The following is a 72089-nucleotide window of genomic DNA, read 5'->3' as shown; positions in this document are numbered from 1 at the left end:
TAGCAAGATTTCAGATAGAGACAGCCCTTCACTGAGAGTACAGAGTTCACGAACAGAGGCTTGGAGTCCATCTTGCCAATACCAGAGAACTCTGCTGAAATTGAGTAGTGTTACAGCTACACCTGCTGGACTTTTCCTAAACCAGCAATTGGAATTTCCACAGAAATTTACTCAGTGTGACAATCCAAGACAGAATTTAAAATCTTAGTGTCAATCCATCTCTCTCTTCAAAAGATTTGCAGTAACACATGTGTGAAATAAGATAATGTCCCGTGGAAAAAAGAATAGTCACAAAAGGTTATCTTACTTTCCATATGTGTAAGTATAGCTTTTCATGTGGTAAGAGATAACTTGACCTTAAATGTGCAATTTTAGATGAAAATATGATAAGAATAGTCTCTATTTTACTACCAAAAGCAAAAGTGGAATCAGTGATGATATAGAAATGCAATAACATCAGAGTCCATAAAGCTGAGTATATTTACACAATACATTGATCTGAAGAGTATTTTTATCTTCATCTCTCTTCTACAGGCTCAAAATAAAGGTCAAATTTAGTCTTCAGTGAGATTTCCAGGGAGAGCTCTCCCTTAAAGATCCGCAGTCAAAACTTGCTTTCATCTTCTTCTTCCCTCTTCATTCTTTTCTTTTCCAGATCTTTTCACCCCCATCATTTCCACCCCTGTCCTCCCATAAACTTGTGGCAAACTGTAGTCCATGAGCAGCAATACCAGCAACAGCATCTTGGATTCGTTAAGAGCTTTGCAGATGAGCTCAAACTCATATTTCATCTCATTCCTGAAGTCATCAGATTCAAGCTTGTCACATTTTCTGAACACAAAGCTCCAGGCATGTTTTATTCATTATCTGTTCTCATCTTTGAGACAAACACCTGCAACCCATTTCAGGGTCGATAGACATCCATGAAGTTTCAACCCACCATGCTTAGGTTTTTGTATTTCTGCTTGGGCCAGGAATGTCAGAGTATCATGGTTTCTATGGCTACTTAGTAGCCTCTGTAAGTCCTGGGGCCAGTTGCTCATGAAGGTGTCCTTGCTGTTGGCATTTGAGGGCAAAGTTGAAACCGACATAGGGATGAACTTTTATTAGCTTTTTACATTGTATGACTTAAGCTCTAAGCCATTTTCTTAAAATGCTTGAGGACAATGGCATAGAAACCAAGGTAAGTAACGTTGAACTGAATTTGCTGCTCTGATGACTGTTCCAGTGTTCTACATACACAGCTTCATGACTCACTGATAATGGGGATTAGTGGTTGTAACACTGGCACTCACAAGATGAAAGCCTGAAGCCTAGTTTGGTCACTGACTTCTAGGTAACCTTGGACAGTGGTTCCACTTTCCTGCCATGGTATATCTACTGTTGAAGAAGGATAATTGTAAACTAATCAATCATTTGCCAAAAAAAAAAAAGAAAAAAAAAAAACCTTCCTCATCTAGTGCTCGAAAGAGAGCACATGGTATAGATTGTGTGTTCCTTCTAGAATTTTTAAAGTAAGAACATGAGCAAATACATTCCAAAAATAGACAATAGAATAAATCAGTGGTAAAAGAGAACTACATCTCAGGTCTTCTGATTCCTAGTCCACTGACTTAGGAGAAAACACTGTTCTTGTGATAGAGTCTTCCTTGACAATAAATAACTTAACACTTTTAAAGTAATTTGAAATGTTAGAAGAAAAATAGAATTGGTTTAAAGTTTACAGATTAAAATGAACATGCACTAACAAACTGCATCTCAGCTTTCCATATATGTTTATCTTTCTGTACTCTGACAAAGTTATTAAGTCACAAATTAATTAACCAACTAAACAAACTCAGTATAAAAATAAAAGGAAAACGGTCCCAGAAGGTTAAAATGCAAAGTACTCACACAGCAAACTTACCAGCAAAAACCACCCCTTTTTCTTGAATTCACAGAAAAACAAATTGAAAAACTAAGTGAGAAAGCAATTGGTCAGTCAGCCAATAACCAGGATGCCAGGGCTGGGACCTCCTATACGGTCATGCCATTTCAGAAAGGGGTGGGATCTAGGACAAGCAACAAATAAGAATGAGAGGTGAGCCAGCTGACCATAAAGGGTGATTTCACTCCATCTCAGTTTATATTCTGATGATTACATTCTGGGCAACATCAATTTCTTCCTCCTCACCTGCTGGAGGAGATAAACATCATGGCCTGACACACACTCTACCTTTTCAACCATGACTAATCTAAAGAGAAACATTCACAAAAGGCCAACCATGTAAGAGGTGTTTGTTGAGGGCATATTGGGATTTAAGTGTATACAAATATGTGTGCGATATAATCTCTGTTGACTGGTAATTTACACTCTATTTGGGTCAATACCAGTTCCTGAGAACTTAAGCAGTAGTAAAGAAAGGCACCACTATTGAAAGGGGGTTATAAAGGATATTAATGATGACAACAAAGAGCACAACAGGTTGAAAATACATGGGTTTAGAGGAGGGTACCTGTGGGCTAGAGGGCTTGAGAAGACTCCTCAAAGGAGAATTCTGAGTTGGGCATTGAAGGTTAGGTAGGAGTTGGCTGGCAAGAATAAAATCCAGTTGTAGGAGTTAATAGGAAAAACTAAAATCTCAGTTGCAAGAAATGCCATGCATGGAGATGAAAAGGTAACATTTCTGGAGTCAGCAGTTGAGACATACATGCTGATGGCTAAATGTGTCTGGGGAGCCTCACTCTTAACTCGATTGGTTTGCTAGTTAGCTGCAGAAATCTGCACTTACTCCTTACTGCCTCTCTTTTATTTATTGTTCTAATCACTGGGCATAATAGCAGCCAAGCCACTGGAGGATGGTGCTGTGACAGCATAATGGGCTCCGGCTTTGAAAATAATGTCTCAGTTTCTCCAAGCCCCTTTCTTTGGCAGCAGGAGACCATTAGCTTGTCATTGTCTAGCCCTATTGACATTATCTTTTAATTGCCCCCAAAGACCCATCTCCGAGGCAACGTGTGTCTGAGATTTTCAGAGCATTGGAGATTTTGGACTGGCATCCCAATCCATTTTGTCATTCAACTTCAGAAATTCTAAGGAGGGAAAATGATTAAAGAGTTTAAAAAACGAAGAAGAACATTATGGGAAGATGTACGGAAGGCTATATTCATGACAACAATTAAAGCCAAAGTAAAGTGACAAGGAAAGCAAGTTATTCTGCAAGAATTCTAGGAACAGATGTGCATGTCTATATGTAAAGACAAGTACACTATGTTAAATAGAATATTCAAGACCCAAATCAAATGTCTGAACTGAGTGTTTGTGTAATTTTGTATATGGCATAATGAGAGAAGCGGATGCTGCCAAGTCCTAAGAATATTTGCCGTGCCCCCAACTTTTCCTCGGAGACAGATATCTATGTCTGGGTGGTCCTTTTTATGGCCCCATTGTTTCTGTCGAGTGTCTAAAATGTTATTATGCCCAGGAAGATGGCCAGCTGCTTTCTATGTACCCTATGGACAAAATAAAGTAAACAGGTTGAAACGGTATGACGAGCGTAGGTAAGACATGAGAAAGCAGTTTTGGACCATGCAGCATTTGAAATCTAACAGCCAAAGAAAAGCAATGTTTCACTTTGTTAACAGCTGGTGCTGGTCTGGCAAGTTTTAGGTGTAGTCTGGTTGGGACTCTTCCGGGAGTAGGTGAAGGCTGGAAGAGGGAGGGGATAGAGCTTCCGGGCAGTCTAGGCAGTGGTGGGATGCGCTGTCTCAGGATTAGTGACAGAAGGAATTGATGCTGCCGTCAGGGACTCAAGCCCAGGCTGGGAGATGGACTCCCATCCCATGGAGAGGGACTCAACGTCTTTGAAGGTCCTTTCTCTCTAGTTTCAGGCTTCATCACCTTAGTGGCTGTGACCTTCCCCTGGAGGTCATTGGTAAGGAAAATGGACTTTGCATAAATCTATGTGTGTCTTTGGGCACACATCAACAAGGGCAACAAGGCAATCATTTTGGAATATGCCCTCCTCCTTGCCCGGCTCTGCCCATGTTTCCAGCTCACAATAATATCCTGGCTGCTGGCCCCTGACAAAAGCCTCTCCGGGCCTTTCCTGTAGCCTGCCTTCTTTCCCTGTTGCCCCTCCTCTCTTTGACATTCCAGAATCCTCTCCTTCCTGTTATTGTCCTGCTCATTTCTGATAAGATTACATTTGTCCCTATGAAGAGGAATTTTTCTCTCCTGTATGTTATTGTTTTTCAAAGACACACTAATGAAAAGATCTCTATCCTAATGCCAGATAATTTATACTAAGTGTTGAGGGATCTGAGAGAGGAGTAGGAGGCCCCAGGAGATGGGAAACCCAGATTCTCCTTTAATCACAAGTGAAACACTTGACGGCCTATCACCAAGCTTCTGATTCTGATTTCCAAATGCAGTTTTGTTTTGGCTACAGAGCAAGGAATTTTATTTTACAAGCTGGAGTTCACAGTTCAGCTGCACAGGAGGAATCAGAAGATGTGAGTTCCAGCACTAACCCTGTATTTGCATTTATTTGTTTACAGATGGTTTGTGGGCCATATCTTGCCTCAGTGCCCTCATTGTAAAATGGGGACATTATTACCTACCTCAGGTAATAATGAGGGTTCTTATGAGGGTTAGTGAAACACCATATCAATCATGCTTCATAAATGGAAAATATAGCTACAAGGTAGTTTGATCACCTAAACGTATATAAATTGTGACTCAAGATGAGTCGCATGAAGTCTAGGAAATAGGCCCCATAAAGAGTATTAGAGAGGTTAGGCCCTGTCTTCATCCTCATAGTCAGCTTACAGCCTGTTTGAGCTCTGCCAAATGGAAAACGGACTGTAGTGATCATTTTATAGATGACGATATTGAGACCCAGAAAGGGCAAAAGAATTATTCACATTGGTGTTTCCTTCTTTTCTTTACTCTTTTCTTTTCTTCTGTTTTATTTTCTTTTCATTTCTCTTCTTTTCTTTCTTTTCTTTTCCTTTCTTCCTTCCTTCCTCCCTTTCTTCCTTCCTTCCTTCTTTCCTTCCTTTCTCCCTCCCTCCCTGACTCCCTTCCTTCCTTCCTTCTTTCCTTCCTTCCTTCCTTTTCTCCCTCCCTGCCTCCCTCTCTTCCTTCCTTCCTTCCTTCCTCCTTCCTTCCTTCCTTTTCTCCCTCCCTGCCTCCCTCTCTTCCTTCCTTCCTTCCTTCCTTCCTCCCTCCCTCCCTGCCTTCCTTCCTTCTTTCCTTCCTTCTTTTGCTCTCTCTATTTTCTTTCTATAGGAATATATATATGTATTTTAGCTGAACAACATGATGTTTTGATAAACATATACAAAGCAAAATGATTACTACAGCCAAGAAAATCAACATATCCATCACCTTCCATAGTTACATTTTTGTGTGTAGTAGGAACACCTAAAATCCACCCTCTGAATAAATTTTCAGTAAACACAATATGATTAACTATTATTAACTATAGTCTTCATGCTGTGTATTAGATCTATAGACTTAACAGCAAAACCAGCACAAGAATTCAGCCAAGATTTGAGATACCTGGGTTAGATTTTTTTCAAATTTGCAGTTTCTCCTACTGGAAATGAGAGTATTGATTGTTTCCCTACTCTTTTTATATTTTAAGGCAGGATCTTGCTTTGTCACACAGGCTGGAGTGTATTGTTAACGATCATGGCTCACTATAGCCTCAACTTCCCAGGCTCAAGAGCTCCTCTTGCCTTAGCCTCCCGAGTTGCCAGAATCACAGGCATGCACCACCAGGCCCAGAAAATTTAATTTTTTGTAGCTATGAGATCCCACTACGTTGTCCAGGCTATCCTCGCACTCCTGGACTCAAGTGATCCTCCTGCCTCAGGTTTCCAAAGTGCTAGAATCTAAGCTGTGTTAGATCTAAACCAAACAGGCCATGGACCTACTGTGGGCTCTCTAGCATGAAAACAAAGAGGTTAGATTTAAATTTGCAGCCCTTGTATTTCATCACCACTGCTGATCTGCCAAGCTGACTGCCTTTTGATCTATCCTCCTGTTTAGGGCCTGGCAGTGCTTCTGTTGACTCTGCTTATTTATCCTTCTTTTGGCTCTGACTGAGCCATTTGATTTGCTGGTGTACAGCAGTTGCAGCTGGAGGGCAGTTTTCTATGGCCCATTTATCAGTGGTTCAGAGAATTTAACATCCCTCAGTGCAATGACAAATTTTGTCACCTCACCTGGAAATAATAGAAAACTGTTTCCACAGACCCCATAAGCACATAAGGAAAGGCCATTGAAGCATATGATGAAAGTGAAGGTGAATACTTGAAAGACCTAAGAATCCTAAAAAAAAAAAAAAAAAAAAAAAATAGGATGTAGAGCTGTGGTTCTCAAACTTGGATGCACACTAGAAATATTTGGGGAGCTGGGGAGATAGCCCAGGCCCCAACCTAGACCAGTGGTTTGCCCACTTTAGCATTCATCTGAAGCCCTCAGACAGCTTGTTAGAACTGGCTGATAGCCTCTACCTGCAGAGTATCTGGTTCAGTAGGTCTGTGGTGAGCTCTGAGGATTTTCAAGGCTAACAAGTTCCTGGGTGAGGCTGCTGATCTGGGGATTTTCCTTTAATAAACACTTCCCTACACCAATTACGTCAAAATTTCTGGGGCCAAGATCCAGACATCAGCACTTTGTAAAGCTCTGTAGGTGATTCCAATGTGTAGCCAAATTTGAGAAGAGAGGAGAGAGAGCAACTCAGATGCCAGAACTAGTAGCTATGACAGTCCTTTCACATTTCTAGTCTTCTCAGGAGGATGCATCCTGAACCATTTGATCATTAAGTGACTAGGTATCTGCTTCTGTAGAATGCATAATTTAACTCGAAGGACACTACAAACTCACCACCCCAAAATATTCCTCCCTATGCTTCTTTCATCCCCTTCCCTTTCCTTGACTAGTTATCTAAGCTTCATGGGTCATCTATGCCTTAATCCCTGTGCCTTAAAGACATTGCAAAGGTCAGCCTGAGCTCCCTGATGGATGCTGGCAGGAGTGAGGTCAGAACCCGGCTGCAGGTTCCCACCTCCCCTCCCTGTGCTCTGAAGACACTTCTAGCTGAGAGAAGAGAATAGCAGGGTGAAATACCACCAGTCACGAGCTTGCTCTCATGGTTTTCAGTAGTCTTGATCACCCTCAGAGAACCAGAATCTCTGGTCATGGGGAAACTTTGCATTAAGCAGGGAATAAATTCTCACCCTCTGGAGTTAGTGGGGTGATACCTACCAAAATGATCTCAGTAGATGTTAACCTGATATTTAATCATGAGTTACAGCAAGTTAATATTAGTTTATCTGGTATATGACCAAGCTCATTATACGCATGTTCTTATTTAATACTCACAGCAACCCTGTAAGACAGGCATTAGGTTTCTATTTTCTAGAAGGGGGCACTAAGGTTCAGTGAGGTAAAATAGTTAGCCAAAGTTCATAAAGCTGGGCTTCCTACTCAGATCTGACCTGCTATACCATTGAGTGGTAATGAATGCTGTTCAAAGGACAAGATAGCAGGGAATTGAGCAGGGTCTGGGAGCTATGGCATGGCGGGTACTGAGGCCAGAGTCATTTTTGATACAGAAACTGTTAACCAGGTTCAGGAAGCAAGGCCAGGCATGAAAAGGAGGGTACTGCTCAGAAGGCCATGCTTCTGACTTAATACTTTGGCTTCAGGCCACCTTCCTCAACTGCAGTGATACCTGTGCAATGAAAAATCAAATACAACCAAGTTTGCAAACATATTCTCACTAGCTAAAGATATTGCTGACATGATGTAGCAGTAATGTATGTATATACATGTGGATGGGATTGTAAAATCTAGAAATGTGCAAATGCTGATCTGTGGCTTGTTCTTTTGAAAATTCTGTTTCTATTTCAACCTAAAATGTTTCATCTTGACAAATATTTTTCTAAGGTACGATTTTTAGTGAGTGTATTTTATTACATTATATGCATCTGCTGTACTTAACCAATTTCCTATTATACGAGTTTAGCTTTTATCCATTTGTCCTTTTCATAAAACAAAGTTATGACAAAGATTATTTACACAAATATCAAACTCTACATTCTTACTTTTTATGTAAAATTCCTCGAAGTTGAATTTCTGGGTGTTATGTATGAATTTTTTAAGGGTTTTTGATACTGGTTATTAAATTGCTCTGTAGAAAGTTTGTTGTTGTTGTTAAAGCAGTTTGCCACCTGTGTTGTCAGAGGGTGCCTATTTTTGCCAACCTTGAAAACACTGGATATTCACACTTTTAAATATTAATTGTGTAGGTTAAAATGGTGCTTCATTGGAATATTTTAAATCAGCATCACATTCTTGGAGACAATTAAAAAACAAATTTAACCACATAGGCTTTCTCTGTTAGTCATAGGCTTATCAACCCCATTGTAATGACGAATCTTTGTTAAACAGTAATTTAGACACAGTAGCCACTGAGCCACACTTTACTTTACGCTCACTTCTATCTTACCTCCTTGATTAACTCTGGACTTTCTGGCTTAGAACTTGTAGGGGGTGTGTGTGTGCCTTCGCAGGGGTTGGGTGTCACTTCCCCAAACCTGTCATGTTTGGAATTGAAGCAAAGAATATTTTCTCCTTAGGAAAAGCAGCATTTCTATTTGGGTCCTCATTTCTCTACCACCCCCCATCCCCTTTTTAGCCACTTCATTTGCCAATTAACCCAGGCATTCCTGATTCTGAAGGTAAAAGGCGAAACAGAGAGCCATGCAGACAATATATAATACCCCCATGAGGGCATCAGAATTTGACAGCCTTCAATAGGTTAATTTTTCAAAGTGGTAAGCTGATATTTCTGTATAAAATGCACATCTGCAGGGTAAACGGTATTAAGTGTTGGTGAATTATGGTCCCAGCCTAGGGGTCACTTGAGCCTCAGTGCTACAAGTACCTTAATGCTTTTTTGAATGAAGGCTCCACTAATTGCTTCCATATGATTCTCCCCTTGTCCCTCCTCCCAGCCTCCCTCACTGTCCCCACCCCTTCCCCACTTGTGCTTTGGCACACACAGGAATAATGAGCTATGAAATTGTACCATATTGATTGGGGACTGATCTTACAATAGAAACTGCCATTTTCCACTGGATTTGCTTTGACTCTTGAAGTTCAGACACCTTTGGGGTCAAGTCTCAGAAGCCCTAAGCCCTCCCCCTCTGCTCCCTACTCCCTCATTCTTTTAAACCACTGGGAGCGAGCACATAGACTATGAAGAAGCAGGCAGACCATTAATTAGCTTGACTGTTATGCTGTCTGGTGGAAGGGGGATCTGAGGGCCTTTTAAAGGGTGTGTTGGCATGTTGATGGGAAGGAAGGAGGGGAAAAGAGTTACAAGCATTCCCAAAATATGCCCCTGGAAGGATCCCCTGTGTGAGGCAAGGCAAGCCAGTCCCGAAATGAGCCTTCTGAGGTTTGCCTGCTTCCCACCCAAAGACCAAGAGTAACACCGAGAGACAACACAGGTGGGCTTCCTGGATGGAGATTAAAGTTAAACAATATTGCCCATTTGGCTAAAAGGGGATCAGCAGGATACCTGGCAACGGGAAAACAGAGAAAGGAAACGTGGCGTGTCTAATGCCTATTGCATGCCAGGTGCCCTCATGAGCATCATTAATTCTAAACCACTGACTTCCCATGGAAAGTAAGCATGAGCATGTCCACGATGAGAAAAAGAAGGCTCACCTAGTCAAGCCACTTGCCTGAGATTATTACCAGATCTTGTAGATGGTGGATCTAGATTCTCACTCAGATCTGCCACGCTTCCAAACCTATGCTCTCCAACAGCTTAATTTAGTGGTAGATGGGGCATGCTCTGGCATCCTACAGTCCTGATTGGATGCTGACTTGTCCACTCACAGGCTAAACAACCCAGAGATGCTACCCAGTTTTTTAATTTGTAAAATGGGGATATTGCTATATGCCTTATCCAACTATCACGAGAACAAGAGAACACATACGGGTCAGACACGGTGGCTCACGCCGGTAATCCTCGCACTTTGGGAGGCTGAGATGGGTGGATCACTTGACGTCAGCAATTTGAGACCAGCCTGGCAAATATGGGGAAACTCCATCTCTACTAAAAATACAAAAATTAGCCTGGTGTGGTGGCTTGCGCCTATAGTCCCAACTACTTGGGAGGCTGAGGCAGGAGAATCACTTGAACCTAGGAGGCAGTGGTTGCAGTGAGCTGAGATCGTGCCACTGCACTCCAGCCTGGGAAAAAAAAAAAAAACCAACGTGGAACAGCATAGCATGTAGTGCTGACTTAACACTCAGAGGATGTTAGTTGTTAATAGTTGCCATTGTTTTTACTATTATTATTTCTGTTTCTTCCTATAAACTACAAATCCCCACTGCCACAGAATCCTTGACACTCTGTTGGCCTTGAACTTCCCCTGATCAGTTTAGCCTGAAGTGACTTTGCATTCTCTTGAATTCCTCTACTGCCACCTGTCTTGTTCTCTTGGCAATAATATAAACTGCCTTCTCACTTTAATTGCATTATTGAAATGGTATTTGTATTTTATAGCCATTTAATTTCCTCCGTGTTTATGGCTTATTCTTCCCCAACTAAACTGTAGATATCCTTGTAGGGCAGGCGTCTCACATATCCTTCAGTTTCATAGTACAGCTGGCTGGAAGCCATGCCAGTCTTGTGCTCAGAGTCTCAGGATTCTATCGTGTCATGTTTTAATACAGAGTACAAAATTCCATTTTAGATAACCCTAAAAATATGATGAGATGTGTTTTTATTCCCCACATTGCTGGTCTGATCTGTAGCCTGTACCTGGCTGGGCAACTCGAAACCATCTGCATATCTAGGGCCTTCTGCTGTTTATGCTGATGTTTACAAGTGAGCAGGTATTTAGCAGTAAAATTGTCTTTTGAAATATGACTTAAGTAAATTAAGTAGTTCAAAAATGAATCAGGCCGGACTACATTTTATTTGTTTTGAATGCTGCTGCTCTCTCCCCATGGATTGAACTTACAGCCAAATGGTTGAGACTTACTATCTTTGCACAGCGTAGATTCAAGCTGAATATGTTTATAGTTAGAGTTCATTCAGACACATTTTGTAGAAACTCAACACAAACTAGTTTGAGAGAAAAGGATACTGGGGATGAATGAAAAACCAAAACAGTTTGCTAAGAGTGTGAAAGCTGGAAAACAAAATAAGCAAAACATAGCAAAAAGAGGGTTTAAAAAAAGAAGAGAAAAAATATAAACCAAAACAGCTTTCAGGGATCTTAAAAACTGGAATCTGAACCATCCGCCTCTGTCTTCCTCCCTTCTCCCACCTCTTATTTTTCCCCTTCTCTCTGGGTGATAGATTTATTCTCTTTTTTCAGCTCTGGGATTATATTCTTAAAGCTCCATGGGCAAATAATAGAGGAGTTTTCTGCAGCACCTCCACTTAAGAAAACTACAAGGAAAATTCTGACAGAAGCATGAACATGCAATAGGATAACCGGCCTTATCTGGGTCCCCTGCCCACCCCTGCAGTCAGAAAGGCCAACGTTGCGGCCTAACCACTCTTCAACAATCTTGAGAAGACTGAGATAAAAAGACAATTGAATATTTGTCACATTTGGATTTGGATTTTTTTGTCTTGCACCTTAACTCATTACCTATTTATTTAGTACTTGCTGAGCACTGATGAATGAATAATGAACAAGACAGACATGTAGCTGACATTCCAGAAGGGAGGAATGGTGATTAAATAATTCTTAACCCCAGAATTCTTTAGTGCTGTGTTCAGCATGACTCCTCAACCAACCTGTTTACGGTCTGTGTGCTGGACAATAACGTGGGAAAACTTAGCCTCGCCTGTTCTCCATTACAAAAAGCAACAAATTAGTTTCATCATGGTGTGTTGGGCAATAAGAAGTGGAGGTCTCTGTATCCCATGTGAACAACTGAGCTTCAAGAGAGTGGAGGCTAAGCTGTTCTTTTCCAAACTATTTCTCCATTTGATCAGAAAGCCTCCTTTTGTCCTACAGCTAAAATTAACCTCAGCCTTTCTTTAACCCATAGCACTGTATTTTTATCTCTAGGGTCATGCATCTTCTACCCAATGTTACATTTATTTGTATTTGTCTCTTCCCTCCACAACTGCTCCCTGGGAACATGATCCCACACTGCGTTCATCTAGCTGTCCTCCCTATCTTTTTCAGCAGGGAATTTCCAAGAGTAGGTGCTCAACAATAGTATCAATGCTTATGTGGTAATTCATGTACCAGGTACTATTCCACGTGCTTCACATTGCTGATTCATTTACTCCTCATAAGGATTTTATGAGGTAAGCCATATCAATATTTTTCAAGTGAATAAACTGAGGCACAGAGGGATTAAATAATTAGCCCAAGGTTACAGAGCTTGTAAAAGCTGGAGTCACAATTGGAACCCAAGCAATCCTGCACCAGAGCCCAGGATCTTACCCTTTATGCTATACCATCTCCAAGTGCAGTTAATAGGCTCCTGAGTTTTAAATGGGCACAAGTCTGCCCTGCCACAACTACATTTCTCAGCCATCTGTGCAGCTAGGTGTGTTCCTGTGTTTGATTTTTACCAATGGAATCCTAGTAAATATAACCTTCTAGGGAAGGGATTCTCCCTTTATTCTCCTTCATCCCTCCTCATGGTTATAATACAATAATTTGGATAAATGTTTAAGTGGGTGTGTGTGTATGTGTTTGTGTGTATGTGTATGCCTATATATAGAGGGAGTGTATATATATATATATATATTTTTTTACATATTTATATAAACACTGATGTGTTAATTACCACATAAGTATTAATATTATTGTTGAGCACCTGCATATATATAGAGGGAGTGTGTGTGTGTATATATATATATATATATTTATATATGTATATAAACACTGGAGTGTTAATTACCACATAAGCATTAATGTTATTGTTGAGCACCTACTCTTGGAAATGCCCTGTTGAAAAACATAGGGAAGACAGCTAGTTGAATAGCTAGATAGCTAGATGAATATATATATAACTTTTATGGATCTTGCTTTTGGTATCTTTACTAACCTGAGGTCACAAAGATTTATTCCCATGTGTTTATTCTAAAAGTTTTATTCTTTCAAGTCTTATATTTAAGTCTATGATCCATTTAGAGTGAACATGTATATGATGTGAGGTAAAGATCTAAGTTTATTCTTTTGTCAGCTGATATCCAATTGTTCCAGTTATGTTGGTCAAAATGACTATGCTTTCTCTCTTGAATTGCTTTGGAACCTTTGTCAAAAATCAACTGACTGTAAATGTAAGGGTTTATTTATGGGTCTTTAATTCTGTTCCACTGGGGATTTCCATTCCATTAATCTATCTGTATATCTTTATGCCAGTACCACTCTGTCTTGATTGCAGTAACTTTATAATATATGTTGCAATTAGGGGCAATAATTCTTCCACTATGTTCTTTCAAAAAATTACATTCACTAGTCTGAGTCGTTTGCTTGACATTTCCTATAAAAAGCCTGATAGAATTTTGGCAATGATTGTATTGAAGCTAGAGATCAATATGAGGAGATTATCATCGTAATAGTATTGAATTTTTATATAAAATGTCATCTGGTAATTTTTTTAAAATTTCTTTAAGCAACACTTTGTAATTTCCGTGTACAAGTCTCACTCATCTTTTGTTAACTCTTAAGTATTTTATTTTCTTTTAATTCTATTGTGAATAGAATTGTTCTCTTAATTATGTTTTGGATTGTCCGTTGCTAGTATATAAGACTACTGATACTGAAAATACAACTAATTGTTATATATTGTCCTTATATTCTATAACCTTGCTGAATTTATTAGTTCAAGTAGTGTTTGTGTATGTGTGTGTTCTTTAGATTTTCTACATATAGGATCACTGAAAATTAAGACAGAATTACTTATGTCTTTCTAATATAAATGCCTTTCTTTCTTTTTCTTGCCTGATTGGCTCATGTACAACATCCAGTGCAATGTTGAATTTAAGTGATGAAAGTGTATATCCTGATCTTAGAGGGAAATAATTCAATTTTCTATCACTAATTATAATGTTGAGTGAGTTTCTGTCTACTCCTACATTGATGAAGGTTTTCATCATGAATATGTTAAACTTTTTTCAAAAGCCTTTTCAGCCTCTATTGATATGATCATGTGCTTTTGTTCTTTTCTTCACTGATATAGCATAATATATAAATTAATGTTTTAATGTTATACCAACTGTGCATCCTAGGGTCATATTGCATAATGCTTTTTAGATGCTTTTGGGGTTGGTTTGCTTATATTTTGTTGAAATTATTTTATCTATCTTCATAAAAATAGTGGTTTCTAGTTTTCTTTTCTTGTGATGCATTTTTCTGGCTTTGGTATCAGAGTCATACTGGCCTCAACAAAAGAGTTTGGAAGTATTTCCTCCTCCTCCTCCTCCTCCATAGTTTTCTTAAAGAATTAATAAAATATTGGCATTGTTTGTTCCTTAAATGTTCTACAGAATTTACCAATGAAGCTATCTGGCCCTGAGCTTTTATTTGTGAGAAAATTTTAATTCTTAATTTAGTCGATTTACTTGGAATAGGTCTCTTCAGATATTCTATTTCTTCTTGAGTCATTTTATGTCTTTCTAGAAATTTGTCCATTTTATCTGCATTGTTCAATATGTAGACATAAAGCTGTTCATAATATTTCCTTATGGTACTTTTAATTTCTGTAAGATCTGTTGTGAAATTCATTGTTTCGTTTCTGATACAGGCAATGTGTGTCTTTCCTCTTTTTATCTTGGTAATTTTCTAAAAATGTGTCTAATTTTGTTGATATTTTTAAAGGACATACTTTAGATTTCATTGATTTGCTCTATTTTGTTTTTGTTTTCTCCTTTTTGTTGTTATTACTATGTATAATACATCTTACATAATTATAGTTTAATTCCAAAGCTAGGAATTTGACAACAATGTAATATGTCTATGTTCTATGCCATCATACCTCACATGTAGATTTCTGTAATCACCACCACAATCAAGGTATGGAACTGGTCATCACCACAAAGTTCTCTCTCTTAATAACCATATAAAGTCACAAACACACTTTCTTCCCTTTTTCACCAACAACCCTTGGCAACAACTATTTTTTTCCCGTGTCTACAATTTTGTCATTTCAAAAATTGTTATATAAATGGAACCATGTAATATGTAACATTTTAAGACTTTTTTCACTCAGCATAATGCTCTTAAATTTCATCCAAGTTATTGCACATGTCAATAGTTTTCAATTATTATTATTAATATTGTTGAGAAAGAGTCCATGGCATGGGTGTACCATAATTTTACTTTCTATTTGAGGACATTTTGATAGTTTCCAGATTTTGACTATTACAAATAAAGCTGCCATGAACAGCTGTCCACATGTTTTTGGAGACCTAAGTTTTTATTTATCTGGGATAAATGTTCAGGATTATAATTGCTAGGTTTTATGGAAAGGGTAGGTTCAGTCTTTTTAAGAAACTTCCAAACTATTCTCTTAACTGGCTGTACCATTGGATATTCTCACCATCAATATATGAAAGAACCAGTAGACACCGGTAGAAACCATGTCCTCATCAGCATTTGGGAATGTTACTTTTTATTATCATTAATATTTTAGCTGTTATAATAGATGTACAATAATATCTCACTATGGCATTAATTTGCATTTCCTTAATGAGTAGTGATTTTAGACATCTGCTCATCTGCTTATTTGCCATTTGTAGGTATTCTTTAGTGAAATGGCTCTTGGTGTTTTCTGCTTATTTTTAATTGGTTCATTTGCTTTTATTTATTGTTAAGTTTTGAAAGTTCTTTACATAATCTAGTTATAATTACTTTGTCATATAGGTGGTTCTCTCCCAGTCTGTAGCTTGTATTTATCCTCTTATCAGCATCTTTCACAGGGCAAAAGTTTTGAATTTGATGAAATTCAATTTATGGTTTTTTTCTTTTATAAATCATTTAAAAAGTTTACCTTTATATTTCTCTTCTGCAATTTGAATATGATGTGCCCGTGTGTATTCTTTTGTCATTTAACTTGCATGGTGTTGTCTGAGATTTTTGGAAAACTCTCAGCCATTGTAACTTCAAATATTTTTTCTCCATTTTCTTTTTATTTTCATTCTGTTATTTCTATTACACATGTTACATCTTTATAGTTGTCCCAAAGTTCTTGGATATTCTTTTCCATTTAAAAAATTCTCTTTTCTCTTTAAATTTTAGTTTGGGAACTTTATGTTGACATAGCTTCATGCCCACTAATTCATTCCTTGGCTGTGTGAAGTTTACTGATAAGCTCATAGAAAGCATTATTAATTTTGTTATAGTGTTTTCTTATTTCTAGCTTTCCTTTTGATTATTTATTAAACTTTCCATCTTGCTTTTATATAACTCATCTGTTCTTGCCTTTTGTATACTTTTTTCAGTAGGTTCTTTAGCATATTAGCATATTATTCATAGTTACTTTAAATCTGTGGTTTTATTATTCCAAACCTTCTGCCATGTCTGTGTCTGGTTCTGAGGCTTGCTTGATCTCTGAGTTTTTTCGCCTTTCAACGTGCCTTGCAATTTCTTGTTGAATGCTAGACATGATGTATTAAGTAAAAGGAACTAAGGCAAATCGGCCTCTATTGTGAGATTTTATGTTTTTGTGGCTAGGAGTTAGTGTGTGCCTAATGTTTTCTGTAGTTATAGGTGTCAGAGGTTAAATTTTCCTCAGGTGTCCTTATTTTTTTCTTCTTTGTTGCTTTTGGATTTTCCTAGAGACTTCTTAAATAAGTCTTACAATTTTTTTAGTTGTAATGAGACTTACAATTTTTTTAGTTGTAATGCTTTACTATATGGAAACTATATTGAAGAGGCGATAAATGTGGGAGAGGTTTTCTATAGTCCTATGATTAGTTCTTTATTTTTTAGTGAGCCTGTACCCCTGGGCTGTAACCTTCACAAGTGTGTCTCAATTCCCTCTCCTAAAGCTTTCAGGGACATAGAAAGGCTAGATAGGAATGGAGCTGAGTGTTTCGAATGGCCACACATAGAAGGCTGGAGCAGGCTGTTGTTAGATATTGCTCTTCCCCAAGGTTAATTAGGCTCTGGTAAGACCCAAGGTGGTTAGGCTCTGTTAAAATAGTTTCCTTTGAGAGGTGGCTTTTGTTAAAGAGAACGTAATACTCTGGGCATATTTCAAAAATGATTGCTCTTTTCTTCCCCCTAAAGGAAGCGTAAGATAATATTTCTTCGGTCTTCTTCCTAACAACCTGGGTAAAGCACCTGGTGGTAAAACACATGAAAATGTAGAGATTCTCTGAAGAATAACCTCCCCTCTGGAGTTTTTAACTCTCAAGCTTATCTACTCTGAGCCTCCAAAACTTTACTAATTACCATTTAAGTTCTCCTACCATGATACTGGCTCCAGAGGTAGGCTTCTGGCCTGCTGCTCTTGTTGGCTCTGATTATCCATATTCACTTGCCTCTCCAATTTAGGGGGTTTCCCAAAACTCACCCCAAGGGTCTCTAGCCAATTTTGAGAGCTCTCTTTACTGAAGGCATGGACATTGAAAAAGTTTTAAGTTAAGACCCTAATTATTTTAGCTCCCCTTTCATTAAATGTGGAGCAAACAACTCATCAGGGAAAGCAATAATATATCACCTGTGATTTGTATGAAAGGCAAAGACACTGCCATTATTATTCTGGCTACTTTCGGCTCAGCAGTCAGTGTTCTGCTGCTGCAAGATCATGAAGAAAGGATTGAATCTGATTGAATTTCTTATCCTAAGACATGTGTAAGCATGAGAGGAATCACGAGTACAGAAGAAGGATAAGATAGCAGGATTTACATTTGTATATATTGGACTTTTGGACTTCCTACTCTTAGGGTCATGTGGATGCTTGATTACTCACTGAATAGCCTGTGACATTCTATTTTTATCCAGGACATGGTAGAGGAATATGCCACTTAAATAAATATGTTTAAATAAAACAAAATTTTGAAAAAAACATTTACATAAAGTAAAATTATATAGCTATGTTTTCAAGAAATGAGGATCAGACATATACTACAACTAATTGGACACAGGCAGAAACCAGATTTTGCCATTAGTTGAGACCAGTCTTATGTTCAAGGCAATGCTGGCTTAGTTATAGCACAGCAACCCCATGGGTACAGCAACCCCATGAGCCATTTAGGTGAAGTTTTAGAACATCAGATGACATGAGTAATTTTGCAAAGTTAAAGCATCTGCAGATGTTTTTATATGGAATTGAAAGCAAATAAAATTTTGAAAAACAATGAAACTCATGAAATTTATGGATGGTGATATGATTTGAATCTGTGTCCTTACCCACATCTCATGTTAAATTTTAATCCCCAGTGTTAGAAGTGGGACCTGGAATGATTGGATTATGGGAGCAGATCCTTCATGAATGGTTTAGCACCATGCCTCTTGGTACTGTTTTAGTGATAGTGAGTGAGTTCTTGCGAGATCTGGTTATTTAAAGGTATACTGCACCTCCTCACTTACTCTCTCTTCATCCTGCTCTGGCTATGTGAAGTGCTGGCTCCCACTTCACCTTCCGCCATGATTGTAAGTTTCCTGAGGCACCCCAAGAAGCTGGGAAGATGTCAGCATCATGCTTCCTCTATGGCCGCAGAATCATGAACCAATTAAACCTCTTTGCTTTATAAATTACCCAGTTTTTGGTATTTCTTTAGAGCCATGCAAGAATGGACTAATATAGATGGACTTTGAAAAGGGACAAGTAAAATATATGTAGACGCTGGAGAAGTTAAAAATGAGTTCCTTTAAGAGATCAGCAATTTTTCTCTTTTTATTTAAGAATACAAAATTAAAAATAACTACAGAAACCTTAAAAACATGGAAAACAATAAAGAAGACAATTTAAATCTCACTTAATCTTAACATCCAAGGTTATATGTGTTCTTGTTTCTATGTATATTATTACATACTTTCAGCATTTTTCTTTTCCTACCAATGGAACTTAAGCCAAGGCTAACAGAAAAGAACTATCGGTAGATTTAAGCATTTGAGCCAAGGCATGAATGGCATTTTGGTGCTAGAGATGAAGATAGTAACAGCAAAGAGAACGTGAGGATGTGGGAAGTTTAAATGAGGGTTCAGAGTGAAGGTAGAGCTTCGGAGCTTGATCGCCTATGAGGCCATTTTCAGTTTAATTAACATTCTTACAATTTGGGAACAGGAAGAGCTCTTAGGTAAAGCAAAAAATCCCTCATCTGGAATTTCGGAAAGTAAATTCCATGAACAAGTATTGCTAGAAAGTGTTTATTAGTCTTCACTGAAAAACCCAGTTCCATGGTCAAGTAACTTTGATAATGACTGGGTTGAATAAAACCAGAAGATTTTTTTTTTTTTTTTTTTTTTGAGATGGAGTCTCACTCTGTTGCCCAAGCTGGAGTGCAGTGGCACGATCTTGGCTCACTGCAAGCTCTACCTCCCGAGTTCACGCCATTCTCCTGCCTCAGCCTCCCGAGTAGCTGGGACTACAGGTGCCTGCCACCATGCTTGGGTAATTTTTTTTTTTTTTTGTATTTTTAGTAGAGATGGGGTTTCACCGTGTTAGCCAGGATGGTCTCGATCTTCTGACCTCGTGATCTGCCCACCTCGGCCTCCCAAAGTGCTGGGATTACAGGTGTGAGCCACTGCGCCCAGCCATGAATTTCTTTACTGTAGAATTTCTCCCATCATTTATGTTAATCTTCAGTGCTAATCTCTGCGATAGGAAATAGAGTGCTTTCTGTGTACCCGTTGAGGACTGTTTCTCAAATAATGGCCACAAAAGGTGACCACAGAAAGAGTTAGTATTGCCAAGCGTACACTTCAGGAAATTTAGCCCTATATCCTTTTGGAATTATTATTTGCTTATGTTTCTAGTGATACAGGAGAGAGTTCAGACATCCTACAAATGCAAGTCACAAGACATAGCTGTCGCAGAGCCACCAAGATGTCCTTGTTGGGCATGGAACAGGGCACTTCCTGGGCTCTCTGTCAGGTCTCAACTTATCAAGAGAATTGTTTGGGTGAGAAATCAGTTGAGGGACTACTGCCCTGGGGAGAGTCAGGGAAAGAAGGTGGTGAACCAAGAACAAGTCAAAGGGAGCCACATAACTGAGACCAAGTAGGCAGTGACTCAGTCCAGCACGGATTTGTCCATCGCAGGGAGTACACAGCGGAAATCAGCTGATCAGAGCTTCCAGGCAACTCATTGCCCTTTACAGTGGAAAGCATTTACAATGGAGGCTTCTTCTTTGGCTTTAAATAAAGCATGTGTTAGGAAAATTACTTTCTAAACTGGGCTGTAATGATCCAACTCCCTATTCAATAGATGAGTGTGTTGTTTTAACTTCCATAAGTATTAGAATAACACAATAAGACTCGTGTGGGGAAGGCAAATTACGCAGTCTATAGAGAGGTTAAATGAAAGGAGTCAAAATTCTACAAGTAATAAGGCAATGTGATTCAAGAGGGCAATAGCTATTATTTTATGAAAATGTATTGTCTGTAGAGATCTTCAAAGGGCTGGAAATGGTCCTGTTATTCCTATTCAGAAGAGAAACTTTAGATCAATAGTACTCTTTATGGCAAAGAAATTGGCCAGTAGAAGAAAGGGTATAGACATTAAAATAGGTTAGACTTGGGTTTTAAATTCCAAGTCCATTGATTCTCTTTTCCCTAGCATCCAGGCTAGAATCTGCGTCAAGTCATAAAAAGCCATAAATAGTTACAAGGCCTTGAATCACTTTCATCGTGCTCTACCTTGATGCATACCTTGGTTCTTCAGCAATATGACTTGGACACTTTGTTGTTCTCTCAAAGCTTCAATTCCTCCTCTGAAAAATTGGATTAGTCCCACTTAACTCATAGAGTTCAAAGGAGGTAAATTTTAAGTGTACATAAAGTGTCCGGCAAGATTCTCAAGCATATAATAAGTGACAAAAAAGCATTCACTGAGCGAGTTAGTGGCGGGCTAGGCACATTTTACCCTCTTTGGCAAATTACCAACCATCAATGCTGACATTTCCCTTAAAAGGCAATAAAAGGCCTCCATTATCAATCACTCATGTTCCAGGGAAAAGTTATTTAATCTGAGATGGCTGTATAACTTCAGGTAAGTTATTTAATAGGTGAGTTCTTCTGTCATGTTTCTTTTGAAATAATTCCATCTCATCTTAGTACGAAAGGAGTTAGGTGACCTGGAGAGGATACTCAGCTTTCTGAGACTTTAGGCCAAGTTCCTTAACATTTCTGAGTCTGTTTGCTTGTGCATAAAATACCTATGATACTCGTCCAATTTATTTCATAGTAATGTAGTCAGGAGCAATTGAGATGAAGTATTTGGAAATCCTATATGAACTTCGTAAAGCAGGCTATATCTCTAGGTTGATCTCAATGTTATTTCTCCAGCAGTGGAAGAAGAGAGTTCACAGGTCTGTACTGCTGGCGTTCTATTAGGGTGAAAAGACTTTGCTTGGGAATTAGGAGAGCATGGTTCTCATTCTAACTGTATCGTCCTGTGCTATTTTAGATATTTAATTTAATTTTATCTATTTGTTCTCCATTTAATAAAAAATTGCTCCCCATATGACAAAAGAAATTCAGAGAGTAGAAGAAAAGGGGATTTAATCTCAACTCTCCATTCCAAATGTCTATGAATATTACAACCCTTCTTTTCTGTTGGCATTCTGAAAAATGGAGTCAACATTTATAAGTCTAATTGGATTCAGTTGTTCATAGAGAGATACCTGCAAGAGGCATATAGTTTAGTTGGATAATCCTGCTCTATTTCTGTAAAATTACCTTTTTCTTTCAGAGGAAACAAAAGCACAGCTTGGTCTCTTTTTTTTGAAAGAACTTTTTGTCTTGCATTCTTGTTCGTCAGATACCAGGTGCCAAGAAGCAAGTGATCCCACAGGAATTTCACTTTGGCACTATCGAGGACAAAGGGGTCATTTAAAAATTTCACAACCATGGACAGGCTCAGCACCTAGTTTGAAGCACGGAGCCTGATTAATTGGGCTGTCATTTCCAACAATTCTGAGCTTTGGCTTTTTCATTTGCCAGAAGGAAAAAGAAAGCAACATTCCTACACTTAATTTTCACAACCTTGAGCCAACAGAATGTGACAAAATCAAGCTATTTCTCAACCATGAATTTCTTCTCCCTGTGATGCTTAACCTCACTGGTTCTTTTCAGTTGTCAAATTGAGGTAACATATAAAACTGAAATGTGAATGCAAGAGACCACTCCCATCCACACACTCTCAACACAAAACACACACACTCTTTCATAGCTAGATGCACAGACACGCAAGTACATACTCACACACCACAAAGATACATCCTTGAGAAAAAAGGTTTTTCAAGAACCTGAATATTGTTTGTTACTGTCTTTGGAGTTTTTAGGGGACAGATTTTTTGCATTATGTGTTGTACTTGTCTCATTTCATAAGCAACTACTAATAATATTATTTAAGAAGGTGGTAATAACAGCTGCCATCAATCAAATGCTTATTATATTTCAGGCTTTGTGTTAAGCTCTTTAGTCATAACATTCTTCTCTGAAAGGATATTAGATCAATCTTGTTATTATTATCAAATATCATTGTTGTTATGGACTTCTAGATGAAGAAACAGAAGCATGGGAGGATTTAGTGACTTGCCCAAGGACACAGAGGGCTTGAACTGCAACTCAAATCAAAGTATTTCTGATCCAAAACCCCACACTGTAGACCTCTCTTCTCTACTCCTTTGTACACATATGCCCAAATTTAAAATCCCAGACAACTAAAATCTTTTTAAAGACTTTGAAGCCCTAATCGAACTATAATTATTAAGCACCTTTGTGAGCCTTGAATAGAGCCCCTTCCCAGTTAAAGAGCAAGAACTAGGCAGAATTCACTCCTAGTCTCACAGCAGAGAATTAACAGTGTATTATCGGTTGGACAATATAAAATTCCTGATTGTTGACCATTTTTAACAACAGCAATGCCAATTTAATATGGATTTACATATTCCAAGTACTGTATGTTTGGCATAATCCAGGATATTATTTCAAACAGGAGCCAGGCAAGAAATATAAGTATCTGAAGCATTAGCTATGAGGCCATAGGGGACATCTGGATGGTGAAGAGCTGGAGAGGATAGGCTTTGTCAAAAGCCATTAATAGAAAATAAAAATAATAGTAAAAACAAAAAACTGTTTACTGGCAGAAAACAAAAACAAAACAAAACAAAAAAAACCCACCACATTTTCATTTCTAACCCCTAGTTTATAAAATAGACTTACTAGCAATTAGAAAAAGAAAGTTAATTGAAGGCTATAGTTTTCATAAAGCTGCATAGTCATGTGGAATCTCCAAGTGAGCCTTTCAGAAACAGTAGAATTAAAACAATTACAGTGACATGGCCAGAGACCATTTATTTTAAAATATCTGGTCCTGTAACACTTCACCACAGTATGAAAAAGATCATTAATCTCAGAGTTTATACAATAATATTTTGGGAAAATGTAACACCGCTCACAACACAGTCTCATTAGAATGGGTTCTACCCAATATGACAATAAATTAAACAAATAATTATCAAACTCCTCTATGTGCCCAGCGCTGTGCCAGGCATCATGAGAAATAGAAAAAAAAAAAGTGCAACCCAAGCATTCTTGTCCTTACCATGCCAACAGTTTGATTTTTAACTATCCCCAAGTTTTATTTTATATTCCTAGCTGATGTTGATGTCAAGGGACAAAGTCAAAATTCATTCTGGTGGGGAGTTGACTGCTTCAGCCTTTTGTTAAGCTACTATTCTTTTTCTGTCAAAGGGTGTCAGCCTTTCTACATGCAAGGGCCTGCCTGCCTAACTTGGACAGAGTGGGCTAGACTGCCCATGTCCTCCCAGCCCTCCCCCCAGGAGTTGGATCCCAGCCTCACAATCATTCCTGGGAGGGGGAGGTGCAGCTCAAGCCAAATTAAGCCAATGCTACGAGTGACAAGTAAATGAGTGCAAAGCTGCTCCAGCTCTGTCTGCCCTTTCAGAAAGTAATCAAGTCAAATTATCTATGAGAAGAAGCGAGGTTGAGGGGGCCTGCAAATGAAAACCAGACTCAGACAGTGGCTGACTTGAGAAAGCCCAGGAGCTCTATTAAAGACAGAGAGAGGGGGAGAGAGAGAGAGACATTTTTTTGCACTACCTCCAGACTCTGTTTACTTTTAAATATTTTGCTTTCTCCTTTGCTCATTTCTACCCCTTTGTTTACTTTTATTTGTTTCCTTTTCTGGACCTTCTGAAACTAGGCTGAGGACTCCAAGGGCAGGCAGAAGAGGCCATATCTGTGTGGGAATGGGGAAAGAATAAGGGAGCCCAGACTGGGGCTCTGACACAAATGTCGCTGGGTTCTGGGGTGCCCTTCCAGCAGGGATGATGGGTGGTGGTCAGAACTGGCTTGGGTCTAAATCTTCTGAGTGCAGCTTTTGGTCCAAACTGCAGGTCATTAGTGAGCCCTGTAAAATGCATTTGGATCCTTTAGGCCACTGATTCTTCCCAGGCAATTTTACTCTCGAGAGGACATTTGGCTATCTCTTGAGATATTTTTGGTTTTTGGTTGTCATGTCATTAAAAAGTGAGATTTGATACTGATATCTGTTGAGTAGAGACCAGGCATGCCCCTAAACATCATCCTATAATGTACAGGATAGCTTCCCATAAAATAGAATTATCTGGCTCAAAATGCCCCTAGAGCCCAGATTGAGAAGCCTGCTTGAATAAGTATTAAATGACAAATGGTCTGGAAGTGAAGAAATGAGGGCTGGAGCTGCCCCTAATCCTTTTCTTTACTGTGAGCTCAGCATCCCCTGTGCTCTCATTTAGAAATGGAAGCTGAAGTTGCACAAGAACTGGCCTCTCCGGTGATGATTTCTCCCCCTTGGAAATACAGCAGTAGTTGTACAGTCACCTGGGCCCTCTCACAGGACGACACCTCCTGTTCTTCCACCGACCCCTGAGAATCATCACATTCCCTTTCCGACGGACCATCTCCAAGAAGCACTCGCCTTGGCAAGACTGCAGGCCCACATCACATCACTACTTCATCCTCCTCTTTCCACAATTAAATGTGTACCCAGGTGAAATCAGGAAGTGGGGGCTTTAAGGGGAAAAGCCCCAGTATGATAGTCTTTATTGGGCTGTGTGGATCAAAAGGAAGAAACCCAATTACTTTGCCATAAGGCTGCGAACCACTTGGCAAATGAATCTCTCAAGCCCAAACACTGCTAAGAGCCTGGGGATGGTCAACAGTTTTTCCTTTGGAGCAATATCGGATGAGGGAGTTGAGCAGTGGGAAGGTAGGAGGTAGCATGGTGACAGTGTCCCAATAATGCCCTCTGGTGTCTGCTTCACTTTATCTCCTGACATTCACAGGCCCTTTCATGGGCTCCACCTTTGAGCGGTGATCAGCCCCTCTGAAAGGCTTTCTCTGTGTTTGGCGTGATTTTCAGGGTCAATTGGCTTCAGAGTATGTGTGCTCTTGTGAAAGGTTACCCACCATTTCTATTTCTAATAGAACAAACACAGTTCAGCTGGGCTAATTGTTTCTAAGCTCCAGAATGATGGATAGAGGAAACTATTTAACTTTGTCTCTCTGGAGCCCACAGAGGGTTTATTATGATTCAGAAGTGAACTCAGGAAAATAAATGATTGGGTGAGCCAAGCTCCTAACAGGAAGGATCCACGGGCATTTTTGACAACATCAAGGGAGTCCAGTGATCAAGTGGTCACAGAGCTCTCCCTAAGAGAAGCAACGGTCAATTATCTGTACTGGATCTAGTGGCTCTGAAAAATGGACTTCTAAGCCTCCTGTCCTCTGACTAACTTGGAAGGCACAGTGTCTTATGCCAGACTTTATCAGAGAACAACAGGAGCAAGAAAACACAGCTTCAATTTATTAAAAGATTATATTTAGATACGAATTCTTATCATCTCTCTTTTGCTTTTTTTCACCTCAGTTCTCTCTGTCTCTTTCTCTCTCTCTCTCTCTCACACACTACAAAAGCCCCAGTTCCAGTTCAAGGGGATTGCCTTGGCAAAAATACCATTTTACATTTCCAAAAGGTTTAAATGCCTGTAAAGAGGCTCAGACGGTGGCTCCATCACTGACAGCCTCAGACTAAATGATTTTTGGATGCAGTGAATGGAATCCAATCAGAAGTATGTGGAATTTTATTTTGCTTAAAATTCACACCACTTTAAATTAAAGGAAGAAGCATTAGATCAAAGGGATGCCAAATTTTGTTTAGCCTCAAGAAACCATGGGCAAATTGTTCACATCACTTGGTTTCAGTTTTTAGTCTTTAAAGTACGAAGGATACACTAGATAATCTTTTATGCCCTTCGGATGCTGACATTTTGCGGATTTTTGAGCCAGAATTCATCCTGCTCATATACTCTTTGTCAGCCTTGCTTTTCTGGTGAGAGTGGGGTTCTCAACAAGTCAGTAAGGCAGAGACCTGAGACTGGATTTGTACAACTTCCATTGGTCTTCACTCACCATAACAGCAACAACAAAATGAAAACAAGTAAAACCCTCACACATACAAGCCATATGGAATTTTAACCCTTATTTTGTTTTGTTTTGTTTTTCTGTTTTAGTCAAGGTGGAAGGGGGCAGCTATAATGAGGTGATTCAAAAGAAGCTCTGCAAATTTTGATGGAACATCAAGAAATCACATTGTTTTTAAAAGGCTGAAGTATGCTTAGCTGAATGAAAAGCACAAGGAATTGGGAAATTTACACCACCTAGCATTCTCCTGCCTTTTGTTCACTTAGCCTCTGCTGGCTTGCAAGGAATGGTGGCACGGGTGATTATAAACAGATGCAAGAAGAACACCACTACTCTGAAGAGTAGGGCAGCGAATATATGAAAATACACTTTTCTGGGGCCTCTCCTTTGGCCTTAAGAGAAGATGGAGCTCCACTTTGCTCTAGCCTGGTGAAGCAGTTGTCACTCTGTCCATAAGGCCTCTACTAACAAATACAGTCTCAACAGAGTAGCTAGAATAAAGGAAACATCAGTTGCCAACTCTGGTTGATCAGCTACAATACCAAGATTTCCTTCATTTATGCAAGGAACATGTATTCAGTGTATATATGCATATGCACCAAGCAGCATGCTAAATGCTGGGGATGCAACAGAGAATCCAGCATAAGTGGTCCCTGCCCTCAAAGAGCTTAAAAAGAGGGAATTAAAAAACAAACCCTCAAGGGCAGAAGATGACAGCTTTGTGCTAGGTGCTTGATAGAACTGACTTATTTAATCCTGCCACCTACCTGCTGTTTTCTACAGTTGAATAAGCAGAGAGATGAAATAATAAGTTCAGTTCCATTTAGCTTATTCATTGACTTCATAATCCTTCAAATCCTTACTTCAAGATCCTTGCAGGTGTCATGCTCTCACTCACAACCAAGAACTTAACTCTTTTGGGACTTAGTTTTCTCATCTCCATAGTAAGAAGACTGGAGATAATTACTTATAAGGTGTCTTCCAAATATAGTGTTCTATTTCACCATGAACCAATTCTAAGGACTCTTCTGTATTTGAACTTCTTAAAATATTTTTCCTCTCTTGGAATTTGGCTCTTTTCTTTCCTGGTTTCCTTTTTCTTTCTTTCTTTTTTTATTTTTATTTTGAGATGAGGTCTCACTCTGTCACCCAGGCTGGAGTGCAGTGGTGCAATCTTGGCTCACTGCAACCTCTACCTCCCAGGTTCAAACGATTCTCCTGACTTAGCCTCCAGAGTAGCCGGGATTATGGGCGTGCAGCATCACGACCTGCTAATTTTTATATTTGTAGTAGAGATGGGGTTTTGTTATGTTGGCCAAGCTGGTCTCAAACTCCTGACCTCTGGTGATCCACCCACCTCGGCTTCCCAAAGTGCTGAGATTATAGTTGTGAGCCACAGTGCCCGGCCCCTTTTTATTTCTCTGAATGGTTTTCTTCAGTCTTCTGTGATAGTTCATTGTCTCTGGCCCTTTGAAATAGTGTTGTGCAAAACCTCATTCTTGATCTGTTTGTGTTCTACTCCCATTATCCTTTGGGACAATATTTCTGATATTTTGATTGCTTTGCCATATGCTGATGGCCCCAAAGATATGGGTGCAGACATCACCTTCAGCTCAGGACTGACGTTTCCAACTTCCCCCAAAACATGCTCATGTGTTGCTGTGTTACACAAGCACCTCACTCTTTTTCAGGGATATGATGGATTGGCACTGATGAATTTGGCATTCAGCATTACTTTAACCATTTTCTGATAGGCTTTTCCATATTTCAGAGGCTGGGGACCATGTTTAGCATTTTCTTGTGCGTGAATCATGTTCTACTTAGAATTCACACAATATTTGAGAAGTAAGAGAGAGATGGGGGCAGCTTGCTAATGTTTTGGATGTTGTTGCTGGTAGGCAATGTTGTGAAGTGATTTTTTTCTTTTCTTTTGTTTGTTTTGTTTGTTTGTTTGTTTTTCTTTTTTTCTCTGCAGTAGCATTACACTTAGCATCACGGGTGTTGAAAGCATTTTGGCAGTTGGTGGCATCCTGAAACTTGTATCACAGCTACAGCTGAATGTTCTTATTTTTTAAATTAAATTATACATACAGAAAAGTGCACACATCATGCATTTGCAACTTGATAAATTTCACAAACTGAGCATATGAACACGTCCTGTAGTGATGTCCATATCAATAAACAGAACATGAAGAACAGTATCCCAGACGCCCCTCCCCCAGTTACTACCTCTCTCAAAGAAAGGATAGCCACTATCTGTCTATGAGTTCTGCCTGCTGTAAAACTTTATAAATGAAATCATATAGTATTTTTTTGTGTTTGACTTCTCTGCACTCAACATTATATTTGTGATATTTATTTATATAGCTGTGTGTAAAGATTATAATTGCTGTCTATATCTCATTTCATAAATGCACTACAATTTATTTCTAAATTTTACTGTTAATAAGTAATTGATAGTTTCTTGTTTAAAACTATTAAAAATGGTGCTCTATGAACATGCTGGGCCACATTTTTGGTAAACAACCATAAGCATTTTGTTGGGTGTACACATAGGAGTAAAGTTTCTGGGTCATGAGAGTGCAATATTTAGCCTAAGTAGATACTGTTCAGGTTTCCAAAATGATTTTACCAATTTACACCCCACTGGCAATGTATTTGAGTACTAGTTGTTCTATAACCTTCAACACTTGTCATTTTCCAGAATGTTCTATTGTAACTAGTCTGATTGTACATAGTAAAATCTCATTGAGGTTTTAATGTCCCTCTCCCTCATGATTAAGCTGAGCACCTTTTCATGTATTTATTGGATATTTGGATACCCCCACTTAATAAATTCCTTTTCAGACTTACCTTTTTCTTACTGATTTGTAAGAGTTCTTTATATATTCTTGGTATGAGTCCTGTATTGGATAAAAGTATATTATTGTCCTCTGTGTTTTGCCTTTTCCATTTCATAATGGTGGATTTTGATAAACAGAAGTTTATTAATTAAAGTATATTTTATCAATTTATTTTGAGTTATAGTTAGCATATTTGTGACCTATTTCAAAAGTCTTTACCTATCCATGATAAAATCTTCTATGTTTTCTTCTAAAACTTTATTGTAATATTACTTACATTTAGAGCTGCTATCTGTCTGGATTGATATTTCATTATAGAGATGGGTAGGGATCAAGATATATGTTTGTTCATCTGCCTGCCCAATTGACTTATCACAATTTATAGGAAAAATTCTTCTTTCCCACTATGATGAAATGTCTATTTCTGAAAAATCAGGTGTGAAATATGTGTGAGTCTGTTTCCACACTTTCTATTCTACTCCATTAGTCTATTTGCCTGTCATTCACTAATACTACACTGCTATGATTCCTTCATAATAGGCCCTTAATATTCTGTAATAAGTCCTCCAGCTTTATTTTTTATTATTCTTGGCCCTTTACATTTTGAAATATTTGCAGATAGCAGCTTGTCAATTTTCAGACATACAGCCACATGCACACACAGCTGCTTGCCTGTTTAGATTTTAATTGGGATGACATTGAATATAGTTTGTGAAGAATTGGCATTTTTCCTGTATTGAGCCTTCTGATCCATAAGCATAAGATAAACTGTCATTTACTTAGGTCTTATTTATCTCAATAGTTTTGTTGTTTCCAGTGTAGATTTCCTTACACTTCTTTCTTTAAGTTTATTCATGAAGGTGTGATAGTTTTAATGCTAGTATAAATGGTATCATTTCAAATTTTGTCTTTTGTTTATTTCCAATTTATAGAAATATTTTTGTTTTGTTTTGATTTTGTATGTTGATTTTGTATACAGTTTTCTTGTTAGTTGCATTTACTAATGCTAACACATTTTTTATATTCTATTTGATTATTCTTACATATGCAATCATGCTGTCTATAAAAAATAACCTTACTTCCTGTCCAGTAATTATGGCTTTTTCTTCTTCAGTGCATTAACTTCTGATACAGTTTTGAATAAAAGTGGTGTTAGCATAAATCTGTTCTCATTATTTGTTTCAGAAGGAAAACTTACAATTTTTCATTATTAAATTATGGGGTTTTAAAAATTCTCAGCTTAAGGCAGCCTTATGCCAAATTTACGAAGAGCTTTTTCATTATGAATTGGTTTTAATTTTGTCAACTGATTTCGCTGCATCTACTATATTAACATTATAATGTGATTGTTTTTTTCTTTTTTGTCAATGTGGAGAATGTTAAATTCTCTCACATTCTCAAAATAAATCTCAGTTTTTTGGACTGAATTATCCTTTTTCCTGTATTGTTAGATTTGATTTGCTAAACATTTAAAGAGTTTTTCCATCTGTGTTTAGGAGAAAACTTGGTCTATAATTTTCTATTCTTGCTATGTCCTTGTCAAGTTTTGGAATCAGGCCTTATATAAGAAATTGGGAAATGCTTATGCTTTCTACTTTCCAGTAGGCTGTGTATGATTGTAGTATTTCCAATTCACCAATAAAGCTACCTATTTCTAGTTCTTCTTTGTCAGCTTTGTAAATTGTATTTTTAAAACAATTTCTTTATTTCATCCAAATTGCCTAATTTATCAATATGCAATTATTTATAAAATCCCTTAATTATTTTTTAATGTTTATAAGATCTGTAGTTCTGTCCCCTTTTCATTGCTAATGTTATAATCTGGGAACTCCCATGCATATTAGTCATGTTTTCCAAATAGAATCAACAGGATATAAATAGACAGAGATATGTGAGAGGGGATGCACTCATGCATTCATGGAGGGTAAGAACTCCTGTGATAAACCTTCTGCAAGCTGGAGGCCCTGGGCTGCTGGTAGCATGGCTCAGTCCAAGTCTGAGGACTTCAGAACCTGAGAAGTTTAGGTGTAATTCCCAATTCAAGGCCAAAGGCCTGAGAACCTGGGGGCCTGTCGGCACAAGTCCAGGAGTCCAAAGATTGTGGAGCCTGAAGTCTTTGTCCAGGTATAGGCAAGAAAGAGTGTATCCCAGTTTTGTCAAATAGATTGACTCACCTACCTTTGTTTTCTCTGGACTCCCCACAGATTGGATGGTGCCTACCCAGATTGAGGGCAAATCTTCTTCACCTAGTTCACTTAGACTCACATGATAATCTCCTCTGGAAACACCCACAGAGACACATCCAAAAATAATACTTTATCAGGTGTTAACTATTCCTTAATCCGTCAAGTTGGCACTTAAAATTACCCTTCGCTCATCCTTTCTTAACCCATCTTGTATAATATTGGTCCTTGGGCATAAAGTTTCTTTTCTCTTGTTGTCCCTGCTAGGTTTTGTTGTCAAGATTTTGGTAGCCATATAAAATGAGTTGGGGAGTAATCACTTTTTATTACTGCAAAGTTTATATGGAATGAAAATAGGTTTTTAAAAAATATTTTGCAGAACTTACATGCCAAATCACCTCAGCTGTGATTTTTATGGTGGGAAGGTATAAAGTTATGTACACATTTATTACTTAAATAAAAATAGGCAATTTAGTTATTTACTTTTTTGTTAGTTGTATTAATTTATATTTTCTATTTTTTTCACATTTATTGGCACAAGGTTTTTCATAATAATCATTTTATTATATCTTCAATGTCTGTACTATTTGTAGTTATGTCTCTTTCATTTTAATGATGATTACTTGTTCTTGTTAGTTTTGTTTTGCTCACTCTCAATGAAAATTTGGTTAAACAGTTAGTTATTTCATATAATCAACCTTTAGGTTTGTTGATCTTTATATCTGTGTATTCTATTTTATTAATTTCTGCTTTTTCCTCATTCCTTATCTTTGCTTCTGAACTTACCTTCTTTATCTTTACCAAGCCTATTTTGCCATGAAGATATTTACTCTGACAGCAATATAATTGCATCACTTTATTTGATTGAAATAGACCTACAATGTTTGTGCCATACTTTTATTTTTGACCTTGGATCCTTATGTTTTTGAGGCATTTCTTAGGAATGTGTAGCAAGATTTTAGAAATCAAGTGGTAACTTTTTTACTTGAAACATTTACTGCATTTACATTTACTACAAGTATTTATAGATTAGCATATTTATATATAACATTTATTATGTATCCTGTATTCGTTCCACCTTTCTGTGTTTCTCTCCTCTTATTTCTTGTCCTCTTTTCATTAATCAGATACTTCTTTCTCATCGTATTTTTTCCTATACTACTTTGGAAATTATGCACTTTATTATTGTTTAATGGTTACTGTGGAATTATAACATGCAAATAGCAGTAGCCTTAAACTCATCCATGAGAACCTTTGCTTTTTTTTTTATAACTTTATTGAGATATAATTCATGTATTATACAATTAGCCATTTAAAGAGCACAATTCAATGTTGTGCAGCATACTCACAGGGTTATGCAGCCATCACCACAATGTAGTTATTGAAACGTTTTTGCTCCCCCTAAAGGAAACCACTTACCCCTTTAGCATTTATTTCCCACTCCCCAACATCCTCCCCGACCCTATGTAACCACTAATCTTCCCTCTGTTATTACAAATTTGCCTATTCTAGACATTTCATATAAATGGAATCATACAATATGTGGTCTTTTGTGTCTGGCCTCTTTTACCTAGCATGTTTTCAAGGTTCATTGATATTGTAGAATATATTATTACTTCATTTTAATGGCAGAATGAGAGTCTGTTACATGGATATTTCACATTTTACTTATCCATTTATTGGTTAATGGACTCTTTGGCCATTGCAACGGTTAATATTGAGTGTCAACTTGATTGGATTGAAGGATGCAAAGTATTGTTCCTGAGGGTGTCTGTGGGGGTGTTGCCAAAGGAGTTTAACATTTGAGTCAGCGGACTGCGAGAGGCAGACCCACCCTCTATCTGGGTGGGCACCATCTAATCAGCTGCCAGCATGGCTAAAATAAAGCAAGCAAAAGGTGGAAAGACAAAGTTGCTGAGTCTTCCAGCCTTCATCCTTCTCCCATGCTGTATGCTTCCTGCCCTCCAACATCAGACTCCAAGTCCTTCAGCTTTTGGACTCTTGGATTACACCAGTGGTTTGCCAGGGGCTCTTGGGCCTTCTGTCACAGATTGAAGGCTGCACTGTTGGCTTCCCTGATTTTGAGATTTTGGGACTCGGACCGGTTTCCTTACTCCTCAGTTGCAGATGGACTATCGTGGGACTTCACCTTGTGATCATGTGAGTCAATACTGCTTAACAAAGTTCCCTTCATATATGTATCTATCCTATTAGTTCTGTTCCTCTAGAGAATGCTTACTAATACAGCTATTGTTAATAATGTTGCTATGAACAGTCATGTACAAGTATTTGTGTGGACATATGCTTTTTTGTTTCGTTTTGAATTTTTGTTTTTTTGGATATATGCCTAGGAGTGGGATTGCCGTGGCATGTGGTAACTATATGTTCAATATTTTTAGGAAATGCCTCAAACTGTTTTCAAAAAGACTGCACCATATTACATCCCACCAGCAGTGTATAAGCATTCCAATTTCTTCAAACTCTTGTCAATAATTGTTAGTTTTGTTTTTTGATGATAGCCATCCCACTGGCTACAAATGTATCTCACTGAAGTTTTGACTTGCATTGTTTTAAACATCTAAAGATGTTGAGAATCTTGTCATGTGTTTATTGCTCTCTTGTCTATCTACTTTTAAGAAATGTCTATTCAGATACTTTCTTCATTTTAAAATTTCGGTTGTGTCTTTATTACTGAGTTGTAATTTGTAATTTGTTATATATTTTGAATAAAAGTCCTCTATTGAACACATGATTTGCATACAGTTTTTCCCAATCTGTGCTTAGAATTTTTATTCTTTTGTTGATATCATTTGTAGCTCATAATATTATAATTTTTATATCTCACAATTTACTTATTTTTTCTTTCATCACTTGTGCTTTTGGTGTCCTACATAAGAAATCACTTCCTAATCAAAGACCACACGGACTTATTTATATTTTTTTCTAAGAGTTTATAGCTTTAGCTCTTATGTTTAGGTCTTTGTACATTTTTGCATTAATTTTTGTGTATGGTGTGAGATAGGGATCTAACATCACTCTTTTGTACATGGATATCTAGTTGTTCCAGCACCAGTGGTTGAAAGGCTATTTTTTTCCCTCATTGAAATGTGTTTTCATCCTTGTTTTAGAAATCAATTGACCAAAAATTCAAGGTTTATTTCTAAACTCTCATTTCTGTTTCATTGATTTATCCTCATACCAGTACTACAATGTCTAGATTATTGTAGCTTTGTGGTAAAGTTGGAAATTAAAAAATGTGAGTCTTACAATTTTGTTTTTTTCCCAAGATTATTTGGCTATTTGAATCCCTTGCATTTTCTCATGCATTTTAGGATCATATTGTCAATTTCCTCAAAAAACCAGCTGAGATTTAAATAGCGATTGTGTTGAACCTATAGATTAATTTGGGGAGTATTGCCATATCAATAGTATCAAGTCTTACAATCCATAAATCTGGCATATGGTTACATTTTTTTCAACAACATTGTATAGTATTCAGTATAAAAGTCTTGAACTTACTTTGTTAAAATTATACCTATGTATTATATTATTTTAAAATATATAAATAATATTTTTTAAATGGAATTGTTTTCTTATTATGTTCAGAATGATCACTGCTTATAAAACACAATGGTTTTGTAAATTGATCCTTGATTCTGCAAGGATCAATTTACAAAATATTTTTAAATGTTTTGTAATGAACATTTTATCCGTTTTAATAGCGTTTTAGTGGATTTTTAAGGATTTTCCATATATAGGATCATGTCATCTGCAAAAAGAGCAGTTTTATTTTTTTCCACTATAGAGCACTGCCCTCCCTCTAATTTCACTGGTTAGAATCTCCAGTAATATGTTTTAAAAAGTGGCTATAGTGGATATTCTTACCATCCTCTGATCTTAGAGGAAAAGCATTCAATCTTTCCCTAAGAAACATAATAGTAGCTGTGGCTTTTTTTTTCTTTTTTTATGAATGCCTGTCATTGGGTTGAGAATATTCTCTTTTATTCCTAGTTTGTTGAGAGGTTTTTTTTTTTTTTTTTTTTTCCCCCCAAATAAGGAAAGAGGTTGTATTTTGTCAGATAATTTACTGCTCCTTTTGAAATGATCATGTGCTTATTGTACTTTCCTTTATTAACTTGGTATGTTACATTAATTGATTTGTGAATGTTAAACTAACCTTACTCTAAGATAAAGCCCACTTGGTCATGGTGGATAATTCTTTTCATATGTTTCTGAATTTCATTTGTTAGTATTTTGTTAATGATTTTTGTGTCTATAGTCATAAGATGCATTGGCCTGTGGTTTTCTTGTGATGCTTTTGTCTGGTTTTGGTACCAGAGAAATTGTGGCCTCAGAATGATTTGAGAATTGTCTCTTCCTGTTATAATATTTATAAAAGTTTGTGAAGGATTGGCATTAATTCTTCTTTGAATGTTTTACAAAATTAATCATTGAGGTCATCTTGGCCTTAGCTTTTCCTTGTAAGAAGCTTTTCAATTAATAATTTAATCTATTCAAGTTTTCTATTTACTGTTGAGTCAGTTTCTGTAATTTATGTCTATCTAGGATTTTTTCCATAATATCTACATTTTCTAAATTATTGGCAAGTGTTTACATTATTCCCTTATAATTCTTTTAATTTTTGTAAAGTCAATAGTGAAAGCTCCTCTTCTGTTCTTGATCCTAGGAGGTGGAGCCTTCTCTCATTTTCTTGGTCAGTCTACCTAGTGGTTTGTAGATTTTGTTAATCTTTTCAAAGAATTAATTTTGGTTTTGTTGATTTTTCTCTATTGTTTCTTTACTTTCTTTTCAATTTATTGACACTGTAGCCCAAATTATTTTCTTTCTTCTGTTCACTTTGGGCTTACTTGAAGTCTTCTTTTCTAGTTTCATAAAGTGGAAAGTTGGGTTATTGACTTGATACATTTTATTTTTTAATATAGCCATTTCTTGCTATATTAGTAGTGCATTATATGCATTCCATAAGGTTTGGTATATTGTACTTTAATTTAACTAAGACATTTTGATTTCTTATGATTTATTCATTGGTTATAGAGAAATGCGTTATTTCCACATACTTGTGAATATGCCAAATTTTCTCTGATATTTTTAATTTTATGTTATTATGGTTAGAGGATATACTTGGTATGCACTTGGTATGAGTTCAATCTTTTGGAATTTGTGGAAACTTGCTTTATGAAGTTGCCTGTGGTCTATCCTAGAAAATGTTTCATATGTGCTTGAGAATAATACGTACTCTGCTGATCTAGGTAGAGTGTTCTATAGATGTTTGTTAGGTCTATTTGGTTTTTAGTGCTATAGTATTGTTAAAGGTTCTGTTTCTTTGCTGATTTTCTGACTAGTTGTTCTATCCATTATTGAAAGTGGAATATTGAACCTTACATTTTATATGTTACGGCCCCAACAATATAATTATATACATATTTTTCTATGCAGTTTGTTTTCAGATGACTCAAGGAGAGCATCATGAAAAGAAAATTAAGAAAACAAATTCATTTATAATAGCTTCAAAAAGAATCATATACTTAGAAATAAACTTAACCAAGGCAAAAGACTCGAACACTGAAAAGTACAAAACATTGCTGAAAGATTAAAGAAGACATAAATGGAAAGACATGCTGTGTTCATAAATTAGAACACTTAACACTATTAAGCTGCTAACACTACACAAACATAGAACAAAGTTTCATGACACTGAATTTGACAAATATTTCTTGACAACGACAATAAAAGCACAGACAACAAGCATAACAAAAATACATAAATTAGACTTTATCAAAATTAAAAACTTTTGTGCACAAAAGGACACTTAATATAGAGAAAGGAAACTCAGTGAATGAGAGAAAATATTTGCAAGTCATATATTGGATAAGGGGGCTAATATTTGAATATATAAAGAGTTCTTGCCACTTAATGACAATCTAATTTTAAAATGAGCGAAGAACTTGAATAGGCCAGGCATGGTGGCACATGCCTGTAATCCCAACAGTTTAGGAGGCTGAGGCAGGCAGATCCCTTGAGGTCAGGAGTTCTGGCCAATATGGTGAAACCTCATCTCTACTAAAAATACAAACAAAAATTAGCCTGGCGTGGTGGTGGGCACCTGTAATCCCAGCTACTCCAGAGGCTGAGGCAGGAGGATCACTTGAACCCAGAAGCTGGAGGTTGCAGTGAGCTAAGATCATGCCACTGCACTCCAGCCTGGGTGACAGAGGGAGACTCTGTCTCAAAACAAAACAAAACAAACAAAAAAACTTGAATAGATTATTTCCCTGAACAAGATATACAAATGGCCAAAAGCACATGACAAGATACCTAATGTCACTAATTATTAGGGAAATGCAAATCAAAGTCACACTGAATTGTCACTTCATACTCATTAGGATGGCTAGTATAAAAACAGAAAATAACAAGTATTCTGAAGATGTGAAGTTAGAACCTTGTGCATTGCTGGAGAGAAAGTAAAATGGTACAGCCACCATGAAAGACAGTGTAACAGCTTCTCAAAGCATTAAGCATATAATTACCATATGACAAAACTGCACTCCTGGATGTATACCAAAGCAGTTGAAATCAGGGATTCCAAGAGGTATTTGTACATGAATCTTTACAGCAATAGTATTCATAATCACAAAAAGATAGAAACAATTTAATGTTCATCAGGGGGTGAATCAATGAACAAATTGTGGTATATACACAAAAGGGACTATTACTCATTCCAAAAAAGGAAAGTAATTATGATATTGCTACAATATAGATGAACCTTGAAGACATTATGCCAAGGAAAACAACCTAAGCACAAAAAGACAGATATTATATGATTCTATTTACATGACTTACCTAGAATAACCAAGTTCATAGAGAAATACAGTAGAATAGTGGTTACTTGGGCCTAGGAAATAGGTAAATAGAGAATTAATGTTTAAAGAACACAGAAATTTAGTTTGAAATAATTAAAATTTTTTTTGGAGATGGAGAGTAGTAATGGTTGTACAACAATGTGAATGTACTTAATTCCTCTGTGAATTTAAAAATTGTTAAGATAATACATTTTATGTTATGTGTATTTCACCACAGTTTATAAAAGAAAGAAGTATGCCATTATAGTGTATTTTGTAACTGCCTACATAATTACCTTTATTAGTATCTTTCTTAAAAATGTTCATTTGAATTATTATCTGATTTACTTGCTTTCAGCTTCAAGAACATTCTTTTACTTTTTTTTCTGCAAAGTAGTAAATTCTATGAGATTTTATCTACCCGAGAATGCCTTTTTATTTAACCTTCATCTTTGAAAGACAGTTTTGCTGTATTTAAGATTTTGGTTGACAGATACTGTCTTTTGTATTTGTTTTCATTTCCAGCACTTTGAGTATGTCTTCTTACTGCTTTCTTTTTTTCTTTTAACATTGATTTTGAGTTAGGTTTGCAGGTTTGCTACAGAGGTAAACTTGTGTCGCAGGGGTTTGCTGTACAGATTATTTCATCACCCAGGTAATAAGTCTAGTACCCATTAGTTATTTTTCCTGATCCTCTCCCTCCTCCCACCCTCCACCATCCACCCTCCAATAAGCGCCAGTGTGTGTTGCTCCCCTCTGTGTGTCCGTGTGTCCTCATAATTTAGCTCCCACTTACAAATGATAACATGCAGTATTTGGTTTTCTGTTCCTGTGCCAGTTTGCTAATGATAATGGCCTCCCACTCCATGCACATTCCTGCAAAGGACATTATCTTATTCTTTTTTTACGGCTGCTCGGTATTCCATGGTATATATGTACCACATTTTCTTTATTCAGTTTATCATTGATGGGCACTTAGGTTGATTCCATATTTTTGCTATTGTATCACTGCTTTCTGATTTCAGTTGCTTTTTTTTTTTTTTTTTTTCTGAGACGGAGTCTCACTCTGTCGCCCAGGCTGGAGTGCAGTGGTGCGATCTCGGCTCACTGCAAGTTCCGCCTCCCGGGTTCACACCATTCTCCTGCCTCAGCCTCCCGAGTAGCTGGGACTACAGGCGCCGCCACCACGCCCGGCTATTTTTTTTTTTTTTTTTTTGTACTTTTAGTAGAGACAGAGTTTCACTGGGTTAACCAGGATGGTCTCGATTCCTGATCTCGTGATCCGCTCGTCTCGGCCTCCCAGAGTGCGGGGATTACAGGGTAAGCCTCCGTGCCCGGCCTCAGTTGCTTTCAATGGGAACTCAGCTGTCAATCCTATGGGCGTTTTCCTGTACGATGAGTCCTTTTATCCTGATGCTTTCAATACTTTCTTATTTCATTCAACATTTTTACTCTGATGTGTCTGTGTATGAATCTCTTTGCATTTATCCTGCTTGGACTTTGTATAACTTCTTGGACGTGTATGTTAATTTTAAATCAAATTTGGGATGTTTTCAGCCATTATTTCTTCAATATTTTCCCTAGAACTTATTTGTCTTCATATTTTTTCCTCTCCCTTCTTCAAATTGCATACTATTGCATTCATCTATCTTGCACTTTGCTGATTCTTCTGAGAATCTTTGTAGATTCTCCAATCTACTATTAGCCTCTCTAGTGAATTTTTCATTTTGGTTGCTATGCTTGCAATGTCACTACCTTCATTTAAAAAATCATTTCTATTTGATGAGATATTATTATCATACTTTCCTTCATTTTTATAAATCTATAAATCATGGTCCTCTTTTGTTCTTTGGACAAATGTATAACGGTTGCTTGGGCTGTTTGCCAGCTAACTCCACCCTCTCAGCCACTTTTAAGTCATGCGTTTGGGTCACATTTTTTTTTTTCCTGTGTGTGGGTGACACTTTTCTTTTTCTTGCAGGTATTATAATATTTTTGTTGTACACTGCCTATTTTAGATAATCTATTGTAGCAACTCTGAATACTGATTCTCCCTCTCCCTCAGGAGTGGCTGCTTTGTTGTCTATTGTTTTGTGACTTAGCTAAACTAATCCTACAATGTTCATTTCCCCCAGAGTGCGCAGCCTCAGATGACCCTCCTCAGCATTTTTTCCCTTGGCTTTATCTTTAAGCAAGGTTTTATCTTTTTCTCTAGAGATGTCCCCTGGGATGCCATAAGCCACTTATTTATCAAAGGTTCTGCTTCAATCTCGTTAGCCAGTAAGACCTTTATCCTACAGCATTGGATATATGTGTGGCCTTGAGGCTGCTATTACAGTTCAGAGAGTTTACATTTCCTTGCTCCACATTTTCTCAGGGACTAGTTGCTTGAAGGTTTTTTCTCTGATTGCTCCTAGGGGACACATTATTAAGCATGCACATGGTCTTATAGATCTTCAGGGATGAGCAGGATTTTATTTTTAAGCTTGGCTTCCTGCCAATCAGTGTTTGGTCAGAGGTTGCGTTTAAGATCTATGTGCTACTGACACCTCCGCCCTGTGTTGATGGGTCTGTGTGCACCTTCAGAAATGCTTTCAAATCTGCCCTGCTCTGATATTCCCTTGTAGATGCAGCCTAGAGCTTGCACTCAGCCATTAAGACCCTAGTGCTGATGGTGACTTCAGGAAAGATCTTCCTGGCTGTCTCTATTAAACTTATGGCTGCTCTGCTATTTTGCTTGTATTATGAAGCTGCCAGCCTCCTCTTAATTGGTCTCCATGAATATTTCCATGATTTGCAACAATGCACTTAGTATGGAATTCTCCACACTCAGTTCCCAATCAAGTCTGTCCCTCTCCACCCTGCCAAACCTCTGCCACCCAAGCAGATCTCTTTCTCCACTACTCTGGAGCTGTGGGAGGGAACTGCTTTTCTTGGGAATAAAATCCCCTTTCTTTGAGTGGGTATCGGGGGTGGCTAACAGCCTCTTTTCTTTTCAGCTTTCTTCTCCTGGCATTAAGCTTTCATCCCACAAGCAAGCTGCAGGGGAAAGCAACTAGGACCTCAGTATTCTTAGCTTGAAATGCCTGAAGTAGATTTTCCACTCTAAGAGTACGAGCTGAGTGGGGAAAAGGAGGTATGTCCTCTCAGCCATGACTGCCTGGAACAGGGAGTCCGGAACATATCTGGAAAATCTGTATTCCCAGACTATAATCTGAGGGAAGAGGGAGTTTCTGTCTTGTTGGCATCACCTGCCCAGAGTAGAGTGCCCAAGTTAAAGCTTCTATAACACAAAAAGGGGTGTGAGGGGTAGGGGAGAAGGATGCAGCTCAAATACCATAGACTCTCATTATTCTAATAAACACTAAGTAGATTTTCTTAAATAATTATTTTTCCGTTTGCTGTATGCCCTTAGATGATTTCCAGATATTTAAATTTTTTTTTTTTGTTTATTTTTATTTTTTGAGATGGAGTTTCGCTCCTGTTGCCCAGGCAGGAGTGCAATGGCATGATCTCAGCTCACTGCAACCTCCGCCTCCTGGGTTCAAGTGATTCTCCTGCCTCAGCCTCCCAAGTAGCTGGGACTACAGGCATGCACCACCACACCCAGCTAATTTTGTATTTTTAGTAGAGATGGGGTTTCACCATGTTGGTCAGGCTGGTCTTGAACTCCTGACCTCAGGTGATCCACCCGCCTTGGCTTCCAAAAGTGCTGGGATTACACGCATGAGCCACCGTGCACGGCCGATTTTTATTTTTTTATTTTTTAAGATTTTTTAGTTTTTATTTTGTAGGTGTGTATATTTCTCTGGTGTTACCTCAATTACCCATCTTTGCAGAAATCATTTACTGAAACATAAGGGCTCAAAATAAAGGGATGAAGGAATATTTACCAAGCAAATGGTAAGCAAAAGAAAATGCAGTGGTTGTAATCCTAGTCTCTAATAAAATAGATTTTAAACCAACAAAGATAAAAAAATAAAGACAAAGAAGGGCATTACATAAAGGTAAAGGGATCAAAGCAACAAGAAGAGCTAACTATCCTAAATATATATGCACTCAATACAGGAGCACCCAGATTCGTAAAGCAAGTTCTTAGAGACCTACAAAGAGACTTAGACTCCCACACAATAATAGTGGGAGACTTTAACTCCAGATACAGAAATGATTTTTAAAAAAATTTCCAGTTAAATTGTTTTGCTTGGAGAGTGTCTGTAGGGCTCTTTATTCTGCCATTCCTGAAATCCTGCCCACTCCCTTTCGTTTATTTTTAGCTTTATTCATCATTCTCTTGATTTATATGCTATTGAAATATATTTAAATTCCATTTTTAAAAATCCCAAAGACATCATATTTCTAATTGATTTGTCATTATATTTATCCACGTATTTATCACTTTTTTCTTTTGCTGTGCTTTCCTTCTTATACCTCAAACTCTTCATCTGAGACACTTTACTTCTACCTGAAATGTGTCTTTTAGAATTATCTTTAGTTGTGTCTGTTGATGTGGTGACAGAGTGAGACTCCACCTCAAAAAAAATAAAAAATAAAAATAAATAAATAAATAAATGAGTTAGGCTGAAAATGAAGCACACTGATGAATGAAACTGAGAGAGAAAAAGAAATTATCCAAAATCCTCTAATGGTAAACAGAGAAATGGAAGTAAACAGAATGAATAAGACCTTGTAATTAGTCTGAGAAAGTCTAATCAAACACAAAGAATGAGAAGAAGAAAACAAAATGGTTTGGAGACAATATGCTGATAATTTGGAGACAATAGCTGAGAATTTTCCAAAACCAATGAATGGCACAAAACAATAGTTTCAGGATGCCAAATGAGCTCAAATCAGGATAAATAGAAAGAAATACAAAACTAGACATTTTATAGTAAAATCACAGCACTCTGAAGACAAAGAAAAACAGAAAAGTAGCCAGAGAGAAAAGACAGTTGAAAGTGGATTCCTCAGCGGCAACAATGAAAGCCAGAAAATGGGAATAATATTTTCAACGTGAAAAGAGATAGTAACGACCATCCTATAATCTGGACCTAGTGAAAATATATTTCAAGAAAAACAGAGTGAGTAAAATCTGAAAGTGTTTGCATGGTGGCTCACGCCTGTAATCCCAGCACTTTGGGAGGCCAAGGCGGGTGGATCACCTGAGGTCAGGAGTTCGAGACCAACCTGGCCTACATAGTGACACCCCGTCTCTATTAAAAATACAAAAAATTAGCCGGGCATGGTAGTGGGCGCCTGTAATCCCAGAAACTTGGGAAGCTGAAGCAGGAGAATTGCTTGAACCCAGATGGCAGAGGTTGCAGTGAGCCAACATCGTGCCATTGCATTCCAGCCTGGGCAACAAGAGCAAAACTCCATCTCAAAAAAAAAAAAAATTCTTTCCAAAATTTCAGTAGGTTTCTTTAATTCTTTCTCAGTCATTTATATATTTATTCTTACCTGTATATATTGTAAACCACATATTTTTATGTCTTTGAACATATTAAACATAGTCTTTGTCTCTCTTAGTCTCTGTCTCTTTCTCTTCCTCTTCTGTATGATTTCAAGATTTTTCATTACTGTTCTTCCAATTTACTAAACTATGCCTATAAGTAGATATCCCTCTTTTTAAAAATTTATTGACTATATGAATCTTACATTTTTGTACACATATTTTGAAAATTCTCAGCTGTTATCTCCTCAAATGATGACTTTCATTCTTTCTTTGCCCCATTCTAGGACATAGTTTAAATTTGCTGATATCCTCTACATGTTCTTACTTCTTTCTCATTTTCTATGTATTTTATTTTTCTGTATTCATTGTAATCATTTATCTGGATCTATATTGTAGTTTACTAACTGTTTTTAACTGTTTCTTTTATTTAATCCTTCTATTTTTTCCTAAGTTAATATATTTGTTATATAAACAGAATAAATATAAATCAATACAGATATAATTCTAATGTAAACTTAATAATTCTATTGGTTGTTTTTTTCAAATCTAAGGATTTTTAAAATTATACTTTAAGTTCTAGGATACATGTGCACAATGTGCAGGTTTGGTGCATAGGTACACATGTGCCATGTTGGTTTGCTGCACCCATCAACTCATCATTTACATTAGGTATTTCTCCTAATGCTATTCCTCACCCAGCCCCCCACCTGCTGACAGTTTCTTCATAGCATCGATGGTCTTTACAATTTGGCATGTTTTTGCAGTGGCTGTTACCAGTTGTTCCTTTCCATGTTTAGTGCTTCCTTCAGGAGTTCTTGTAAGGCAGACTTGGTGGTAACAAAATCTCTCCGCATTTGCTTGTCCGTAAAGGATTTTATTTCTCCTTCACGTATGAAGCTTAGTTTGGCTGGATATGAAATTGTGGTTGAAAATTTTTTTCTTTAAGAATGTTGAATATTGGCCCCCAGTCTCTTCTGGCTTGTAGGATTTCTGCTAGGAGATCCGCTGTTAGTCTGATGGACTTCCCTTTGTGGGTAACCCAACCTTTCTCTCTAACTGCCCTTAACATTTTTTCCTTCATTTCATATTTCTTAGAGGCTTTGTTTGTTTCTTTTACTCTTTTTATCTCTAATCTTGTCTTCTAGTTTATTTCATTAATTTGATCTTTAATCACTGATCTGATAGCCTTTCTTCCACTTGATCAAATCAGCTATTAAAGCTTGTGCATGTGTCACGAAGTTCTCATGCTGTGGTTTTCAGCTCCATCAGGTCATTTAAGGTCTTCTCTACACTGTTTGTTCTAGTTAGCCATTCATCTAACCTTTTTCCAAGGCTTTTAACTTCCTTGCAATGGGTTAGAACATGCTCCTTTACCTCAGAGAAGTGTGTTATTACCGACCTTCTGAAGCCTACTTCTGTCAACTTATCAAAGTCATTCTCCATCTAGTTTTGTTCTGTTGCTAAGAGGAGTTGCAATCCTTTGGAGGCGAAGAGGTGCTCTAGTTTTTGGAATTTTCAGCTTTTCTTCTCTGGTTTCTCCTCATCTTTGTGGTTTTATCTACCTTTGGTCTTTGATGTTGGTGACCTACAGATGAGGTGTTGGTGTGGATGTCCTTTTTGTTGATGTTGATACTATTCTTTTCTATTTGTTAGTTTTCCTTCTAACAGTCAGGCCCGTCAGCTACAGGTCTGTTGGAGTTTGCTGGAAGTCCACTCCAGACCCTGTTTGTCTGGGTATCACCAGCGGAAGCTGTAGTATAGCAAATATTGCAGAACAGCAAATTTTTTTTCTAAGTTAATATATTTGTTATATAAACAGAATAAATATAAATTAATACAGATAAAATTTTAATGTAAACCTAAAAATTCTATTGGGTTTTTTCAAACCTAAGGATTTTTAAAATTTGATTATCATTTCATTTTGTATTGAATTTATTTAGACATGTTATGCCTTTTAGATTCTATATCTGATAATTCAAAATCTTAAGTTCCTGAGACTCTAACTTGACTATTTTATTTGAATTGGCTATTTTTTTTCAGCCAACTATTCATGTTGTTTTGTTTCCTTGTATACATAATAATTGATGAGTAGTAACTCAAAATTTGGCATCCTGAGAGCTCAAATTTTGAACAGTTTACTCTAGAGACAGTTATCTGCATCAAGCAAGGGCTGAGGAATGCTATCTACTTGGACCTACTTTGGTTTATATATTATTGTATGCAGAACTAATACAAAAATATTATGACCCCTGTTCCCCTCTCTTAGAGAGACAAAAAGAACTATTCTTTTCCTTTTGGTGTGAATATTGATGTTTACTCATAAGTCATCTTTTGACTTTGAATTTGCTTATTAGTTTCAATATTTGTTGTGGTGGTAGTGATGGTGGTAGTTGGTTGGTTATTGTTTTGTTGCCTTTGGATATTTCCCTCATAGGTTTGAGAGACCAACATTTTATTTGAAAAGTTTGTTTATGATAATTTATCTAGGTTCTAGTGTTATTTTTATAGAAAGATTCGAGTTTCTAATCTGTATACATTAATTTAAATATCTATATTAACATACACTTGTTCAAGATGCTCAGCTTTCACAATCTTATTATTTGATAACTTGATTAAATATTATTTGATAAATTCTCATTTTCTATAATTTGTATCTGTACTTCTAAACTTACCTTTGTTGAGACAAAACTGTTAAGCAATATATAACATAAAACCAAACTGCATAAAACCAGCAATTTCTACTCATTATAGCCTGTATAATTACTTTGTGAAATAGATTGGCTAAAAAGACCTATTTACATTTAGTAATGAGTAGACACTATCCATCTTATTATGCTTAAATATTTTTGTACAATATCTGTTACTAATACTTGAGCTTGAATAAGCTAATGAAAATCAGCAGAGTGTTCTATAATTAGACAGTATTATATATTCCAGTAAGGCAGATCAGGGTCAAAATATTTTCTGATGTTGACTAGGTGTATTATCTTGGGCGTTAGTTATTTTCATTTGTAAAATGGAAATAACAATGAGATTTATCTTGCATAATTAATGTCAGGATCAAATGATAGAATACGTGTAATAATGCAAAATGTCTACCAAAATACTTGACATATAGTATTCGTTGTGTGGTTGTATCTCTGATTATCAACAGTCCAGGAATGGGAAACAGTATAAGCAAGTTTTGAAGGACATGGGGTTTGGAAAGTTAAGTCTAGAAGCCTTCAGGGAGGAATGGTCGCCTGCTGGAGAGTCAGACCACACTGATGAGGGCACCAGCTGCCAAAGCGAGGGGCTGAGGACGTGGGTGGCACAGAGAGGGTAACTTCACCAATTCCACAATTTCTCCATGTCTAGTCTAGAAAAAAAATGAATCCCTTAAGGCCTAGAGTTCCTTGAGAAGTGTGTCTTCATGCAGAAACAGAACTTAGATAACCTTCTTCAAGTGCGAGGTTAGATAACATGACTGGGTTAGGTTCACATCTCAACATTACCTGGTTGACACTGCCTCATACTCATTTCTACCACTCCAGTTTCCTGAAGCATGACCCTAAGAAGGAGTCACCACAAACTGTCATTTCAAGACAGAATGGTAGGTGGCCATATATGTGAAAATACGTTTTCAGAAGGGGGAAACAGTAACAAAAAGAAACCATGCAGAAAGACTCAGAACTACCTTGGAGTGTGTGAATGTGATTATGTGCGTGTGTGTGACAAACTTTCTTTGCTTGGCCAATCTTTAATGATGCTCCTGAACCTTGTTCTAGGCCCATCTGTACACTTCCTTATAAAACCCAGTTTTAGCAAAGAACTTGGCTGAGTCAGTTTAGCAAGAATCCTCTACCTTTAATATTTACCACTCTTGATACCCGATTAGCGGGTTCTCATCCTCCCCCATCCCCCAGGTGATGTCTGATCACTCTGGCCTGCCTTCAGCAAGAATTCTGTTAGGTTGGTTTAGCCAGAATCTCCCCTACCCCTGATGTTTCCTGTTAGTTTTTTTGTTATCTAATGACCCTCACCCTGTTCCTTGGCTATACATTCCCAAGCCTAATCTTTCTACCCCATGGCAAAATCGCATTGCCAGGGTCTCTGTGCCTATTATGTTGGTCCTGAATAAAGTCTTCCTTCCTGTGCTCTAACAAGTATAATTGAAAAGCTTTAATAGTGTGTGTGTGTGTATGTGAGGAAAGGAATCAGAGATGCTTCTACATATGACCAAATTACCAAGAAAGGCATGCAAATGATCATCACCATAAACAAAAGAAAATGACCGAGGTGAATCTCAAATCAATTCAGAGGTTTATTTTGCCCAGGTTGAGGACGTGCCTGGGGGAGAAAAACACAAATCACAGGGAGCATCTGTGATCCACGTCTTTTGAAAACAGCATTTTGAGGACTTCACTATTTAAAGGGTAAAGAGTAGGCAGAAGGGGAAGGAGGGAAGGGAAAAAAAAGGGAGTGTAGGTAGTGATATAAGTAGTCACATCCTTGTGAGACTTTGATTAGCACTCACTGAATCCACATTACATGTAAAAGGAGCAGGTAGAGGAACAGTCAATTATGGATTAATGCATGCTCAGTAAATCTACATTTTATATAAGATAAAGTCAACAGACTACAGGAAGAAGTCAAACATGTATTTATCTTGGGGTGGGCAGAGGAATAATTTCTAGTCTTGTCTATGTCCAGTGCCTGTGAAGATAAGCTGTTAATTTACATTGTCAGAGTGAAGGAGGAGAGATATGCATGTGTCCTTCTATCTTGTTTAGGAACAAAAGGAAAGGCAATTTTTTTGTGTGACTCAGTGTCCAAGCTGAACTTTTGGCTTTGGCATAGTTAGTTTGGGGTCCTGAGATTTTATGTGCTTTCATTTTTCAAAGTCAGAATAGTGGCTATTTCTAGGGGAAAGGGAGGAGAAAGGATGATAGGGCAGGAGAATGGAGTTATTTTAGTTGCATTATTTTTATCTTTGTTGAGTTATAAGGTTATTCACTTATAGGACTTGGTAGAACAGTATGTAAATGTTTTAGTGACATTTCTGTACTGCCTAATATTTCTCAGTTTTAGAAGTGAAAAACAATAAATAAAATGCTACAGTTTAAAAATATGTAACAGCTGCCTTTATTTTGTAAAACCATATTACATAGATAGCAGTTCCTAGCTGTTCTCATTGTGATTACACTCCTTAGGATGATCTGTGAGGTTTCTGATCCCCAGTGGGTTTATCCTTGTTAACTTTTATACTTTGAGGTTGGTTCCTCCTGCTTTCAGATGCTGGCAGCAACGCCTGACTTTAACCCATTAGGTTATTAAGAGGATGGTATTCACAATCTTTCTTATACCCATCAACAAACTAATCAATGCAAGCTAATTATTCATTAGTGTAAATACAAACACTGTATTGATAATCACTTCTGCTGGAACTACCTCTGTCAGCTTGCGCCAAAGTACTGCAGTGGGAAAGCTCGGTTGTCTTAAGTCTGCTTCAAAGGGAACTTGACCTAACTAGTGAATCTAGAAATGATCTATCGTTGAAATAGGGAATCACTACATTCACTAAGTACAGTTTGCTTATCCCTCACACACACGAAGACTGTCCTCTCTGTTCCCATTTTGCTCTAGTTTCTGGAGTCTGTTTATCTTTGCTGTTTACCTCAAGGATCAAAGCCTAGTGCTGGGGTTTTGATAAACTGACCCTCTTATGGAGTATTTTCTGTGCATATGGAGTGGTCTCTGACACCTTCTTTTTTTTTTCCCCCCCCTGTTTCAGGACTTAGTCCCTTCTCTCTGTCACTCTCTCCATTTATGCGTAAGATACCATCCATTCTTCCCTCCTGAAAAAAATTTTCATCCCAAGTTAAAAGTATACTTTTTCCTTTCCCTTGGATAATTCCACCAGCACACAGGTATGCTGTAATAGTTTCCATCTTAAAAACAAAAAGATCCCCTCTTAATCCCTGTACAGCTTCACAACCTCTCACTTCCACCTCATTTCTCTTCCCACTTCATACCAAACAAACTTCGAATGATTTGTCCATAGTCATTGTCATTACCTTGAAATGCTTTTCCTTCCAACCCATCTGAATCAAGATTTCTTCCAACCACTGCATTGAAACCATTTTTGTCAAAGTCATGAAAGACATTCATCTCACTAAATCCAGTCAACCATTCTCTCTTCATCTTACTCAGTTTTCATACAGCATTTGACATGAGACTGCCCCATCCTTCAAGCACTCTCTTCATTTGACTTCAGAACCACCCACTCCCCGGTTTTTTCTCTTACCTGGTTGCTTATTTCTTCCAGTTCTTCTTTGCTGAATCCCCTTCACTCTCTGATTTCTAAATGCTGGCGTCCCCTGAGATCAGTCCTTACCCTGCTGCTCTTTAGCTGCATTTTTGCTTTTACCCAGCAACCTGATTTTAAATACTATCTATGTGGTGATGTCTCCCAGAAATACAGTTTTATCCCTAAACTCTTATAAATTCAAACTTAAAATTTACTTGCCTACTTGACATTTTTACTTGACTGTCAAATAAGTACATTAAACTCATGTAACAAAAACAAAACTTTCATTTTTCTCTTTCTAAACTTGCTTCTTTCTCTATTGTTTCTAAACGAATAAATACTATTGTCATTCACCCAATGATTCAGGCCAAAACCTTTCATTCTCTAAATCTAATCCATCAGAAAGTTCTGTCAGCTCTCTCTTCAGAACGTATTCCAAATCCAGGACCTTCTTTGCAACTGCACAACTGTATCTCTAGCCCAGCCTGCTGCAGTCTCTCACCTGGTCTCTGACCAGGCTATACCTATCTCACTCAGTCCTCTCTGGTCTACCTGACACTGCTTTTGACTTCCCACAGACCCTTTTTCACACAGCAGATATAATGATCCTTTATAAATAAATATGATATCAAGTTTCCTGCATAACATTCTCCAATGACTTTTCTTTGCATCTTAAATACAAACTCCTGACTGAGGGCCTAGAAGAGACTATGTGACCTGTCCCTCACCTATATGCCCAATCACTCTCTCTGTTTATTATATTCCAGCTGTATTAGCTTGTTTGCTTCTTCTTGCATGCCCCAAACCTACTCCCATTCCACAGGCTTTACACTTGCTGTCCCTTGCCTGGTATACTCAACCCAAATTGCTCGGTGACTAGATTTTTTATCTTTCAGAATTATCTCCAGATTCTTTCTCCCATCTTATTTAACTCTAGTTCCTCATGCTATGGTTTTCTGTATTACCTTGCTTTGTACTGTAATTCATCTCTATCACCACCTCAAATTATATATAATCAAACTATTTTTAATGGACTGTCATCTTCTTTAGAATACAAGCTTCAAGAGCATTATACAACATGCAGAATTAAAATGATTTCTTCTCACAGGACTCCTGATAACTTTAAAGTGGTCATTTAAATCTTTAAGATGTGAGGCCCAAAACCCTCTTGCTCTGGGGAGAACCATTTCATTCACCTTAGTACTCTTCAGATACAAATTGGCCACGATATTAACCTCTGACTATCATCTTTGAATAGGACAATGGAGTGAGATGAGCTGGGTCTAAACTCTCCCCAGGACAAATATTTTTCAACCCAATGAAAGATTTATATTTTTATTTATTTTGATGTGCAGTGAAATATCTGTCTCCCTTACCTTACTTCTTGAAAAAGAATGAAGCACTGTTGCTTTGAAAAGTTGACAGACGATTCTAATCAGTCATCCTCAGGTTTAGATTTGAAGGTAAATTGGTCAAGAGTAAAGGTCAGAGAATGTTTCCTGAAGCTACTATAAGTCAAACTCTAATCCTAACCACGGATAAATAAATGGTTTAAACCAAATAGCTGAGAGGTTAAATTGTACCCTGAAAAATATGCTTTGAGCTTCCAGGAGACTCAAAAAATATGAACCTTTTTCCAAGTTACTAAATCAAACACTTGGCCCACTGATTTTTAAAAAAGTAAAACCAACATAAACTAAACTATGTTACCCTTGTAATGGGACTGTGATAGGAAAAATTATAAGTGTCTTCAAGAAAACTCTAGAACTTTGGATGCTACAGATAGTGTTGGTAAGCAAATAATGCTTATTTCACAAGGCAAAAACCTTTCAAATTACATTCTATTAAAATTCATAATTTTAATTGTTCTACTAAACTTTGCAGTGTTGGCTCTGGCTTAAATATTAAGAATTAGGAAAGGAAGTAACAGGAGAAGAAGCTAAAAGCCAAAGACATCCCGTTCTCATAATATGTTGCTGGAAATGGCATTGCTTTTAGTTTTACCTTGGGTTATATGGGGAAGTCCTTGTTATTACTTATCTCCACTTCATTTCAAATAGGGCAGTTTTCAAATGGACTCTAGGTGTAGGTTTTCTGAAGTGATCCTTTGGTAACACTTTTATTTCTGGAGACACTCTGCAAAAGATACGAAAGAATTTTGAAAATCATTTCCTGCAAAAACTTTGAAAACAAAATCTATTTTACTTTTTTTCTTTTTGCCCTATAGCATATATCCAACAACTAAAATACATTTCTGAAAACCAAATAATGATTAGGAAATACATGACAAATTGGTAGATAGGGCATATTGTCCACTATTATCCCCAGACATTATTATGTTCCTGTCATGTAAGGCACTTAATAATGTTTTGTTGAGTAAAACATGAATACTTACACATATGCTCCCCAAGAATAAGTGACATAATTCGTAAAAAAGGCAGGGATAAGTCAGTAGTTAAGTGATTTTTATTTCCAGTTCTGTCATACATTTACATTAAAGCCTTGATCAAAGTACACATTTTTAAAATGTTAAATTACTCCTTTAGAAAACTGTATACATTCATATAATTATTAATTTAATAAATTGTCTAGCGTACCTTACATGACATATACAAAGGATATAAAGATGGAACATGCCTTTCTTCCCTCAAGGAGCTCACATCTAGAGAGAAAAAGAAAGAAACAATCAAGTATAGAATGGTAAGAGAGTACGATGGCTGCTGGAAGAGGTCTAAAAGTACCCTAGTCGAATGTCAGAGCCATTCTGGAAAATCACGGTGGAGTTCCTAGACAAAATGATGTCCAGGTAAAGTGTGAAGGACAAATAGGCGCTATGAGGCAGAGAATGTATGAGAAAGGGAAGGGTCTTCCCAACAGAGAAAGGAGTGAGGCACAAAAAACACAAATGAGAGAAATTACAGCATAGGGAAGTGAGAATAGCTCTACAGTGAATGAAATACTGGAAATAGAAAAATGGAAAGATAAAGAATAAGAAGAGAAATGGCAAACTCAAAAGTCATCGGTGCTCAGACAGAAAACTTAAAAATAGGAAGGACATGGTATGAAAAAATGGGGAGTAAAGAGAAGGGCAATTGAAGATTGCATGCCAAGCTAAAGACATTTGTGGTCAAATGATTAGACAAGATACTGGAAAAATATAAACAAAGTACTCTGCAGGCTGGAGTTTAAAGTCATGGATCAGCAACATGAGATTCTATGTAGCAGAAATGCTTAATGATTTGATTTTAAAAGGCTGTTAAGTGCTCTCCTAAATAATTTTAATTTAACTTCTAGATAATGGAAAAATTCTGAAGAATTTTAAGTAGGGCAGCAACATAATATTTCTAATAAAACAAACACACTGTAGGATATAGAGAAGATGGAAACTTGAGCACATACATCTGAAGGTCCGGTTCCATCATTCTCATGAAAGTAACCAAAAAAGATATAAAAAGGGAAATTCTGGACTCTCTTCTGAAAACTAGAAAAAGATAGCACCTTAATGTTAGAAATTTTAAAAAATGTGTAACTTACGCTGTAGTAGAAGAGGTAGCCTGATCATTGGCTGTCCACTTAAGTAGGAATATTTGCCTTGGACATACACATGACAGATCACATCAGTATGTTAATTTCAATGTTAATTCAGAGCAGCAAGAAGTGGAGTAAGGAATAGACTAATGCTACATTTGGACCTCAAAGCCACTTCTGGAAAAGGCACAGTTTCATAGGCCAGTCCAGCCAGATTTCACACAGCAGCACTTATACCCCACTTCACATAGATGACCGTGGGAGATAAAAAATGAGACATTTCCGGGGCTGGCTACTAACAGGAGGTCAGACCTCAACTGGCTTCAGAATACTACTGTAACTAGAAAACAGTTATTTGTCATCTAATCCCACCGTCCCTACTTCAAGTCTCTCTTTTTCTTGCATATCTGCCCATGACCTTTGTTCTTAAATTGTTAAGTATCATCTAAGCATGTATCATCTGAACATGACACTGCCTACTAGAGATGTTCACCTCAATTTTAACTGTAAATCCTGTTTAAATATAGTCAATCCTTTATAAGAATTAGGAGAGAAAAAAATACTATTTTATGAAAACACAATGCAATTAAAAAGAATGATATCTGTCTGTGAAGTCAGAACAACTATTTTCCATGAAACAACTCTTAAATAATACGAAAAATTTATGTTCCTACCCATTGATATGGCTAGGTTTAGCTTCTCCACCCAAATCTCATCTTGAATTATAATCCGCATAATCTCCATAATCCCCATGTGTCCAGGAGGAGACCAGGTGAAGGTAATTGAATCACGGGGTTGGTTTTCCCCACGCTGTTCTCATCATAAGTTCTCACGAGAACTGGTTTAATAAGGGGCTCTTCTTCCTTCACTAGACACTTCTTCCTGCTGCCTTGTGAAAGAGGTGCCTTGCTTCCCCTTCCCTTTCCCTTTCCACACGATTCTAAGTTTCCTTTTTTTTTTTTTTTTTTTTTTTTTGAGATGGAGTCTGGCTCTGTCGCCCAGGCTGGAGTACAGTGGCCGGATCTCAGCTCACTGCAAGCTCCGCCTCCCAGGTTCACGCCATTCTCCTGCCTCAGCCTCCCAAGTAGCTGGGACTACAGGCGCCCGCCACCTCGCCCGGCTAATTTTTTGTATTTTTTAGTAGAGACGGGGTTTCACTGGGTTAGCCAGGATGGTCTCGATCTCCTGACCTCATGATCCGCCCGTCTCGGCCTCCCAAAGTGCTGGGATTACAGGCTTGAGCCACCGCGCCCGGCCAAAAATGGTATAGGCAAATAATAAATAATTATTGTTAATATGGTCACAAATGGAATTTGTGTCTAAAATTATTTTTGAAATAAAATTATTAAATATTCTTATGAAAAAATAATATTCAAGATGTAAAATCAGAGATTAAAGTAACTAAAATTGAAAAAGATATTCAGGAAGAATTGAATACTGAGTTCAAAGACCCAAGAACCATGAACATCAAAGTCCAAGGGCAGGAGAAAATGGATGTCTCAGCTCAAGAAGAGAAAGAAACTTCCCCCCTTTTGTTCTATTCAGTTCCTCTGAATATGGGTGCCCACCCTTACTGGTGAAGGCAGATGATCTTAACACAGTTTACTCATTCAAGTGCTAATCTCGTCCAGAAACACCCTCACATACATATCCAGAATAAAATTTTGCTAGTTATCTGGGGATCCCTTAGCCCAGTCAAGTTGACATTATTAATAATTACAGATCTACCTCTTACCAATTTGGCTTACATATCTCCTTAAATCATGCCTAATCTCCAGATAAAGATAACAATAACATCATAATTTCACCTAACATGATACAACAATTTTCATACTACCAAATGCACACTAATGTCTTCCTCAGAAAAGAGATGAAGTCCTTGAGTGACATTTTTCTCCTCATGTTCCATAACTTAAATACTATGATGTAAAATGAACAATACTTAAATCCTTATACAAGAGTCAATATAGCTTATGTTACCTGATATGGAAAAACAAAAGAGGATAAATAACAAAGATAGTGTTTAACATATGTATATACACATACATACAGGCATATTCATAACACAATTAGGAGATAATTCTCATGACAATTATAGTCCTCATTTCTGGAACTGGCCACATGGTTGTAGCTAGTATTTATAACTACCTTCTACTGCTATCCTGTACAACCCTTGCCTTCAGCAAGTCCCTCAGCTGGTCCTGGTTCCTTACCTGGTAGAAAGACTCAAATCTTCATTCCTTGAAGATTCTGCCCCATGAGTTGTTCCACCTGAACTGAGTTATTGTAGTTTTCCACTGGCCTTAATTGCAAAGTGTGGGAACACTAAGAGTGCCCTAAGGGAACTTCTCTATTCCAGATATGCTCTCCCTCACCCCCATGATGGAGCAATTTCCCCCTTGGTTAGTCAGATCAATTACTATAGCCCACACCATGACTTCCTTGTTTGCCTGTTGAATCAGGAGCATGGAGAGCACAAGGTGGCTGGGTGGCAGTCTTAACTCCCAGGTCAGGGAAATTATTCTCGTGTCTCCCGGTGAAGGATTCCATTCTCTGGAACTAAGACATCTAGGTCAGGAGAGCATAATGTTATGGAAACGGGAAGTAAACATTTTGTTTGTGAGTCACTAGGTGCAGTAGTGAATGATGCCACTCCCACTTCCACTCTTTGATTCCTGGACCCATGAATTCTGGCTACTACATAAATAGTATCATATATTTGATCCCTGATTGAGAGCATATACAGCCTTCTGGAGAACTTCATCCCATTCCCGCAAGGTATTGCCATCTAGCTGGCACTGTAACTGAGTCTGCAAAAGACAATTCCATCATTTTATCAGGCCAGAAGCTTCAGGATAGTGGAAAACAGAGTAAGACCAATGATTTTTGTGTTCCTGGCCCTATTGCTGCACTTCCCTTGCTGTGAAGTGAGTTGCTTCATCAAAAGCAATGTGATCTGCAATACAATGAAAATGGACAAGCCAGTGAGTTAAGTTCACAGATGGTAGTTGTGGTGTGCAGGAAAGGCAAATCCATATTCAGAGTATCTATTCCAGGAAGGACAATATACTGCCCCTTTCATGATGGATGTTTTCTCAGCTAATCAACCTGCTACCAGGTGTTGACTAATCACCCCAGGGAATGGTGTCATATCAGGAGCTCGGTATTGTTCTCTGCCGTTGGGAGATTAGACACTCAGTTCTTTGCAGTCCAGTTAGCCTTGTTGAGTGGAAGACCATGTTTCTGAGCCCATGCGTAACTTCCATCCTTGCTACCATGGCCTCTTTGTTCATGAGCCCAGAGGGAAATGATAAAGTTGGCTGGAGAAAGAGACTGACATCTATTCATCCACACAATGGGTCATTCCATCCACTTTAATGGTAAAATCCTTCTCTGCCAAGCTCACTTTTTGGTGAGCATTCACATGAAATACAATATATTCATTATATTCTGCTTATTCATAGAGGTGTGCCCACATCTCTCTTCCCCAATTTTTTTGTCACCGATTTTCCCATGTGTCCTTTCTACATTTCTGATCATCCAGAAAAAAAAAAAAAAAAAAAAAAAACACTCGCTACAGAACGTGAATTGGCAGATAATCACCTCTCTAGCCATTTCTCTTTCTAAGAAAAGTGTATCATCAGGTGGAATGGTTGAAGTTCTGTCCACTGGGAGGATCTTCATTCACCACTGTTCTTCAGGGATATCCCTGAGAGAGGCTATAGGGGTGCAATTGTCCATTTCTGTGTTATGCCTGCATATTTTGCAGAACCCTCTGTAAGCCAGGCTGAGTCTTCTCCTCCTCTGTCGACTGCTTCTAGGGAACTTTTTAATGACTTCATAGCTGTAGGCTGGCAGAGAGCAGGAAGTATAGCAGGAGTGGGTATCATGGGCATTTGGGCCACTTCTTAATGTCACTTACCTGTGCCTTCAGGACCTGCTTAGCCCCAGTCACATCCATTTGATGAACGAGTGTTGCTATGTACACTCAACTTTATGGCTTTGTGGGTCAGTAGCCACCAATTCATGATGAGCAGCTCAGGTCATATGATAACATGGTGGTTCATGGTCAGTCATTCAGCCTCTATGAAGGCTCAATAGCTGGCCAAGAGCTGACTCTCAGAGGGAGAGTAGTTATCTCTGAATGACAGCATAACCTTGCTCCAAAATCCTCAAGTCTTGCACTATGGTTTCTTTACAGGGGCCTGCCAACGTCTCCAAACGACATCCCTATCTGCCGTTGATACTTTAACACCATAGGATGTGCTGAATTATATAGCCCAAGTGGCAGAATAGCTCTCACAGCAGGCTGGACTTGTTGCAGGACCTTCTCTTGTTCTGGACACCACCTAAAACTAGAAGTTTTGGTATGGTTTGGCTGTGTCCTCACCCACATCTCACTTTGAAGTGTAATAATATCCAAGTGTCAAGGGTGGGGCCAGGTGGAGATAATTGATTCATGGGGGCGGTTTCCCCTGTACTGTTCTTGTGGTAGTGGATAAGTCTCAAGAGATCTGATGGTTTTATAAATGGGAGTTCCCCCGCACAAGTTCTCTTGCCTGCCAAGATGTAAGATCCGCCTTTGCTTCTCTTTCACCTTCCGCCATGATTGTGAGGCCTCCTCAGCCATGTGGAACTGTGAGTTCATTAAACCATTTTTTTTAAATAAAATTACCTCCATATTGTTCTAATTTACATTTCTACCAACAGTGTATGAGTGTTCCTCTTTCATCTCAGTCTCACCAGCATGTGTTATTTTTCATCTTATTGATAAAAACCATTTTAATTTGGATAAGAGAGTATCTTATTGTGATTTTTGATTACATTTCTCTGATGATTAGTGATCTTGAGTACATTTTCATTTACCTATCAGTCCTTCACATCTCTTCCTTTGATAAATATCTATTCAGATCTTCTGCATATTTTAAATCAGATCATTTATTATTATTATTGCTGAGTTGTCTGAGTTTCTTATATATTCTGATTATTAATCTCATTAATTGAATAGTTTGCAAGTATTTTCTCTCATTATGTGGGTTGTCTAATCCTTTTGTTGATTACTTTCTTTACTGTGCAGAAGCTTTTTAGTTTGATGGGATCCCATTTGTGCATTTTTGTTTTAGTTGCCTGAGCTCTTGTGGTCTTACTCACGAAATCTTTAAAAGTACCATCTACAGAATCACCTAGCTCTTTTTATCTTAGAACTGGTTAAGGGTACTTAACACAAACATATTCAAACATATTGTTTCTCTGTAAATAGCTTATTCAATGGACTATTAGTCTTCCTTTTACTACTGGAAATAGAGTAATATTTAATTATGCATTAAATATTATATATGTATTTAAATATATGGAACATATTTAAGTCTAATCAGATTAGAGAACAAATTCAGAGAAACCCCAGAACCAACTCAGAAAACGTATCCTTGAACTTTTGTTTCTCTAGAACCATTTTCTATAATTCATTTTGTATTAAATATTATAATATACTTTTAAGATACAGTAAAATATAGTGAGAACCTATATGTTCTCAATGACAGCTAACATATACAATGAAAAAATATAGATATAAAAATTGGTTAAATTATAATTGTACCAGAGCGCACACATTACTTTCATTCCTTGTCACATCAGGTATGTAAAGTACTGATAGAAATGGTTTGAGATACACTCTTAGATTTAGTCATTTGAATTATGAGTTTTTTGTGTATGAGGAGGTTTATTTAATATCCTTATTTTAACTTTGTGTGGTTTACAGAGGCTCTCAAAATTCAGAGAGAAAAACCAGAACTATGCAATTATAGTGGTAGTTTTATATTGCAACATGTTACATCAACTTTTTCTCTCAAAAGTGCCCACGATGTGTTAGTTGATAGCACTGATAATTAAATATATTATGTCCTTAAAATACAATATTTTTATTGATTTTACTTCTTTCTTTTTAAGTTTTTTCTCTCTTTTTGTATTAAAGGTTTAGGAATTACATAGATTATGGATACCATGCATTATATTTTATTTGTATGCATAATCTCAGTCTTTTGGTAAGTAATAGCTATCAATAAACAAAAAATCATATTATAGAATAATGAATTAGGTGAAAACATGTTTTAAAATAGTGTTTTACTTCTCTATGGATTGTATTATGTCTATTTACTAATATTTGATAATAATTTAACAAAAAATGGAATCAATGTAGAAATAAGGAGCATAGTTTTTTTTTTTCATTAAAATTAGTACTATTGACCTAAGATATGTAAGCCACTATAGGGTTCTCATAAATTTAATATACTTGAAAGACAGATATGAACATATCATACCTAAAATAAATATTCACATTTTCTCAAGACTTCATAGAACATTTGCAAAATGTGGATAGTCAATTTAAAAATATATATATTTCCCAAAGTAAGTAATATTGTTACCTTCTCTGTCCACAATAAACTCAAGCCAAAAGGAAACAATGAACAACAAAATCCAAGACCAAACTGAAATCCTGCTCTCCTAATAACTGTTAGATTATAAAGAAAACAGCACTAGAAATTCAGGCTAATGAGAAAACAGTAAAAATTATAGAAGGTGCATAAGAAAACATATATAATGCAGATGCAGAAATATAAAAAGAAAATTTTATATTTCAAAATACAATACGAGGGAGGAATTATGCTGATGCAAGATTTTTGTGAAGTAATATAACATGTGCAGATATATATTGATAATGTAAAGATGCATAATGACTCTATTGAGAAATCACTAAAAATAACATCAGGAACAGAAAGAAAAATTCAGTAGAAGAAATAAATACCCAAAAAACCACAATAAACGAAAGAATCACAAAAGGAATAAGAGAGAAACAAGAAACTGATGATACTAACATTAAAAGAAATTTTTTAAATAAAATTACTTCCATATTGTTCTAATTTGCATTCCAATGAAAGAACACAATGTATCCAACTGGATACAAAAGCAGGATCTAGCTTGTTAACTGTTTATAACATCCACACTTTAAATATAATAGTCTGTAGTCAGACTAAAAATATAAGGGTGGAAACAGATATACTATATATACTAAACTAAAAAAAAAGTAGTTATAGCTATATTCACATTAGGAAGTGTAAATTTTAAGACAAAGAACATTACCAAAATTTAAAAAAGAACATGTCATTAAGAACTATAACATTCATAAGTATATATAAAACAAAATAACGATTTAAATATATAAACAAATGAAAAGAATTAAAAGGACACATCAAATATATACAATCATGTATGAAGATTTTAACAACTACTTGTTATAAAGGTAGAAAAATATCAGGAATTATACAGAAGAGTTGAAAAAATATTATCAATCAGTTCAAATTGAAATGGGTAAAACATTACAGAAAACTGCAAAACACACATTATTTGAAAGTTTTCATGCAGTGTTCACCATGATAGGCCATGTACTAGGTCATAAGATACATATCAATACATTTCAAAGGACTTAAATGATTGATTATGTTCTCTGACTGTGATAGTATTAAAGAGAAAACCAATAACAAGATTTAAAAAAATAATTAAATCCTTAAAAATCAAGCAGCATATTATTAAAATAATTCATCAGTTCAAAATAAATCTTTCTTTTGAATCGAATGATAACAAAAACACAAAGTGTCAAAATTTTTGAGATGCAGGTAAAACATTGTAAACAAAAAATTATAGGCTTAAGTGCTTATATTTGGTTCAAAAATAAATATTTAAAATCCCTTTTCAGAGCCTTCATGTTAAGAAGATTAGACAAAATGAAAAAAAAAAAAAGAAGGGGAAGGAGGTGCAGGATAAGGAGAAGGAAAACGATGAGGAGGAAGAGAAGAAACAGCAAATAAAACCAAAAGAAATAGTAGAGATAAAAAAATAATAAAAGGGTGAAAAAATTCAACAAAATAGAAAATAATGAAGAAAGTCAACAGTCAAAAGTTGGTTCATCAACAAAACTGATAAATCCCTCAAACTGAAAAAGAGAAAAGATGGACCACAAATATTAGTAATTAAGAGGGATATCTCTATAAATCCTACTGACTTGAAGGCAGAAAGAATAGCCCTTGCCAGACATGGAACCTAACACTTTGATCTTGGACTTTCCAGCCTCCAGATCTACGAGAAAATAAATTCCTAGTTGTATTAATGGTTTAGTCTTAGGTACTCTGTTTTATTATCACTAAACATAGAAAGAACTTGGTTCCAGGAGTGGGGTGTTGCTATAGCAAATACCTAAAAATATAAACACAGCTTTGGAAATAGTTAATGGGTAGAAGGTGGAACTGTTTTGAAATTCATGCAGAAAAAAAGCTTGTATTACCATGAACAGAGCATTAAGAACAATTCTGGCAAGGGCTCAGAAGAAGAGGAGAGCTGTAGGGAAAGCCTCGTCTTCTTAAACATTATTTAAGTGGTCATGAACAGACTATTGATAGAAATATGGAGAGTAAAGGCTATTCTGATGAGATCTTAGGTGGAAATGAGGAACAAGGTATTGGAAACTGGATGAAAAACCATCCTTGTTAAAAAGGGGCAATGAGCTTGGTTGAATTCTATGTGTCCTAGGATCCTGTGAAAGGAAGAACTGAAGAGTGATTAACTAATGTATTTGTCAGAAAATAATATCTAAACAGCAAGCATTTAAGATGCTGCATGGCTTCTTTCAACTGCTTATAGTAAAAGGGAAGAAAGAATAAATAATTTAAAGATAAAATTTATAATTAAAAGAGAAGCAGATTGTAAAGATTTGGAAAATTCTCAGCCTGGCCATGTAAAGAAAAAAAAAAGTACACTTAGGAAAGAAAACCAAGGATGTAGACATGAGATCATTTTATAAAAAGATTAGTATAAATAGAAGAAAGCCATGTACTATTCATAAAGTAGTAGAATGAACTTAAAGGCATTTGAAAGATCTTCCAGGCTGCCATGCCCATCGCAGGCCCAGAGTTCCCTCACCTTGGGGTCAGAATAGTTTTGGGGGAGGTTCCTAGGGTGCTTGTGATACCTTAGCTCTCTGTTCTCTGTATTCCAGTGTATTACTTCTTGGCTACCCTAGCTGTGGTGCAGGTGGGCCTAGGTGTGATTTGAGATGCTGCTTTGAAGGGCTCATGCCTTAAACTTTGGCATCATCTATGTGGCATGCAGAGCACACAAGCTGTGGAAGTATGGCTGCCTCTACTTACATTTCAAAGAATATTTCAGACAGCCTTCCCGAGGCAGAGAACTATATAGCAGAGGTGGGGGCTCCAAATACAGCCCATGCTAGGACAATGTCCGGAAGAACTGTGAGGTCAGAACTACCCCCAAGGCCTGTTAACTGTAGTGCCACCAATGTGCAACTCCTGCCTGGGAGGACTGTAGACACCTAACTATCTCTAAGAGCTGTGGCATGGGCTGCACTCAGTGAAGCTGTAGGGGAGGGGGACATCCCCACTCCTGTGTGTCCTCTTGGTGGGACATGGAGTTCAAAAAGACTATTCTCCAGCCTTATCATTTAATGTTGTTTGCCCTGTTAGGTTTTAAACTTAGTTGGGACCTGTTACCTTTTCCTTCTTGCTGTTTATTCCTTTTGCAACAGAAACGTCTATTCTATGCCTGTATCACTATTGTGTTTTAGAAGTACATAACTTGCTTATTTCACAGGCCCACAGCTTAAGAGAAATTTGCCTCTGGATGAATTGTGCCTTGAGTGTCACCCATTTCTGACTTAGACGGAACTCTGGATTTTAGACTTTTGAGATGATGTTGGAACAAGTATAGACTTTTGAGGCTGTCTGGATAAAGTGAAGGTACACTGCATGTGAGAAGGACATTAGCGGGGGAGGGCAGGGAAAGAATGCTACAGTATGAATGTGTCCCTTACAATTCAAAATTCATCTCTTGAAAAAACTCTCCAATGTAACGGTATTAAATAGTACGGCCTTTTGTGAGTTAGTTAAGTCATGAGTGCCACACCTTCATGAATAAATTAAAACTGTTATAAGAGGGCTTGATGGAGGGAGTTCACTCCTCTTTGTCCCTCTGCTATTTAAAGACACAGTTTTTCTCACCTCCAGAGGACACGGTAACAAGGTACCATCCTGAAAGCAGAGAGAACAGCCCTCACTAGACACTAAACATACTGGCATCTTGATTATGAACTTCCCAGGCTTCAGAACTATATTTAAAATTGTGTTTTTATAAATTATCCAGCCTCAGGCATTCCACTGTAGTGGCGCAAGAAACCCCTAAGACACCCAACAACCAACAATTGGCAAATGAATTTTTAAACAGCAATTCCATTTACATCAGCATAAAAATCAAATACCAAAAAATGTGCTTAAAACATGTGTAAGATGTGAAAAATAAAATAGTGCTGAGAGAAATTAAAGGAGACATACATAAGTAGATTGATATATCATGTTCATAGGTCAGAAGACAATATTATCAAGATGTACATAATGTTGAATGCACATCTTGATTGATTTAACACCATTCTAATAAAAAAATACTACCCCCTTTTTTTTTAGATGCAGTGTTACCCAGGCTGGAGTGCAGTGGTGTGATCTTGGCTCACTGCAACCTCTGCCTCCCGAGTTCAAGTGATTCTAGTGCCTCAGCCTTCCAAGTAACAGGCACCCGCCACCACACCCAGCTAATTTTTGTAGTTTTTAGTAGAGCCAATGAGGTTTCATCATGTTGGCCAGGCTGGTCTCAAACTCCTGACCTCAAATGATCTGCCCCCTTAGGCCTCCCAAAGTGCTGGAATTACAGCCATGAAGCTCTGGACCCAGCCAATACTAGCATTTTGATAAGAAAACTTAGAATTTATTTAGGAATTCAAAGCATATGTAAGAACAGAATAATCTTGAAAGTCGAAAGAACAACTTTGAAGAACTTTATCTTATTTCCAATTCAATATAACGCCATAGTAACCAAGACACAGTAGTATTGGTGCAATATTATATAAATGGATCACTGGAATTGAATAAAGAGTCCAGAAATAAAGCTTCATATTTATATATAATTGATTTTTGACAAAGTTGTCAACTCAATAAAGAAAGAAAATTATTTTTACCATATTTTACTGGAAGACTGTATTTTCATTTGTAAAATAAAAATTGTAATCCTGAACTCACTCCATATACAAAAGTCAATTTGAAATATAGTTCTAAATGTAAATTCCATAGATGACAGAAATAACATTAATCATTAAAGAAAATACTTGAGGCACGGGCCAAGACAGCAGACTAGAAGCAGCTCATGTGAGCCAATTTCATGGAGAGAAAACAAAATGGGTAGTGAACCTTGACCTTGCAGACTGATCATCTGAGAAATCATCTTGGGATTCATCAAGGCAGCAGGGAGAAGAGAGCAGAGAGAAGTAGAAGTAGGCATCAGCCTGTCTGGGTTCAGCATGAAGTCAGGAGAACTCCTACAACATGGGAAAGGGTGAGTGAGTGAGAGCCTCCTGGGGGATTCACACTCTTCACAGGGACCTGTGCAAGACTGGGAATGGGAGAATCCTCTTGGCCCCCTTACACTCACCCACCATGTTTCTGGACTGAGACAGAGAGCCACCTGGATGTTTTGCGGGAGAAACTCTCCAATCCAAAAGAACCTCTACAAGACTTGAGCCCCAAAGCAGACCAATACCAGTGCCATAGCCCGAACAGAGGCCACAGTCACAATGGCCCTTTCCTGGCCAGGGTTCACCAAGAGATTCCAGTCGGGTTGTCCCACTTCTCCCTGGACCTGGCTGGCAGCCACAGCCTCCAGTTGTTTTGGCAAACACCCAGACAGTAGGGCAGACAACCTCATAACCAGATATGGATAGCTAGGGAGGCAATTCCTGCTGGAGCTGCCAGTTCAGTAGTCCTACTACTATGTGAACTCAGACAGAGGGCACAACCTCCTGTTTCCTGTTGTCCCAGGAAACATCATCTGGACAGCAGGGTGAGCAACCCACCCCTGCAACTAGTAGCCAGGCAGGCAACCTTCTAGAGCTTCCAGCTCAGTGATCCCTTTTCTGCCTTAATGCAGCCAGTGGGGAAAGCCTCCCATCGTCCCGGGAAGCACCCAGACAGCAGACTGAGTTACCCCACGCATTCTTACTGCTAGTAGCCAGGCAGGCAATTCTGGCTAAAGTTTCTAGTCCAGCAGTCCCATTTCTGTGTGAACTCAGCCAGTGAATACAGTCTCCTGTTGTCCTGGAGAGCATGGGATGGCAGAGCAGATGACTAGATCTATCCCTGCTACTGGTTACATGTGGGAAATACCTGCTAGAGCTTTCAGGCCAGTGGTCCGTCCCACTTCTGTTTAAACTTAGTCAGTGGGCTCAACCTCCTGTTGTCCTGGGAAACTCCCAATGGCAGAGTAGGTGACTCTACCCAATCTTACTTCTCATAGCCAGCCAGACACATCTTCTAGATCTTCCAGTCCAGTGGTCCGACTTCTGCTTGGATGTGCCGAGGGGTGCAGCCTCATGTTGCCTGGGAAATACCCAGATGGCTGGGCAGGCAACTCCACTCACCTAGTCTCTCATAGCCAGACTAGCTACACCCACTAGTGTTTCCAGCTCAGCAGTCCCACTTCTGCCTGAACTCTGTGGGCAGCTGCAACCCCTCTTTCCCCTGAGGAAGCACTCAGGCGGCAGATTAGGCCTGACCCAACAAGGATACACCCTTGGACCAGAGCACCCAAAAAAGGAATGCAGTCTTGGAGATAGTAATCAGAGGAGGGTTTCACAAGACCCAAGAGCAGACAAAAATCAAAGCCAGTTGATTAAACCCCCCTTATATCACAATCAAACCCTCAAGGGCATCAAAGAAGATAAAATTAAAAAAAAAAAACACTATTGAAACCACAGCAACCTCAAAGATTGAAGGAATATCAGCCCACACAGATGAGAAAACAACAGTGCAAGAACTCTGGCGAATCAAAACTCCAGAGTGTCTTCTTACCTCTAAATGTCTGCACTAGTTTTCCAGCAACGGTTTTTAATCATGCTGAAATAGGTGAAATGTCAGAAATAGAATGCAGAATATGGATAGGAAGAAAAATCATTGACATCTAGGAGAAAGTTGAATCCTAATCCAAGGAATCTAATAAAAACAATAAAATGATACAGGAGATGAAAAACAAAATGACCACTATAAGAGAGATCCAAACTGAGCTGATAAAGTTTAAAAGCTCACTTCAGGAATTTCATGATACAATAATAATTATTAACAGTGGAATTGACCAAGTTGAGAAAAGAATCTCAGAGCTCAAAGAACAGTTCTCCAAAATAACTCAGTTAAATAAAAATAGAGAAAAAAATAATAAAGAAGAATGAATAAAACTTAGAGAAATGTGGGATTATGTAAATAAACCAAATTTATGACTTTTTGGTGTTCCTGTAGGAGAAAGGGGAGAAAGTAAGCAGTTTGGAAAACATATTTTCCAAAATTTCCCCAATCTCATTAGATAGTTCAATATTCAAATCCAGAGAACCCCTGCAAGATACTATACAGGACAATTATTTCCAAGACACACAGTCATTAGATTCTCCAAGGTTGAAATGAAAGTAAACTGTTAAAGGCAGCTAGACAGTAGGGGCAGGTCACCTACACAGGAAACTCCATCAGGCTAACAGCCGATCTAAGAGCAGAAATCCTACAAGCCAGAAGACATTGGGGGGGGGGGGGGGGGGGGGGGGGGGGGGGGCTATATATTCAGCATTCTTAAGGAAAGGAGGTTCCAATGAAGAATTTTATATCCAGCCAAACTAAGTTTCATAAGTGAAAGAGAAATAAGGTCCTTTTCAGACAAGCAAATGCTAAGATAATTTGTTACCATCAGATCTGCCTTATAAAAGGTCCTTCAGGGAGTGCTAAATATGGAGGGAAAAAAAAGACCTTTACCAGCCACCATAAAAACACACTTAAGTGCATAGATCACTGACACTATAAGGCAGTCACACAGTTAATTCTGCCTAATAACCAGCTAGCAACACAATGACAGGATCAAACCTGCACATGTCAATATCAACTTCTAAAGTAAGGAGGCTAAATGCCCCATTTAAAAGGCACAGAATGGCACGTTGGATAAAGATGCAAGACCCAACTGTATGCTGTCTACAAGAGACTCATCTCACATGCAATGACACCCATAGGTTCAAAGTAAAATAATCGAAAAACATCTACCAAGCAAATGAAAAGCAGAAAAAAGCAGGGTTGCAATCCTAATTTCAGATGAAACAGATTTTCAACCAACAAAGATTAAAAAAAAGACAAAGAAGGGTAATGGTAAAGAGTTCAAGTTAACAAGAAGACCTAACTACACTAAATATATATGCACCCAATTGCAGGAGCACCCAGATTCATAAAGCAACTTCTTAGAGATATCAAGGACACTTAGACTCCCACACAATAATAGTGGGAGACTTCAACACCCCACTGACATTATTAGACAGATCATCAAGCAGAAAACTAACAAAGATATTAAGGACTTGAACAAAACACTGGACCAAATAAATCTCATACACATCTACAGAACTCTTCAACCCTCCAACACCAGAATATAAATTCTTCTCATCTGCACATGGACATGCTCTAAAACAGACCACATAATTGACCATAAAAAAATCCTTAGAAAATTCAAAAAAAGTAAAATCATATCAAGCACTCTCAGACCACAGCACCATAAAAATAGAAATTAATACTAAGACCATACAGTTCCATGGAAATTAGAAAACCTGCACCTAAATGACTATTAAGTAAACAATGAAATCAAGGCAGAAATCAAGAAATTATTTGAAACTAATGAGAACAAAGATACAATATACCAGAATCTCTGGGATACACCTAAAGCAGTGTTAAGAGGAAAGTTTACAATGCTAAGCACTCATTCAAACAAGCAGAAAGATCTCAAATTAACAATCTAACATCGCACCTAGAGGAACTAGAGGAACAAGAGCGAACCAACTCCAGAGTGAGCAGAAGACAAAAAATAAACAAAATCAGAGCTGAATTGAAGGAATTTGAGACTCAAGAAGCATAAAAAGATCAGTGAATACAGTATTTGTTTATTTATTGAATACAGAATTCAACTTTATTAGTTTAGTAGTGTACTAGATACTAGTCCAGTAGCTTTATTAGTCTAACAGTCTACTAGCTACACTAATAAAGAAAAAAGAGAGAAGATCTAAATAAACTCAATCAGAAATGACAAAGGGGACATTACCACCAACCCCATAGAAATACAAAAAAATTCAAAAGACTACTATGAACACCTTGATGCACACAAACTAGAAAACCCAGATGAAATAAATAAATTCCTGAGAATATATAACATCTCAAGATTGGACCAGGCAGAAATGGAATTCCTGAACAGATCAATAATAACTTCTAAAATTGATTTAGTAATAAAAACCTACCATCAAGAAAAAGCCCAGGACCATATAGGTTCACAGCAAAATCCTACCAGATATATAAAGAAGAGCTAGTAGTATTCCAGTTGAAACTGTTCCAAAAAATTGAGAAACAGTGACTTCTCCCCAGTTTGTCCTACGAGGTCAGCATCATCCTGATACCAAAACCTGGCAGAGACATAACATAAAAATAAAACTTCAGGCCAATATCCTTGATAAACATGAACAATTCTAGCAAATCGAATCTAGAAGCACGAGAAAAAGCTAATCCACCACAATCAAGTAGGCTTTATCCCTGAGATGCAGGGTTGCTCAATGTATGCAAATCAATAAATGTGATTCACCACATAAAGAGAACTAAAAACAAAAAACCTTACAATTTTTTCAGTAAAAGAAGAAAAGGCTTTTGATAAAATTCAACAGCTTTTCATGTTAAAAACCTTAAAAAAAAAAACTAGTCATTGAAGAAACATACCTCAAAATAATAAGAGCTATTTATGACAAACCCACAGCCAGCATCAAACTTAATGGACAAAAGCTATAAGCTTTCTTCTTGAGAACTAGAACAAGATAAGGACGCACACTCTCACCCCTTCTATTCAACATGGTATTGGCAGTCCTGGCCAGAGCAATCAGGCAAGACAAATAAATAAAAGACATCCAAATAGGAAGAGAGGCATCAAATATCTGTTTGCAGACATGATTCTATACTAGAAAACTCCATAGTCTCTGCCCAAAAGTTTATAGATCTGATAAACAGTTTCAGTAAAGTATCAGGCTACAAGTCTATGCACAAAAATCAGTATCATTTCTTCTTTCTCTTCCTTCCTTCCTTCCTTCCTTCCTTCCTTCCTTCCTTCCTTCCTTCCTTCCTTCCTTCCTTCCTTCCTTTCTTCCCTCCTTCCTTCTTTTTTTGATGGAGTCCCCACTCTGTCACCCAAGCTGGAGTACAGTAGTGCAATCTTGGCTCACTGCAACCTCCACCTCCCAGGATTAAGCGATTCTCCTGCCTCAGCCTCTCGAGTAGCTGGGACTACAGGCGCCTGCCACCACACCTGGCTAATTTTTGTATTTTTAGTAGAGACGGGGTTTCACTATATTGGCCAGGGTTGTCTTGAACTCCTGACCTTGTGATCTGCCCACCTTGGCCTCCCAAATTGCTGGGATTACAGGCTTGAGCCACCATGCCTGGCCAATCAGTAGCATTTCTATACACTAACAACGTCCAAGCTGAAAGCCAAATCAAGAATGCAATCACATAAACAGTAGCAAAAAAGAATAAAATATCTAGGAATATGGCTAAATGAGGAGATAAACAATCTCTACAAAGAGAACTACAAAACTGCTAAAAGAAATGACACAAACAAATGAAAAAATATTCCATCTTATGGATAGGAAGAATCATTATCTTTAAAATGGCCATACTGCCCAAAGCAATTCATAGATTTAATACTATTCCTATCAAACTACCAATGACATTCTTCACTGAATTAGAAATAACTATTTGAAAATTCATATAGAACCAAAGAATTTTAAAAGATCTCACATAGCCTAGACCATTCTCAGCAACAAGAATAAAGCTGAAGCCATCACGCTATCCAACTTCTAACTATTCTACAGGGCTACAGTAATGAAAACAGCATGGTGCTTGTACAAAAACAGACATGTAGACCAATGGAACAGAATAGAGAGCCCAGAAATAATGCCATACACACACAACCATCTGATCATTGACAAAGTTGACAAAAACAAGCAATAGGGAAATGTTTCCTATTCTATAAATGGTGCTGCGATAACTGGCTAGCCATATTCAGAAGATTGAAGTTGGACCCCTTTCTTATACCATATACAAAAATCAACTCAAGGCTGATTAAAGACTTAAATGCAAACTCTAAAATTTAAAAAACTCTGGAAGATAACCTAGGAAATACCATTCTGAACATAGGCCCTGGCAAAGATTTCATGATAAAGATGCTGAAAGTAATGGCAACAGAAACAAAAATGGACAACTCAGGCCTAACTAAAATAAAGAACTTCCACAAAGCAAAAGAAGCCATCAGCAGAGTAAACAAACAACCCACAGAATGGGAGAAAGTATTTGCAAACTATGCATTCAACAAAGGTCTAATAGCCAGGATCTAAAAGAAACTTAAACAAATTAACCAGAAAAAAAACAAACAACCCCCTTAAAAAGTGGACAAAGGACATGAACAGGTATTTTTCACAAGAAGACATACATGTGGCCAATAAGCATAAAAAAATCATATCATCAGTGAAGAGAGATAGTTTGACTTCTTATATTCCTGTATGATTGCCTTTTATTTCTTTCGTTTGCCTGATTGCTCTGGCTATCACTTTCAGTACCATTTTGAATAGGAATGGCGAGAGGGAGCATGTTTGTCTTGTTCCAGTTCTCGAAGGTAAAGCTTTCAGTTTTTACCCACAACATCAGTATGATGTTGGCTGTGAGTTTACCATAGATGATGCTTATTATTTGGAGGTATGTTTCTTTGATACCTAGTTTGTTGATGGTTTTATCATGAAAAGGGATGTTGGATTTTATTGGAAGCTTTCTGTGTGGTTTTTTTTTTTTTTTTTTTTGAGACGGAGTCTCACTCTGTCGCCCAGGCTGGAGTGCAGTGGTGCGATCTTGGCTCACTGCAAGCCCCGCCTCCCGGGTTCACGCCATTCTCCTGCCTCAGCCTCCCGAGTAGCTGGGACTACAGGCGCCCGCCACCACACCAGGATAATTTTTTTTGTGTGTATTTTTTAGTAGAGACGGGGTTTCACGGTGTTAGCCAGGATGGTCTCAATCTCCTGACTTCGTGATCTGCCCGTTTCGGCCTCCCAAAGTGCTGGGATTACAGGCGTGAGCA

The sequence above is a fragment of the Theropithecus gelada genome, chromosome 14 (genome assembly GCF_003255815.1).
Source record: "Theropithecus gelada isolate Dixy chromosome 14, Tgel_1.0, whole genome shotgun sequence".
NCBI classification, from domain to species: Eukaryota; Metazoa; Chordata; class Mammalia; order Primates; family Cercopithecidae; genus Theropithecus; species Theropithecus gelada.
This window is presented reverse-complemented; position numbering follows the sequence as displayed.